Below are 72089 nucleotides of genomic sequence, written 5' to 3' on the forward strand. Positions count from 1 at the left end.
AACTGTTGTGGCTAACTTGTGCCACTACACCACATCTAAGTGCCCTGAAGTCGGGCCTGAATGAAAGCCTAGCACCTATAAGTGGATAGGATTGCAGTCTGATGGCGCACAGGACTACAACATGGCTGCAGCAGGATGAGCCCATGTTTGACCTGAAACATGCATTCTTTCCCAAGCACAGGAGAGAGGCTGTGCATTGTCACTGACTGGCCGGACCTAAGACATACAGTTCCCGGACACACATTGTGGTGAGAATCCAGAGACTATTTTGAACTGTGAGAAATTGAGTGCATTGAGCATACTAAGAAAGGATTAATCTGCACCTGAGCCTTTAATCAAGTGACCATAGAATTTCCTGCTAATATGGGGAACCATCTAAATCAGAGAAAGGGGGACACAAGAGATGAGGAATAGTATAGTGCACTGAGGTGCAGTTTGCCCCATGTCCAGTTCACAAAAATGTGCCTGCTCATTATTGCTTGTGTAGTATATTTTATTTGGTATGTAATAAAGTACTTTTCTTTTTAAAAGTAACTTGATGGTTAAACAATCAGTTATTGCACTGCTGTGTGATTGTTGAGTTCTGAGTTTGAGCACCTACAAATTACCTCCCTGAGAAGCCTGTGACTGCTTGCAGTTACTAACACCGAATATCAAGTGCTAAAGGGGGTTTATTTGGCCTGGTTTGCAGAGTCATAGTATGAGCCCCGGTACATCAGAGGCAAATGACCCTAACCACCAAAGCTGAAGCCCAGTGGCCCCTTCTTGCCCTGTAGCACCCAAAATGGTGCCTGACACAATTACATAACTTTTTAAATTATTTTGTTATCCACAGGGAGCACATTTTCCCTGTGCTAAAACCACTTCACCAACACCCCAACAAAGTATGGTGGTGTTCAGCTTTCAGTCCTACTCTGAAAAAGGATTTACTGTCCTAGGGTGCAAAGGGTCATACAGGCGAGTGTGAAAGACCAAACGTTTATGGGCATTCACAGACTTTCAATGCTGAACATGCCTTGAACTGCCCACTCCCCACTCTGTTATTACACTGTCTTAAGATAATAATATACTGGTGTAAATGGATTACAACTACTAGGTCATTATTTGTGAACACCTAGCAGGCATAGATTCTGCCAATAACACTTGTAAAACTATCCAACAGGCACAAATAACATTGTGAGGTGGTTCCAGGACTTTTAAAGGGGGGCTTCTAATACCACTTAATAGTAATGCTGGGGGTCCAAATTTCTGAGGGGTGATGGTACTGTCATAGTTTGACTCTAGCTCTAGGCAATACTACTGGTTTACAATGTACTTAACAGTACTTATGTTTGTAGGTGACTATCCAGTCCTACAACAAGTCGCAACTGTCGTCCCAACCCTCCCAGCTCACAAGCAGCACCTCACAAAAAATCCAAGCAGTAAAAGGTGATTTGTGGCAGCCTTTATGCATGGACTCAAGAGTGCGACATCTCAGGGAGTGTTGTGGTTAAGTGGAGATTACCCCTTTCTCACATGAACATGTCTCAATCAAACACAGACAATGAAGGAGATGCAGTAAAGTTCTCAATAGGTTTTCTTAAAAAAATGCAATCTACAATAAGTTGCATGGGCTGCAACATTAAGGATAATGAATAATGCAAGGAACACAATTGTGAACATGAGAGTCATTAATACAAAGACTCCCACCATCTTGTAATAACATGAAATGTCATGAGATATGAAATATGTCCTACTACCCTAGCATGATGAACCTAATCTATAACCTAAAAGAGAGCTAGGTGTGGTAAACCTAATCTGCCAATGCCCTGTCCATGCGAAGAGCCCCCCAACCCTCATTACCTTGGAAGTAGGGACACAAAGACTGGGTCAGCGTCAAGGCGACGTGCAGCATCGATAGCAGCAATGGCATCTGGTCAGAATCCCTCTTGCTGTCTATGTGAGGTGCATTTATATAGATCTGCATGGATCCCTGACGTAGGTCTGTCCCAAACAATAGATAACAAGACATGCTTGGGGTGGCAATTACATAAACAATTCCTCGAAAGGCCATAGTGCGAAAGTACCTAATGTGAATACCTACATCTTTTCTATCTACTGGCGATGATAGTGACGCCTTAGCAGAGTGGCACTGATAGCAGGAAACTAAAACATTGTCCTAACTAAAAACAGTGCAGCCATCTTGGAAACATATAATTAAATAATTGCGCTAAAACAGAGCAAGCTAAGTAGGGTAAAAGTCACTGGGTGACACGACCACAGGTCTGCAAGCCAGAAGGCTAAGCTAACTCCTACTTCCCATTAAAACAAGATAGGATTCACTACACCCTCCCCATTGCCAGAACAAGTATGACACCATAGGATGACGCCACCGAAAGCGAATGAACCCAAGCTAAAATGCTCTGGATTAAAAATCTAAAATCATAAAAACTAGCTAAAAATCGTATTTTAAAATATCTTGAAAAACAGCTTAAAACATACAAAGATATATAGGCCCTCAATAAGACAATGGAGGTAAATCTCACTTACCACCACACTGACTGCTGCCAACATACCGCCGCTGCGGCGGATAGCCGTTCACCATATTATGACACACACACACCAATCCGTCACTATTCAGCCACACACACAAGTCCGCCACTCCAAAGGTCGGTGATAAACTGGCGGTATCAAAACCCACACCGTTACACCAACAGAACTATGCCCACCACAATATGACCCACGAATCACCACAGCGGACATTCAATGGCGGTAAACCACTGGCAGTACATGCCACCACGCTCAAAATACACACACTCAAACAAAACAACACCACATTGGATAATTCAAACAATGCACTTCTGACACCCATACACACACCACACCCACACCACTATAAGACACACACCCACATTACCCACAACCCTTTACCATTACAATTAATTGGCACGAGACTGGCACCACGACCACAGACAAGACCAGAGCCATACATCACCATCACCTATACACCACCCACGCACCTTACAACACACACCCCAACACATCCCCCTACACACCCTCACCCACACTACTCACTCAACACCCATGGTACCACAGCAACACCTCCGATTCTCAGAGGAGGAGCTAAGGGTCATGGTGGAGGAAATCATCCGGGTAGAGCCTCAGCTATTTGTTGCACAGGTGTAGCAGATATCCATTGCTAGGAAGATGGAGCTATGGCGGAGGATCGTGGACAGGGTCAATGCCATGGGACAGCACCCCAGAACAAGGGATGACATCAGGAAGAGGTGGAACGACCTACAGGGGAAGGTACATTCCATTGATGCAAGACACAAACTCGCTGTACAGAGGACTGACAGTGGACCCCCACCTCCTCCCCCACAACTAACAACATGGGAGGAGCAAGTCTTGGCAATCATGCATCTTGAGGGCCTGGCCGGAGGAGGAGGATGACTGGACTCTGGTAAGTCAACTCTATACTACTATCACCACCCTACCTGCATGCCATCACATACCCTCACCCTCACTCCCATCACTCCACTACTTCCTACACACCCCACCATCACATATCACTCATCCCACTGCCAAGCCCTGCATGCACCACCAATGCATGGACACCACTCACAGACCTGCATGGACACCTATCACCAAAGCATGTACACTAGAGAGAATCAGCTAGCCCTCCGCATACCAACTCTCACAAGTTAGAGAAGCCAGGGCAAATACAACCAAAGGAGGCCACCCATGCACAATATGTCACACACAGAAAAAATAACACTGCATTTACAACCCCACAGGTATCCCAGCCAATGTCAGCGGAGAAGAGGTGCCAGCAATTTCCAGTCCCTCCACAGAAGAGGCCCACAGTGATGGCAGCAGCTCTGGTCGTCTGGATCTGGATGACCAACCTGGCCCATCAGGGACCTCTAGACAGTCGGTTACCCAGCCACCGTTACACACCACCACAGAGCCTCCCCCCTCAGGAAACACCACCACAGCACCCACCCAGGGTACCCACGCCTCTGTCCCCAAAGACACGTAAACCAGCAGTGTGTCCACCACTACAGGGACCCCAGGGCACACCTCATACCCAAGACAATCAGGGACCTGGGGTCAGTGGCATTGGGCACACAGTTCAGGGGACTGAGGCACAGGACAACAGGGAAACTGGGAGGAGTGCTGTGTGCCGGGGGAGGACAGGTCCAGGGAACCGACTCTCCAGGAGGCATTCACTGAGATCCTAGGAGCATTCCAACATTCCCAGGATACGCTGTGCCAGGTCTTGGACAACGTGCAGGAGAACAGGTGGCGGCAGGAGGGACATACGAGGGGATCAGGGACTTGAAGGCCATTAACACCACCCTGGTCTCCATTGCAGGGGTGCTGGCAGACACGGCCAACATTATGAGGGAGGCAGTCTTACAACAGTGGGCCCCTGCCACTGGCCAGGCTACTGAACTGCCCTCCTCCTCAGCTGCCGCTAGTGGACTGGAGGCCCGCATCAGGACCAACAGGCCACCAGCACCCCTCCCCCTGCAGAAGGAGAACCACCCCGCAAATGGTCCCTGCGATCCAGAGACTATTGCCAAGACCCTGCCAGGAAATAAGACTCTCCTAATTGTCACCCTTGTGTCCCACTCAGTCACCCTGTCCACCTTGAACTGCCATTGCTCCCCTTCCTATGCCCCCTTGGACGATGCAACTGTGTTACAAATAGACTGGAACAATACCCTGGACTTTCCTCCATCATCAACCCAGCCCATTGCACTTCCCCCTTTTCTTCTTAGCACTGCAATACACACTTTGAAAAAATACAAGTATGGAGTATGTGAAATGATTTAAGTATGTATTTGTTTAACAAGGTTCAAACATTGCAAATCAACTGTACAGTAATGTGCACATAGGATAGACCTGTAGTTGGCTGCAGTGAACATACCAGGAGCGATAGTGGGGCACCAACATCTGCAAAAAGAGTTGCCAAAGGGTACAGTGAGTGGCCATAGAGGTGGGAAATGTCAGTGACAATGTTAAACCAAAAAAAATGACAATGAAATGTGAAGTTACACTGTCTTACCTGTGTATCATTGGAAGTATTGTCTAATCACTGCAGTTCTGTTGTTCGCATTCTCATCCTCTGGCTCCTCACCTTCCCCGTCCAAAGGGTCCACTGCTGCCACACGGCCATCTCCAGCCTCCTCCTCCTGCAGAAAAGTCACATGGCGTCTCAAGGCAAGGTTATGCACTATGCAGCATGCAACGATTATCTGGCAGACCTTCTTGGGTGAGTAGCACAGGGATCCACCTATTAGATGGAGGCACCGAAACCTGGACTTCAGGAGGCAAAAGGTACGTTCAATGATCCTTCTTATTTGCCCATGTGCCTCATTGTAACGTTCCTCTGCCCTTGTCCTGGGATTCTTCACAGGGGTCAGTAGCCATGATAGGTTGGGGTAACCAGAGTCACCTGCAAATATTGAGGGACAACATTTAGCCACAACTATCCCTTATGGCCCACACCCTACCCATACACCAACATTCACTAGGTGGGAACCAGGGCTCAACTATTAGCCACACCTGATGCCTCTGTAGTTGGCTATCACATTTGGGATGCTGCTATTCCTCAGGATAAAGCCATCATGGACAGACCCAGGATAGTTCGCATTGACGTGGGAGATGTACTGGTCCACCAGGCACACCATCTGGACATTCATTGAGTGAAAACTCTTCATTTCTGAAGACCTGTTCATTTTGCCGCGGGGTGACAAATGCAATATGTGTTCAATCAATCGCCACAATGATGTTGGGGATATGTCCCATAGCATAGAAGTCAGCCTTCACTGTGGCCGAACAATGAGTCTGTACATGTATTTAATCAGGGCAGACAACACTCTTGTTAGCACTATTGAGAATATTGGCTGTGCCATTCCTGCTGCCAAGCCCACTGTCACTTGGAAAGAACCAGTTGCCAAGAAATAGAGCACAGATAGCACTTGCACAAGAGGGGGGATCCCAGTGGGGTGACGGATAGCAGATATCAGGTCAGGCTCCAGTTGGGCACACAGCTCCGTGATTGTGACCCTGTCAAGTCCGTAGGTGAGGATAATGTGCCTGTCCTCCATTGTTGCCAAGTCTGCCAGGGGTCTGTACACAGGGGTATGTCTCCATCTCCTATTCATCCGCAGTGTTGCAATCTATGGGGCAAAAGAGTGAGGAGCCGGTCATAGACTGTACATTGTAGCCACAACAGTACAATGCATGATGTTAATTTGAAATGTATAAGTGGCATTTGTCCTGTGTGTACAATTGTGAACTGTGACACAGTTATAATCCAGAGTCTGCCTCCCCCCCCCCTGAAATGGGGTCCGCCTGTCCTGTGTGGAGGGGCAGGTGGAAGTGAGGTAATTCCGCTGACATTGTGCGCCGTTGCTGGAGGCGGTCGGGAACCGCCGTGCAACGCCTCATTGGATAATATTGGGCTGATTGGGTAGGTTGGCCAATGGTGATGTACACCGGTGGTGACGGTATGCACCGCCGCAGACATCACCACCATTTTCTATTTGTTCACTCACTTGCTACCTGACCTTCAACAGGAGAGGACCTACACTGCATGTGCTGCTGTGACCTGTGTCTTGAATTAACCAATGCCCATGTGACTAGGGAAAGGGCCCCTGCCTTCACCTCGGCGGAGTTGGAGCGACTAGTGGATGGGGTCCTACTCCAGTACAGACTGGTGTATGGGCCTCCAGACCAACAGGTGGGTACACTGTGAGCACCATGCATGGGGCATGAATGCATGGAGTGGTGTGTGTGAAGGCCTCGTGTTGGGGGGTTGGTGGATGTCTCCTGGACGGCGTGCATCTTTTTTGCTGGGACATGTCTGTGCAAATGGGGATGGGAAAGGGCATGGGGGCCATGAGTGTAACAGGCAGGACGGTCTGATTAATACTATTTTCCTGTGTGAATTGCCTCTGCAGGTCAGCGCCCATCAAAAAGAAGGGTATATGGCGTGCCATCGCCAAGGACGTGCGGACCCTGGGGGTGTACGGCAGGCGGAGCACCCACTGTCAGAAACGGTGGGAGGACCTGAGACGCTGGGCACAGAAGACTGAGGAGGCCCAGCTAGCGATGGACTCCCAACAAGGAAAGGTGCCCGTCGAACCCTGACCCCCCTGGTGGCCCGTCTACTGGCGGTGGTCTATCCAGAGCTGAATGGATGCTAGCAGCCACAAGGGGGTGAGTACAGTGCCCATCATTACTACTTACGCATAGTGGGATGGGATCCGGGTGGGGGATGTGTGTATGTGGGTGCCCCTAGGCCAGGCCTGACATTTCAGAGTAGGTCCCATGTTGGGCAGGGTTCTGATGTGATATTCCTCCTACCTAGCTTGTAGGCATTCACTATTGGGCAGGGCTGTGTGGGTCCCAGGTATGCTGGAGTTGGCGGTATGTGTCCCTCCTCATGCCCTGGTGACAAGCATTGTTACTGATAGTGCATTGCATAGTGCGTAGGCCTGTTCCCTGTGTGTGAGGGTGCTGTGTACGCCAATGGTGGTGTTGGTGCAGCCATTAACCAAGTGTATCCTTTGTCTCTTCCACCCCCCTTTTTGTTTTGTCATACTGTCCTTATGTGCATTAGCATCATCTGGCGGAGAAGCAGAGGCACCGGCGACAAAGGGAGCTGCATCCCACAGGACTCAGGAGGCAGAGTCCACTAATGGTAAGGGCACCAGTGGGACGGAGGGCCAGGGGAGCACCACAGCAGAGACTCGAGGGGACAGTTCGGACACAGATACCTCCTCCGATGGAAGCTCCCTGGTGGTGGCGGACACCTCTGTGCCCACCCGAGCTACAGCCGCCACCCCCGTACCAGCACCGCCCTCCCAGCAGCCCCTCAGCGAGTTGCCTGTGCCCGCTCACCCAGGAGGGTGGGCATCTCTTTCGCCCCAGGCACCTCAGGCCCTGCCCCAGTTAGCCCTGCTGCCCTGAGAGAGGAGGCTATTGAGCTCCTGAGATCCATCTCTGTTGGGCAGTCAACCATTGTGAATGCCATCCAGTGGCTGGCAGCCCAAATGCCACAGACCAATGCATTTCTGGAGGGATTCACACTGTCTTGGCCGCCCAACAGAGACCAATCCAGGCTCTGGCCTCCTCTCTGATGGCAGCCATTGTCCCTGTTACCACCCTACCCCTCCCAACTTCCTCTACCCAATCCCATTTCCTTCAACCCCAACCTATCCCAAGCACACAGGCAGACCAGCATGCACACAAGACAACACACAAGAGTGGCACAGGCAAACACAAGCATCACACTTCATCCCACAGGCACTCACACAAACACCATCCAGATGCAGACATACCAACATCCACTGCCTCCACTGTGTCCCCCTCCTCCTCCTCCTCCTCCACCAACCTCCCAGTAGCGTCTACACTCACACCTGCATGCACTACATCCTCATCCACTACCGCAATCACCAGCACACCCATCAGAACACACACCTCACTGGCGGACACCACCCCAACAGCCATGCACATGTGCACGGTGTCCTCTCCCACTGTGTCTGTGCCCCCCCAAGATACACAAACGCAAGCACTCAGACACCCAACAGCCATCCACCTCACAACAGCATCCAGCCCATGCACCTGCACCCAAACACAGCAGACAGACACCTCCTACAACCACTCCCAAACCTTCTCCCTCTTCCGCCCCAATGTCCCTAAGAAGTTTTTACTCTCCACCATTGACCTCTTCCCTCCCCCTCCCCCTGTCCTTCATGTCTGGCCAGGGTGGGTAAAACCCAGGCAAGCACCTCAGCCACCCAGTCCATGGGCCCAGTAGTGTCCACAGCAACTCGTGGTGGGAAAGGATCCACGGCACCAGGCAGCCTCACGGAAAGGGTGCCTGCCCCAGGTGCTGCCCAGAAGGGCAAAGAGCCATTCCCAGCTGCTGTCAGGAAGGGCAAGGGGCCTGCACCAGCAGGCAGGAAGGACAAGGGGCCTGGTGCTGAGACTCAGTCGGAGCTCCCACCACCAACCATGGTGGTTCAGCCGTCCGAGGCTGCAGGGGATGGGCAGGAGCTTCCCCCCACAACAACTACCACCACCAGCAGAACCATCACCACCACCTCCAGTGGGCAGCCGTCCACCACCACCAGCAGCAGCAGCAGCACCACCAGCCGTCTGAGGCTGCAGGGGATGGGCAGGCGCTTCCCCCCACAACAACCACCAGCAGCAGCGCCAGTTGGCAGCCGTCCGAGGCTGCAGGGGATGGGCTGGAGCCTCCCCCCACCACCAGTAGCAGCATCAGCAGCACTACCACTGAGTAGCCGTCAACGCCAGTGGACAGTCTGTAGTCCTGCGTCCATGGGCTGCTTTGCGGCCTGCCCCCTGCAAATCCTGTGGGTATGACACCCACCTGAGAGACTGTGACCTTGCACTCCCCAAGATCTGCATCACAGGGCTCGATGCCCCCTCCAGAACCAGTGGGGAAAACACCCACTCACCCCATCCTCCCCACGATGAAGCTCACAGGGCACGATGCCCCCTCCAGAACCAGTGGGGAAGTCACCCACTTGAGAGACTGTGGCCTTGCACTCCCCAGGACCAAGCACAGGGCATGTTGCCCCCTCCAGAGCATGTGGGCAAGTCACCCACTTGAGAGACTGTGGCCTTGCACTCCCCAGGACCAAGCACAGGGCATGTTGCCCCCTCCAGGACCAGTGGTGTTGTTCCATCTGCTGGCTGAGGTGCTCCCCCCGTTCTCCATCCCCCTGAGGTGCCTGCCTATTTTCGAACTGATGCCCCTGCAGTGTTCTCTCTGTGTTGTTGCAGGTGACAAGTGGGGCCTTGAACTTTGTTATGTGGCCCTGTGGCCCACGCACATTGAGGACTGGGCAGTGTGCCTTGAATTGTACATATGTATATAGTTTTATATTGGATGTATGTATTTTTACTGTATTTATGTTATTACACTCATTTTCATCTATTCCTGTAGTCCTTGCATTTTTCCTGAGGGGTACGGGGTATATATGTTTTATTACTGCATCTGATTGTGTGTATGGTGCTGGGGGGGGGGTTGCATTTGTGTGTGTGTCACTCTCTTTTTCCTCCCTCCCTCCCCTGTGTGCTAGGTGGCTGTACTCACTGAGGTCATCTTTGCCGTAGTTGGTGTTCGTGGTGGAGCAGAACGTAGAAGATCATTTGAAAAATCTGCAGCTCGGGCTCCATGGTGGCATGGTTCTTCCCTGAGTCTCCAAAGGTGAGTCCTTTCCTTTCTGAGCTCAGTTTCCACCAGGCTTTTGATGTCATTGGCACCACCCTGGAAAAGGTGGCGGATTGCATTATCTTAATAAGGTGGGCGGAACAATGACTTCCGCCTGGCTGTAGGCAGCTACTGCCGTGATGGCTGTTGTTTCCGCCCTGACGGTTGGTGTGGTAAAGTGGCTGTCTGAGTTCTCACCGCCATGGTCATAATTTGGCGGTAGTTACCGCTGGCCTGTTGGCGGGATTACCACCAATTTAACACCGACCTCTAGGGTTGTGATGAAGGCCATAATATTGATCATGACAAGCACAGCAGGCCACAGTAAGGGCAATAAAGGTAAACTTTGGAATTTGGTAAGATAAGCTAATCATCAAATCTTTCTAACAGTAGTCATAATCTTGAAGAGCATCTTTGAAGCCATTGAATGGAAAGGACCTTAGGAAAGAGGCCACATCGTCAGATGTTAGATCGATGACAGGATAGGCAGAGAAATCCACGGAGCAGTATTGCACGGCAGTCTCTTGTGCAGGTCCACCTGCAGGAGTGGCACTCTCCACAACGCCAACAAGAGCTATATCGTTTACCAAGGGTGGCTCATAAGTGGCTTCTCAAATCAGCCTTAGTTTCAAGGGGCACGACCGTGAATGAACCCTCATCGGGGACATCAACAGTTCTTGGTCAACAGGAGACACTGGCAGAACAGCAAGGCATACTGTAGGCAAATGTTCGAAGAGGCACCACACCCAGCGAATGACTAGCTGCACGCACCAAAGGACTGGTCAGAATGACAATGACCAATCACGCTCCAACTCTTCCAGCAATGGAGCATAAAAGACCTGAACCATGCGTTCACGGCACAGCTGGGCTGATGGTAGCGGATCCATTATTCCGCTTGGCTGGAAAGGCACAACCACTGCGAATCAAAAGCACTAGCAGCAGTATTCTGCCTATTAATGCCAAAATTATAGGAAAGCTGCCAAACACACTTGAAAAGAGTGAATGGATGGCTGAAGGAATGACTCCAAAGACAATCTGGAAGATGGACATGTATCCAGACCCAACAGCCTTAAAGAAATGGACAATCCCCCTAGTGCTTGAAGCATTGAAAATCCTGAATACCAGCTCTCCAAAGTGCATGGGGAAGTTGGTATTTAATAGGGACTGTATCTCGGCTGATGATCTTGCTATTTGGAGAGCATACGTCTCTCTAGCTGATTTCAACGCAACTTGTTTTTGGAACAATAGCGCCTTTAGTCTGCTCAGCTTGTCATAATTTACACTAGCAATAGTGAGGCCACATTTCTGATACTTTTATCTCTCGTGAGTGGGGGGAAATAAAACTTGTCCACAACACGTAACGACCTTAGAGACTGAAATTGCATAGGCAATTCCAGGTCGCATACCGCAACAGCTTTGGTCACTCAGCACCACATAACTTCCATTTGAAAGTATATGAAATGCTGGGGGAAACAAAGGAACGGGATTACCCTTCAGAAAACAGGCCAAGTTTGCACCCCCCACATTGCAAAGGCTGTGAAGGGACACCTGCTTGCAGATCATTGAGTGACTAACAGTAGTCTGACATTCGCTTCCGCCTCCGTTTTGCCATTCAAACATTTGTATTCAAAGGGCAACTCCCACTCTTCTCTAATATAGATATTGCCTAGCCGCTCATATCTGCCCACTGCAAGATGTTTCAGGCATTTCGAGAAATGAAATGTGGAAATGGGCAAGTTAATGATAGTATGTAAAAGCCATACTGTTGATGGACTTTCAGCAACCGTGAAAGGCAACTTTTCTATATGAAGCATGGTGAAACTCACTTCCCTTTTAGCCATTCTCTGTTGTTCCTTGGATAAATTAAAAGTAGTAAACAAGTCACTACCGTTAATATATTTCCATGGAACTCGCCCATTTTTCAAAGTCTGTAATGTCCAACCTAACTGCATGATGGAACGCAGCTGACGTTGCCCATGATATAAAAGGGACATGTCTGTCTGAATGATATCTATTTCAGACGATACTATGTTTGTCAAGGAATAAATTCTGTTGGACAGAGTGTTCATGCCGTTGTCAACAACTGCTAAAGCCTTTCTGAGTTTTCCTTGTCTATCTGCCTTAAACGTGCAGCAGCTTCTATCTGAGAAAACTTCCAGATCTCATTATATATGGCATAGATGAATCTCTTAGAGCGTGGCTTTCTAGGATCTAACAAAAAGTCATGCAAGTCTATATCTTCAGAAAGGGTGTTAAGATGTTCCTTTACTGCGGCTAACGTGTTAGTCTGTACCCACTGTTGGCACAATTTACCCACACTGTATGTTGTAACTATACCCGTGTGCTGACCCAAGACAAAGCGAGGGTCTGGCTGGCTGATCTTGAAACGCCCTGAGGAATTCACAAAATGTGCCTAACACCCATGCGTGTCCTTTGGCATAGTAATCACCCGCCAGGAGGGGAAAGTAAAGATTTATAGGTACCAGCCTGAACCTTTGCATCTAGTTCTTCCTCCATGACATTCAGGAAGGATTGCCAATTATTAAATTTTGTCGGCGTGGGGATACTGGGCGTATTCATTTCTTTCATTTTCGCTAACCCCAGACAGGAGGTCTGCTGATTGGTATCATTTAAAAAGATAATTTGCACAGGAATAAGGCATGCTCTAAATAAAGCTTCCCTATCCTGTATCTTGTGTTCCCCATACACTCTTTATATCAATAGTGTTCTTCCGTATTCGTAACCTTCAACTGCAAGACAGGAAACAAAGGAATCTGAATAAATCAGTTTTGTGTCAGTTAACAAAATGTTCCTAATTTTTGAAGGTGGTAACTTGAAATAATATGACTCTTGATGTTTTGTGTGTAGCCCAGAAAAATAAGTGAATATATCCACAAAATGTTTAGGGCTTCCCACAGGTAGAGTTGAGCAGTGTTCCCACTGTGTAGAGTTATATACTGATCTATGTCTAGTTGCACAGTGCAGATAGTAACATCCCCAGTTGTTATAGCAGAACATTTCCCCATAATTCTTTGTATTGGTGTATACATCATCACTTTGAAATACTGAATAGTCCTTCATTTCAGCTAACATAGAATCATGTGTCTGGACATCCCAATCATCAGATACAACACCAGGTGTAATTACATTGGCCATAGATATTTTGAAAACATATGGAATGTGAATGACCTCAGTAGGCCTGTATATATCAAATGGAACTTTATCCCACACAATCCCATCAGGAATTGGTACGGCTGAAGTGTTGACAAGGGACAAGTCTCTTCGGACCTTATGTGAGGAATAATATTGAGTTAAGACTTCAGCCACATGCTCAACGGAGGAGCGTTCAGGAAGGTAATGACCATTTATAAGCAAAAAGAAAACAGTCACAAAACCAAGTCATAGAAACAATGCAAAAAATGTCAAGCAGAACCACAAGTATTTCCATGGGTGAATTAAATAGTTATTGTTAAGCCATAGATACAGCTTACGTGTCTTTGAAACATTTTCAATCACAGGAGTGGCGGAATCTGAAGAAAAGTCTTCAAAGTTGATGAAGTAACCAGAAGCAGTCTCTGCAAACACAGAGGCTGGTGCAAGGCTGGTGAATGCTTCCACTTTGCGTGGAGGCTCATGGTAGACAATGTAGTCAGTTTGTGTTGTGTTGGTGTAGAAAACAGCCAAATCTTAGACAGGTGTTGTCGTTAAAGTGGTAACTGGAATCAGCAGAGCTTGTTTTCCGCCCTCCCCGCGGTCGAGAAAATATTTGTAGCATCGTTGGACATGCTTGTGTAGTCAGAAGTAGTGTTGTTATTTCTGCTTTGAAGAGGTATGTCCTGTTGGGTAGTGAGAGGGGACCGGTAACTACCCAAGGGACCTCTAGGTCTACTGTACAGGATCAGCCACATGGTGAAGTTTGATGTCATCAATGGAAATTAATCTGTTAGCTTTGGATCCTGGCAGTAGTGGTAAGATGACAGTGCTGGTACATTGTATTTCCAGGACTGGGACCGGTGCTCTGTAGGATGGGCCGAATTCCTTCTTCACAACGATCTTCTCACAAACCAGATCCCCAAATTTAGGAATCCAGCCAGTAGAAGTTGTTGGTAAATCCCTTATTCCTAAGGTGGCAGCACTGGCAGATGATTTATCATCACAAAATTGCTGAAGCTCCTGTAAAACAGTGTGATGTTCATTTATGTCGAAAGGTGTATCTGCTGCCACCAAACCAGGGCCATCGAGATCTCGGACATACATAGGTATCCCAAAGAGAGCCTCATAGGGAGTGCGTCCCCCGAAGGACAGTCTTGGCAGATTATTCAGTGCTCTCTGGACCCCATATAGGTGATGAAGCCAGCTAAGGCCAGAACCTAATACTCTAGCTGTTAAGGACTGCTTTAGATCATGATTTCTCCTCTCCACAACCGAATTTCCCTTGGGATGGTATGGTGAGGAGTAATGGAGTTCAAAACCCATCATCCCCATGGTGTCCCTGAATGCCTTGGAGGCAAAGGCAAGGCCCTGCTCCGAACAGAATGCTGCGACTGCATATGTACCAATAAAGATCAGCAAGTCTTTGATAACAGTTTGAGCGTCAGCCGACCGCTGAGGCCAAACCCACAGGAATCTAAAACAAGAATCTGCAGCAACTAAGATATATTTGTATGCACCATCAAGTTGAAGGGGACCGCAATGGTCCAGGTACACACATTGTATTGGCCTGTTGGACACTAAGAGGGATGTCTGTGGTGGGTGTTTTATGTTGGAGCCCTTATTCTGCTGGAAAATGTCACAACAAAGGACATATTGCTTTGTCTGTTTGTATAGACCTGGCCACCAGAGGTGTTTCTGTAAGTGTTACTGTGGCCGAAATACCAGTGTGAGCAGATGCAACACCCTCATGTGCTGCTTTGATGAGATCTAATCTCTGATCTTGATTGGGGATCACTCGATCTCCAACCCCAGGAAGTGTTGCATAGGCAACATTCTGTGCACTGATCTGGTAAGAGTATTTTGTAGGGTACGCTTTTGGAAGAAACTTGCCTTCAGCCGAAGTTTTCACTGCAGTCAAAATGTCATTATCCAATCTCGTATGAGAACGAGTCACTGCAGCCACAGAAGCCGTGGCTACTGCAGATTTGGCCACTTCTTCAGCCAAAATATTGCCGATAACGTGTACTCCTACACGTTGGTGGCCCAATGTATGTACTACATGGACACAAGGTAGCTTATCCTTGAGATCAGCCACCCTCCCCCACAGAGTTCTGTGTTTTATGGTGTTCCCTTTGGAGCATCTAAACCTGTTCAATCGCCAATGATTAAGATAATCATTGTAGGTCTGGATGCAGTAGTATGAGTCACAGACAATCAAATTCAGTAATCCTGGCTCTGTGTGTTCTAGTGCTAAGATAAGGGCTTTGAGTTCAGCCAGCTGAGCTGTACAGTCCCCTAGGGTCTGTGTTTAGGTATTGTGAGGGTGGAAGACTCCATCCTTTAGCACTCCACACAAGGCTGCACAAGCGGCTGAGTATTGATGTTTGGTACCTGCAGCTGGTTTTGCTGAACCATAAGTGTAAATGACAGCATGGTATCTGTCAAGTGTCAAAATGCCTAGAGGTGCGGGGTACTCATGTTCGTACTGGAGAAATTCTTGTGCCTGAAGTTTTGGATCAAAGATGTAATCAACATCGGTGGCAGTCAGGGAGGTTGCCCACTGAATGTAGCGTGGATGCAATGCTTTAGCGTTAGGAAAGCTTGCTTTGGTGACGGTCTCTAAGACTGGCACTGGGGTAATGACAATAATTTGTTTTCCTTGGGCAAGTGGCCTCTCCTTAATGACAGCCATCTGAACTGCAGTTAGAATTTTTTCTGTGGGTGCAAAACGTTGTTCTGCATTGGAGTATAAATGCGATTTATATGCTATGGGCACTGTGTCCCCTTGTTAAAGGTGACATACGTGAACCCAATGGCACCAGCAATTATTCTGATGACCAAATTTGTTTAGTTGCCACGGGTGTGTAATTGTTTTGCTTCTAGCATGTCCTGCTGCAATTCCCCAAGGATGTGTATGTGTGTTCAGCGGTCCAGTGTCTGCTACAAAAATCAAGGTATATTAAGTCATAAAGGCCCTCATTACAACCCTGGCGGTCGGTGATAAAGCGGCGGTAATACCGCCAACCGTCCGGCGGAAAAAAAAATGGAATTACGTCCATGGCAGAAACCGCCAACACAGACAGCCACTTTAAGGCTCCGACCGCCAGGGCGGTAGAAAAAAACACTGCGGCGGTAACCACCAACAGACAGGCAGAAGACAATGTACTGCCCACACTATTACAAGGCACCAATCCGCCAGCTTTTCGGGGGCGGTACCAACGCCATCAAAAGCACGGCGGAAACAGTACACAGAAGGGAAACCACTCACCTCTCAACACTCAACCAACAACCAGGATGCCATGGAGCTCGAGTTACAGGTCCTGCCGATGCTGGTCTACCTTCTCATCTACCAGGAACATCAAGGACGGCGGCGACGACGACGGTGAGTACTGCACCTAGCACACCGGGGAGGGGAGGAGGGAAAAGAGAGTGACACGCGCACGCAACACCCACACCCCTCACCCCCCACCCACAACAACACACACATATGCAATCACATCACAGATACACCCCGTCACTCCCTGGAAGAACGCAAGGACCAAATTAAATTAGTTTAACGAGTGTAATATTCGAACAATCAGATAGACCAAGATAACTTTAAATCATCAGTATATACAAATATAAACAGCAAGTACACAAGCCGTACACTGTCCCATTAAATGTCTGTGGACCATTGGTCTCAAAAAGCATGGGCGAAGCCCACACATGACACCTGCCTCAAAACGGAGAGAACACTGCAGGGGCATCAGGTTGAAAAAAAACAGGCACCTCAGAGGGAAGGGGAGAGGGGCACCTCAGCCGGATGATGGGACGACGCCACTGCTCCTCGAGGGGGCTCCATGCCCACTGATTGCTCCTGGGGAGTGCAAAGCCACAGTCTCTCAAGTGGGTGGTTTGCCCACTGCTTGGTCCTGGGGAGTGCAAAGCCACAGTCTCTCAAGTCTCTCAAGTGGGTGCACTGCCCACTGCTTGGTACTGGGGAGTGCAAGGCCACAGTCTCTCAAGTGGGTGGTATGCCCACTGCTTGTTCCTGGGGAGTGCAAAGCCACAGTCTCTCAAGTCTCTCAAGTGGGTGCACTGCCCACTGCTTGGTCCTGGGGAGTGCAAGGCCACAGCCTCTCAAGTGGGTCGTTTGCCTACTGCTTGGTCCTGGGGAGTGCAAAGCCACAGTCTCTCAAGTCTCTCAAGTGGGTGCACTGCCCACTGCTTGGTCCTGGGGAGTGCAAAGCCACAGTCTCTCAAGTCTCTCAAGTGGGTGCACTGCACACTGCTTGGTCCTGGGGAGTGCAAAGCCATAGTCTCTCTAGTGGGTGGCGTTCTCGACTGGTTCTGGAGGGGGCTTTGTGCCCAGAGTGCTTCATCCTGCCAAGGACTGGGGTAGTGGATTCTTTTCTCCACTGGTTCTGGAGGGGGCTTTGTGCCCAGAGTGCTTCATCCTGCCAAGGACTGGGGTAGTGGATGCTTTTCTCCACTGGTTCTGGAGGGGGCTTTATACCCAGTGTTGCAGCACCAGGGGTGTGGCAGTTCCCATTCCTTCACCTGGGTGTCTGAGCCACGAGATTTTCCGGTAACAGGTAGCATGATACTCCATGGAGGCAGAGCCACACTCCACCTTGCGACGACTTAGGCTGGAAACTGCTGGTAGTGCCAGTGCTGGTGGTGGTGCCTCATGTAGTGTGTGCAGGTTCCAGGACGTCTCCTGCAGCCTCAGATGGCTGCCCACTAGGGATGATGGTGATTTCCCCGGTAGTGGCACTGGCTGGGCACATCGCAGGGTGGGTGGCGGTGGCTGCGGCGGTGTCTGCGGCGGGGATGCTGCCGGTGGTGCCCGTGGTGCAGGTGTCTGCAGTAGTGGAGGGAGACCCCAGGCCGTCTCCTGCAGCCTCGGAAGGCTGCCCACTGGGGATGATGCTGGTGACTGTAGTTGTGGCAGCTGCCGTGCAGGTGGCCGTGCAGGTGGCGGTCGTTGCAATGGTGCGCACCACGGTATTGGTTGTTGGCCTGTCTTGAGAAATGGGGGTCACCAGTCCCTCACCTGGAGGCTCCGTGCCCTGAGGTGACTTTCCTTTGCTCTTGTGTCCCTTCCCCACCTTGGAAGTCGCTGCTGGGACCTTGTCGCTGTCCACTTTGGTTCTGGATGAGGCCTTGCTGGGTGGGTGGTGCGGCTTTTCTCTTCTGCATGCTGGCCCCTTCTTTACCTTGGCAGGTGGCGGAATAGGGTGGTCCTTGGCCTCAGTAGGTGGCACACTGGCAGCCCTGATGGGTGCCCCCTTCGATCCTCCCGGACTTTCAGTGACCACAGTGGACGACGATTTGGTGGCTGAGGTGCTGGTCTGAGCTCTAGACAACCTGGCCCTAGGGGAGGGACAGGGGGAGGTCTAGGGAAGAGGTCAATGTTAGCCAGGAAAAGTTTTTTAGACACTCTGGGATGGGAAGATGGAGGGGGTTTGGGATTGGAGCATGAGGTAGTGGTTGTAGGAGGTGTACGTCTGCTGAGTTTGGGTGAAGGTGCATGGGTTGGAGGCTGTTGTGAGGTGGATGGCTGTTGAGTGGGTGTGTGCTAGTGTTTGTGTACTTTGGGAGGAGGGCTCACAGACACACTGGGAGGGGACACAGGGGACGTGTGAATGGTAGTGGGGGAGTGAGTGCACGTGAGCAGTGTGTAATGATGGGCGTGCTGGTGATGGAGGTAGTGGCTGAGGATGTATTGCATGCAGGTGTGAGTGGAGACGAGACTGGGAGGGAGGTGGAGGACGTGGAGGAGGGGGAAACAGTGGAGGCAGTGGATGTTGGTGTGTCTGCATGGGTATGGTGCTTGTGTGAGTGCCTGTGGGATGTGTGGTGCTTATGTTTGCCTGAGCCACTTTTGTGTGTTGATGTGTGTGCATGCTGGTCTGATGGTGTGCTTGGGATAGGCTGAGGAAGAGGGGATTGGGTCTGGGTAGTGGATGTTGGAGGAGGGAGGCTGGACACAGGGACAATGGCTGCCATCAGTGCTGAGGCCAGAGCCTGAAATGCTCTCTGTTGGGCTGCCACGCCTGAATGAATGCCCTCCAGGTATGTATTTGTTTGCTGCAAATGCCTCTCGACACCCTGGATGGCATTCAAAATGGTTGACTTCCCAACAGTGAGGGATCTCAGGAGGTCAATAGCCTCCTCACTGAGGGCAGCAAGGCTGACTGGGGCAGGGCCTGAGGTGCCTGGGGCGAAGGAGATGCCCACCCTCCTGGGTGAGCGGGCACGGGAAACACGCAGAAGGGCTGCTGGGAGGGCGGTGCTGGTAGGGGGGGTGGCAGCTGTACCTGTTGTTGCGGTGGGCACAGAGGTGCCCGCCACCGCAAGGGAGCTCCCATCAGAGGAGGAGTCCCTGTCGCTGGTGTCCCCTCCTGTCCCCGTCGTGGAGCTCCCCTCACCCTCCGTCCCACTGGTGCCTTCAGACTCCGTACATTCACCCTCCTGGGCCATGTGGGTTGCAGCTCCCTCCTGCTCCGGTGCCACTGCTTCTCCGCCAGATGACGCTAATGCACACAAGGACAGGGTAACAAAACAAAAAGGGGGGGAAAGACAGAGGAGACACATGGTCGATGCCAGCAACACCACTACCATTGGCGGATACAACACACAGGGAGCAGCCCTATGCACTAGGCCATGCACTAACAGTCCGTAGGAAAATCACCTGCCCATGGGGAACTATTCCGAACCCCATTTTCTGCACACCTGGAACCCACAGGAGCCTGACTAGTTGTAGATGGCCACTGCCACTATTGGGGTTGGAGTGCCACAGAGCCTGCCTAACAAGGGACCTACCCTAGCAAGTTCGCCCTGGCCTAGGAGAACCCACAGCCCACATCCCCCACCCAGACACCTCGTAAAGTGCACAGAGTCAGCTTAATGAGACTGTACTCACCCCCTTGTGGCTGCTGTGATGCCCTCAAGCGCCCATCCAACTCCAGATATGCCACCGCCAGGATCCGGAACATCAGGAGGGTCATGGTGCGACGGGCACCCCTTCCACGTTGGGAGGCCATCCCCAGCTGGGCCTCCGCCGTCTTCTTGCTCCAGCGGCACAGGTCCTTCCACCTCTTGCGGCAGTGGGTGCTCCGTCTATGATAGACCCCCGGGGTCCGCACTTCCTTGGCGATGGCATGCCAAATACCCTTCTTCTGGGGGGCGCTGACCTAGAGGAAAGGTACAGGAGGAAAGGAAATTACTCCCCCATCCGGTTCGTCATACTCATTGCCCACCACTTCCCACCCATGCCCTGACACACATACACTCACCATCCTCACATGCAGGCCTCAGCCCCCCCAACATGTCTCTTCCATCCACACCACTCCATACATTCATGTCCCACACATCATGCTCACAGTGTACTCACCTGTTTGTCTGGAGGACTGTAGAGTAGCGTGTACTGGGGGAGAACCCCATCCACTAGTCTCTCCAACTCCTCCACAGTGAAGGCAGGGGCCCTTTCCCCAGACACTCGAGCCATTGTCGCTTCCAGACTGAGGTCACAGCCACACTTGCAGTGTAGGTCCTCTCCTCCTGAAGGTCAGGTATCAAGTGAGTGAACAGATAGAAAATGGCGGTCACGTCCGCGGCGGTGCGTACCGTCACTGCCGGCGTACATCGTCATTGGCTCCCATAGGGTCCAGTGATAACCAATGCTGAGTTACGCGGCGGTCTTCCTCATTTGCCCTTGTCCCTCCTTACAGGTCAGGCAGCCGCCCTTTCAGGGTGGCACATGGCAGGGCACCTAACTGTGTCACAGCACATTTGGGCACAAATACGGACAGACAACGCCACACACCGATTTAATCACATCAGTGCAAAAACCCTTATGCAACCTATGTGGTACATGACCCTCTGCTCACCATTCTCCTCCATAAGGCCCATCCGCTGGGGCAGATGATGAGCTGGCGGCATCCTCCGGTGTACAGAACTCTGGTGGACCTGTCGACAATGGAAGACAGACACATCATTATCACCTACAGACTTGATCGTGCCACAATCCAAGAACTGTGTGCCCAATTGGAGACAGACCTGATGTTAGCTATCCGCCATCTCACAGGTACCCCCCCTCTAGTGCAGGTCCTGTCAGTGCTCCATTTCCTGGCCAGTGGTTCCTTTCAAACACCAGTGGCCATGGCATCAGGGATGTCTCAGCCAATGTTCTCTAACGTGTTGGCCAGAGTGTTATCTGCCCTGCTGAAACATATGCAAAGCTACATTGTTTTCCCCCAGGTGGAGGATTTGCCCACAGTGAAAGCTGACTTCTATGCCCTGGGACATATCCCCAACATCATTGGTGCCATTGATGGTACACATGTGGCATTTGTGCCCCCCGCAGTAATGAACAGGTGTACAGAAATCGTAAAAACTACCATTCAATGAATGTGCAGATGGTGTGTTTGGCAGACCAGTACATCTCTCATGTGAATGCCAAGTATTCTGGTCTGTGCATGACACTTACATTTTGAGGAATAGCAGCATCCCTTATGTGATGGGCCAACTCCAGAGGCACCGTGTGCGACTAATAGGTGAGCCCAAGGTCCCCACACAGTATGAATATGTGTCTGTGGTAGTCCCAAAGGGTTGGTGTATCTCTAACAGATATCCCTCGACATTTACAGGTGACTCTGGTAACCCCAACCTCTCATGGCTACTGACCCCAGTGAGGAATGCCAGGACAAGGGCAGAGGAACGCTACAATGAAGCACATGGCCGAACTAGAAGGAGTAATGAGAGGACTTTCGGCCTCCTGAAGGCCAGATTCCGGTGCCTCCATCTAACAGGTGGCTCCCTATACTACTCACCCAAGAATGTGTGCCAGATAATCGTGGCATGCTGTATGTTGCACAACCTGCCATTGCGACGCCATGTGCCTTTTTTGCAGCACGATGGCCCTGATGATGGTATTGTGGCAGCTGTTGAGCCTGTGGACAGTGAGGATGAGGAGGCAGAGGAAGAATATATGGCAGCCAAAACAACATCATCATGCAGTACTTCCAGAGAAACACAGGTAGGAGACTGGCACTGCTTATCTCATATCTGACTATTGTAGGACATTGTATAAGTCTGCTTTTTTACCTCTGTGTATGGACCCTGACAGTTAACTTTGGCTTTCCTTTTTCTCAGATCTGGGTACCACATTCTGCCTTCAGCTATGTTTACTGCTGCCCAACAACTGTCATACTTTGGTATGTGCAAATGAATATTTACATTGATATTTGTCTAAGAGGTTGTAATAATACATTGGTGAAAGTACAGACTGACTCCAGATAGTTTTGTGATTCAAGGGTGTTTATTTAAGTGCTAATAAGTAGAGGGGGATGTGCAATGGGCTGGGGTGATGGTGGAGGAATATCCATGGTAGAGTCCAGTCTCTTTGTATCCCAGGTGCATTGTCTAATGGGGCATAGGAAGGGGAGTAATGGCATACAACTGTCATACTTTGGTATGTGCAAATGAATATTTACATTAATATTTGTCTAAGAGGTTGTAATAATACATTGGTGAAAGTACAGACTGACTCCAGATAGTTTTGTGATTCAAGGGTGTTTATTTAAGTGCTAATAAGTAGAGGGGGATGTGCAATGGGCTGGGGTGATGGTGGAGGAATATCCATGGTAGAGTCCAGTCTCTTTGTATCCCAGGTGCATTGTCTAATGGGGCATAGGAAGGGGAGTAATGGCAGTTCAAGGTGGTCAGGGTGACATAGTGGGACAGAAGGGTGACAATTAGGAGAGTCTCATTTCCTGGCAGGGGTCTTGGCAATGTTCTCTGTCTTGTGCCTGGATCGCAGGGACCGTTTGCAGGGTGGTTCTCCTTCTGCAGGGGGTTGGGTGCATGGTGGCCTGTTATTCCTGTGGTGGGACCTCCTGTCTACTAGCGCCGGTGGACGTGGAAGGCCGTTCATCGTTCGGGCTGGTGTTAGGGGCCCGGTGGTATGTCAGTGCCTCCCTCATGGTGTTGGCCATGTCTGTCAGCACCCATGCAATGGTGACAAGGGTGGTGTTAATAGACTTCAAGTCCTCCCTGATACCCAGGTACTGTTCCTCCTGCAGCCGCTGGGTCTCCTGAAACTTGGCCAGTACCGTGCCCATGGTCTCCTGGGAATGGTGGTATGCTCTCATGATGTTGGAGAGTGCCTCATGGAGAGTGGGTTCCCTGGGCCTGTCCTCCCCCTGTCTCACAGCAGTCCTCCCAGTTTCCCTGTTATCCTGTCCCTCTGTCCCCTGAACCGTGTGCCCACTGCCACTGACCCTAGGTCCCTGATCGTCCTGTGTTTGTGGGTTTGCCTGGGGTCCCTGTAATGGTGGACACACTGCTGATTGACATGTCCTGGGGACAGTGGCATGGGCCTGCTGGGTGGGTGCTGTGGTGGTGTTTCCTGAGGTGGGAGGTTTTGTGGTGATCTGGGACTGTGGCAGGGTAACGGACTGTACAGAGGTCCCTGATAGGCCGGGCTGGTCATTTTGATCCAGGCGTGCAGAGCTGCTGTTGTCACTGTGGGCCTCTTTTGTAGGGGGACTGAATATGGCTGGCACTTCTTGTCCGGTGATGTTGTGTAGGGGTCCTGTTGGGGAGTAAATGCATTGTTATTGTATCTGTGTGTGCCATCTTGTGCAATGGGTGTGTTTCCCTCTACTACTGTGCTTGTATTATAGCCTTGGCTCTTATGTGAGTGGTGATTGTGTGACCTGGGTGAGTCTCTCCCTTGGACATGCTGTGGTGATGGGTGTCCATGCAGGTCTGTGATGGGTGTCCATGCATTGTTGTCACATGCAGGGCTTGGTATTGGGATGTGTGGGAGGTGATAGTGGGGTATCTGTGAGGTGTTGGGGTGATGGGTGTGAGGGTAGAGATAGAAGTTTGTCATGGCATCCTGGTAGGGTGGGGGATACAATAGTAAAGCTTTGACTTACCAGAGTCCAGTCCTCCTGCTACTCCTGCGAGGCCCTCAGGATGCAAGATCACCAAGACTTGCTCTCCTCCCATGTTGTTAGTTGTGGGGGATGAGGTGGGGGTCCACTGCCAGTCCTCTGTACGGCTACCTGGTGTCTGGATACCATGGAACGTACCTTCCCCCGTAGGTCGTTCCACCTCTTCCTGATGTCATCCCGTGTTCTCGGATGCTGTCCCACTGCATTAACCCTGTCGACAATTCTCTGCCATAGCTCCATCTTCCTTGCAATGGATGTCTGCTACACCTGTGATCCAAATAGCTGTGGCTCTACCCGGATGATTTCCTCCACCATGACCAATGACCCTGAGCTCCTCCTCTGAAAACCTGGGGTGTCTTTGAGGTGCCATGATGTGGTGTGGGTGATGTGTGAGGTGATGGTTGATGTGATGTGTGGGGTGATGTGTTGGGGTGTGTTCTTTGAGGTGCGTGGATGGTGTATGAGTGATGGTGTTGTGTGCCTTTGAATGCTGATGTTGTCGTAACTTTTCTGTCTCTGCTTCTTCCAAAAATTTTGTTGTAAGGGGTTGTGGGTAATGTGGGTGTGTGTTTTATAGTGGTGTGAGTGTGTGGGTGTGGTGTGTGTATGTGTATCAGGCGTGTGTATTTTGAATTGTCCAATGTGGTTGTGTTTTGTAAATGTGTGTGTATTTTGAGCGCAGTGGTGTGTACCACCAATGGATTACCCCGTTGATTCGTGGGTCGTGATAGTGTGGGCGTATTCCTGTTGGCGTAATGGTGTGGGTTTTGGCACCACCAGTTTATCACTGACATTTGGTGTGGCGAACTTGTGTGGGTGTCTGTATAGTGGAGGATTTCTAAGTGTGGGTCATAATACCCGTAGCGGATTTCTGCCGCGGACACGGTATATTGGCGGCGGTCAGCGTGATTTACCGCCAGGGTTGTAATGAGGGCCAAGGTGTCTTGATACATTGTGCATAGTCAGGAATGTAAGTTCTGCCAAACTCAAAGAAACCAAGTTAAGACTGTAGCTTCTTGATTGTATTTGGTGGCTGAAGTTGAGCAAATTTTTCTAGAAAGTGCGGGGTCAGGATTTTGACCTCATTTGATAGCTCATATCCCAGGAACAATACGCTAAGAAAGGCTATTTTAGTTTTCCTAAAATTACATTCGTAGCTACGGGCTGCGAATCCTAAAATGATCTGATCAACCCTGGCAAGATGAATGTTGAGGTCATCATCTGTGAGATAGATGTCATCCACATAGGACAACGCCTCAGGGTCAATATCATGTATTATTGATTTACACGGGTTGAGAACAGTCCTGGGCTGTTCTTGTAGCCTTGGGGAAAATGGCCGAAGTGTTTTTTTTAGCCAAATGAGAATGCACTCAGATCCCGATTTTCGTGTGCTAGGTTCTGGCAGAAAAAAACGTTGGAACTATCCAAGGTTGTTTTGTATTTTTTGCGCACCATTTTATTAATTAGTGCTGTGCTATGTGAATTTTGTATAGCGTATGTAGGTGTACGACTGTTTAAGTGTCTGTAATCTAAAACTATTCTGTAGGAATGGTCTGGTTTTGCAACGGGGAATAATGGGTAATTCATTGCAGAGGCACAGGGCTCAATTACTCCCTGGTACTCGAGCTAAGTGAGGATCTCCCTCACCGGAGCTTTAGCTTCATGTTTAATAGGATATTGTGGCTGAGGCTGGGGTGTAGACCTGATAGGTATTACATGACAAGGAGAATCCTTGTCCCAACCTTCATGATTGCGGTACAACACAGGTGCCTGCGCTAAAGCCCAATTGACAGCATAGGCTTGTTTTACCGCTTCTGGAACAAGATCAGAGAAAGAAGGCAAAATGACATCTTCCCTCTTTTGGGGGCATACGGACGTGTTCAGGCGGACAGTCCCTCGCAACCAGCAGGATATCACAACTATGTTCATCCCAGAATATCACACCAATGGTGCTCTCTACGTCCCCCTCAATTTGGATATTTGAATCATGAACCCTGTCGGGTGGGAGAACGCACCCGTCCGCAGTCTCAACTGCAATGTAATAGCTAGTTGCTGTGACATCCAGATAATCTTTTAGATTCTGGCGACATATCATGAACTCTGCTATGCTGTCTAACAGTGTCACTGCCCACGTCTTGTTCTTCAGCAATGTTCTCAAGTGCACTGCCATTTTTAATTGACAGTGCTGCCACATTTTTCTTTTTAAACTGTGGCTTTTGTTGCGGGGGCTTCTCTTCCTTTTTGTCTGAAGACTGTGGTGTACTTTCCCACTTTGGTCTCTCGAGGAATTGTTTATGTAATTGCCACCCAAGCATGTTTTGTTATCTATTGTTTGGGAACAGACCTATGTCAGGGGTCCGAGCAGATCTGTGTAAATGCACCTCACATAGACAGATAGTCAGAGGGATTCCGACCAGATGCCATCGCTGCTATCGATGCTGCATGTGGCCTTGACTCTGACCCAGTCTTTGTGTCCCTACGGAGTCTGAGCTAGAGACCTCATTCCAAGGTAACAAGGGTTGGGGGGCTCTTCTCATGACATGGCATTGGCAGATTAGGTTTAACACACCTAGCTCTCTTTTAGGTTAGAGATTAGGTTCATCATGCTAGGGTAGTAGGACATATGTCATATCTCATGAAATTTCATGTTATTATAAGATGGTGGGGGTCTTTGTATTAATGACTCTCTCATAGGCTCAACCCTCATACTGCACAGCTATCACTCTAAGTTAACCATATTTTGAAGTGTGAGTCATTAGATGGGAGGACTATCCCTCAGGTTAATTTGCTCCTATTGCATGACTAATTAAATGTAAAATTGGTCAGCCAGCTGAGTTAAACATACCAGGTGTCAACGGGGAGCTAGAGACTCACTCCTGGGATTGATAGTCTATCTTCTGAATTCTATTTTAAATATGTAGATTTAATGGTGCCGAAAATTGCAATTATGAACCTGACTTCAAACATGAAGAGTATCCTTCCTTCTATAACTTCACAGGCCTTGATTGTTTCTCTTACAAAACCAGGACGTGACCCATAGAATAGAACCTTGTTCAGGACCTTGTTGATGTGAAACATTGACTACAAAATTCTAAACAGAGTACTTTATGGCTTGTTGCTTAGACACTATCCTATTTGATCCACCTATGCCAGAATGGTTGCGGTCCTTTCCCTAATATTAGAAGGATTTACCATGCACTGAAGATGACCATCTCAGTCCTCTAATCAGTAGTGACAACTGTAGACATTAGTGGCCTTTCAACATGGTTTGTAGGCAATACTTTTTTACAGTATTGAGGTTTGGGCTGGGTGTTGCCTGGCTTAAATGAATCTCCTAACCCACCTGATCGCTGGAGTTCACATTGGCCAATAATGTTCATATCAGCAGAATACAGGGCGAGGGACCACACATGATTGTCCTTTGTCCCTTTTGAGCATTGCACTGGCTATGTAGCCCCTTGAGGATACAATGTGGCTTGGGTGTAGTGATTGTGGTATAACTATATCGGCACAACACATGGTGTATCCTGGTATGCTGAAGAATTGTTGCTTTATCTGAAGAAATGTCATTACGGTGTTGGATCTATCAACAGAAGTATTTGAGCAGTTCTGATATTTCTCTGGTCTAGAAATAATCTGGTCTAAATCCTTTACTTTCCGCTTAGGCGTGACTTGGATGGACGTGCAGTAATACCTTGCCAGAATGTCTGGTGGGAGATCCACACGTTCAGGCATCAAGCAGCTCAGATTTCAAGTGTCAACTTGTATAATTTTGCTGGCAATGTTACAAGAGCAGTGTTGGCTTTCAGAGGCAGCATTGTTTTTTATAGGACCGCACCATTCTCTGATGAGATAGCTAGCACTGGCAATGATGATGGACCTGCCAAGACTATTGTGTACTTCACTACTTTACAGAAATTGCCTAAATAACTGGATCCTATTCTTCCTGGATTTATATGGAGCTTGGACTGATATAGAGTGGCTCTGTGTAAACACTGGCTTCCCTCCTCAGAGTGAGATTTTTGAGTTTCGAAGTATGAACTTTATTACATAGCAGCACAATTACAATTGGTAGCCAGATAATTATTGATGGCCACATACCCAAAGGAGGTTACATCCTAGCGAACTGCTAAAAAAATGTGCTGCTTGGTTTCTTCTTCAGATCAGGGACAAGGCACAAACCTACAGTGGTGAATCGGAACTGCTACATACAGTTGGTACAAATAGGAGGTCTACAAACCGATTTCGATTTGTGCTCCCAACGTGTGTAAAATGTACGATTTAAGAATTGCATTTTTTGGCATAGAAAGGTTGGACAACAAATGCCCAGCATCGACTTCTTTCTATCCCAGGTTCAAAAACGCTGAAACATGTTTTGCAATATTGCCTTGGCTTGTCCGATAGTAGCCAGATATTGTAAACAGATAACCCCTCTCAAAATAACAAAAGTGCTGGTACTTAGTACCAGAGAGTACCGGCCCATTTAAAGCACCCACACTCTGCACCTCTCACTGTTAGCCACTCAGTGGCTTTCTTCAGGTGGCCAGCGTGGTAACTAGTTGGATGCATATATGGGAAACTGGGATTGGCGGAATGGACACAGCAGCATATGTGTTTGGGAAATGGAAGAGCAACGCGGCATTGCCACAAAATTAACCAAATGTTATTCTCAGTGGTGGATAGTCCAGGAGACCAGTTGGGGTTAGTTTTTCCTCCATGCAGTTGTGTTATATCGGCTTTTGGATTTTGTGCTATAAGGTCACTTTTCTCAGAAATTTGCTGCATGTAGTTGTGGCTTATTTTTGTAGTTTTACTGTCTAAATCCTGCATTTAGAAGCATTGCAGGCGCTCTCCAAAAGCACGTCACAGAAACAACTTTTGTGTTGTAATAGACATAAATATCTTAGTTGCTGCTGTATTCGATATACCCTAATGAAAGAAGACCGCTAACAGTCTGTTGTCCAGAGCATATTGATGCCACTAGCACAGGCAACTTAGTATGGAGGATTTTTTTGACTTGACACATCATCATAGCCTGTGGTGCCTTCACTTTAAATATTAACAGAGTAGTTTCCTTTTAAACACCTGCACCAATTTCTGGAAAAGGTATGGGGGGTCTTTTTAGGATCCAGCCTACAAGTGCATGCGCTAGCGCATGCGTCCCGCTTGTGAGACTCTGTTCTGTACAGTAAGGGGTTGAGCCTGCCTGTCACTCACCATTTGTTGGCTTGCGTGGCACTCTTCTTTACAGCCTTGTAATTCGTCAAGGCAGGCCTGACATAATTTCCATTCCTCTGTGTGGAGCAGGGACCACGCACTGATTGATTCAACTTAATTAGTGCCCGTCCCCTGGCGCTGTAAATGGAAGGCTTGTGACTAGCAAAAAAGTGCCTAGCCGGACAAACAAAATTGCAAAGTTTTATTTTCTAAAGCTAACTTTCTTTTATTTTGCCACGTCGTCTTTTATTACATTCCACTCATGTTTTGTTTTTGCTCATGGTGCTCTTCTCAAAAGATGACAATTAGATTGTTTAAAATATTGCAAAGTGACATTGTTTCTTTAGTATGTGTAATTCCTGAATGATGCTTTAACATATAATCGTGCAGTACACCCCAATCCACCCCACTCCAATCCCCCACTACAGTCCACCCCAATCAACCTCACTTTACTTCACACCAATCCACCCCACTACAATTCAAGCCACTCAACCCAATCCACTCCAACTAACCCCACTCCAATCTTCCCAACCCACCCTAATCTAATCTGTCCCACTCCAATTCGCCACACTCCAATAAAAAGAATCTGTACCACGCCAAAACAATCTGCAACACTCTAATCCAAAACAATCTGCCCCACTCCAGTTCAAAACAGGATGCCCCAATCCCAACTACCCCACCCCAATCCAACATAATCTGCCCCACTCCAATTCAAAAACAATCTGCCCCATTCCAATCTGCTCCACTTCAAAGCAATCTGTTTTACTGCAAACTGCTGCACTCCAATGCACAATAATCTGCCCTGCTGCAATCCAAAACAATCTGCCCCACTCCAGTCCACCTTACTCCATTCTGACCCACTTCAACCCACCCCACTCCCATCCAATCCACCCCACACCAACCCAAGCCACCCCACTTTAATCCACCCCACTCCAACCTGCCCCACTCAAATCCAAACCATTCCTCCCTACTCCAGTCTGCCCCACTTCAGTCCAAAACAACCTGCTCTCTACAATCCATTTCAATCTGCCACACTCCAATTTGCCCCGCTTTAATCCAAAACAACCTACCCCACTCCAACTTGCCCCCTCCAATCCCAAACAACCCACTCCAATCCAGAACAATCCGCCCCACTTCAATCCAATCCACGTCACCGCATCTCATTCCAATCCACTCCAATTTGCCATGCTTTGATCCAAAACAACCTGCCCCATTCCAATCCACCCCACTCCAATCTGCCCCATTCTATTCTAGAACAATCTGCCCCACTCCAGTCCAAAACAGTCTGCCCCACTCCAATCCAAAACAATCTGCCCCACTCCAATTCAAAACAATCTGCCTCACTCCAATCTGCCCCACTTCAGTCCAAAAAAACCTGCCCACTACAATCCATTTCAATCCGCCCCACTCCAATTTGCCCCACTTTAATGCAAAACAACCTACCCCACTCCAACCTGCCCCCTCCTATCCCAAAGAGCCCACTCCAATCCAGAACAATCCCCCCCACTCCAATCCAATCCACGTCAACCCATCTCATTCCAATCCACCAGACTCCATCCCAGTTCACCCCACTGCAATCTAGTCCACTCCATTCCAATCCAATTCACCCCACATAATCCAATCCACCCCAATCCAGCCCAGTCCAATCTACCCCACTCCAATCCAATAAACCTCACCCCAGTCAAATCCACCCCAATTCAATTCACCCATTCCAGTCCATTCCATCCCACGCAAGTCCGAGCCACCTCATTTTGAACCAACCCAAACCAGTCCAACCTACCCACTGTAATCCACCCCACCCCACTCCAATCCAACCCACCCTACTCCAGTCCAATCCAACCCACCCCACTCCAGTCCAGTCCACCCCACTGCCATCAAGTCCAACGTGACCCACTCCACCTCACTCCAACTCAGTTCATCCACTCCAATACAATCCACTTTAATACACTCCTCTCCAGTCTAATCCAGTTGACATTAATCCACCCAACTCCAGTCCAATCCACCCACTCCAAACCACCTTAATCTACTCCACTTCAATCCAGTACACCCCTCTCCAATCAGTCCACCCTACACAATCCAATCCACCCTACACCAATCCAATATACCCCACTCCAATCAAATCCACCCCACTCCAATCCAATCCAACCCACTCCAATCCATTCCACACCACTCCAGTCCAATCCACCAATGATTTTCAAAAACCTAAATGCAAGGAAGGAAGTCATTCACTACTCAAGATTTCACAAACAAACAGGTAACTCATTACACAACCAAAGCAGACACATTGGACTCCTATTTAAAACAGAAGAAAACCATCGGCACCAACCACTTTCCTAAAATCTCCTCCAAGAATAAACCAACCCAGCCTCTGCACTCCTTCAAACAAATATCACAAGGTGAATCTATGGGTTTGGTCAAAGCAAGCATGCCTTCTGGTTGCCATTCTTACCCTTATCCACCACACATCTTCACGAACATTCTTTTATCTACTTCTGCTGCCACACATGTAAGAAGAATCATCAATAACTCTTTCACTACAGGAACTTTTCCTGAAGAGCTGAAAAAAGCATACATACGACCGTTATTAAAGAAAACAAACCTAGACCCACAGCACCCCAACAAGTACAGGGCAATCACAAATGGACCTTTCCTGGTCAAACTGACAGAAAGAGGAGCATTCGCCCAGATGTCACAATTCATTGAAAACAATTTCATACTATCATACTACCAAACTGGACTCCTCCCAGGAAGAGGCACTGAATCGGCAACACAGTCGACTGCAATGGAGTTGCTGTACTACTTCTCTTGGACCTCTTGGCTGCCTTTGATATTGTTGACCATGACACCCCAAATAATAAAAACAATATTATAGTAAACAATATCTTAAACATGGTGCTATTGTAGAAAAACAACATACATAGGGGCATATTTAAGAAGAGTGGCGCTGCACACAGTGGAGCGCCACTTATCATGTGTCCCATAGCGCCCCCCTAACGCAACCATGTGTACGCCGTATTTAAAATACGGCACACCATGGTGGTAGTTAGGGGACAAGCATCAAAAGTTTTGACGCTAGTCCGACGCTTTGCAGGATTAGTGTAAAAAATTCTGACGCTAACCCTGCAAAGCACCCAGAGGCCCCTTGTAACCAATGGAAGCGTCCTTTTAACACCTGCTCTGAGCAGGCATTAAAGGTGATGAAAAAAATGGTGCAAGGAAATCTTTTAGATTTCCTTGCACCATTTTTGGGGGCCCCTTTATGGGGGACCACCCCTTGGCATACATTATGCCTGGCACAGGCATAATGTAGCGCAAAGGGTTACAAAGTGGCGCAGTGTATGCCTTGTGCCACTTTGAAAATATGGTGGAGCATTTTTGGCCTTCTAATGCCACATTAGCGTATAGAAATTATACTAATGTGGTGTTCGAAGGGCACTAGGGATTCAAAAATATGCCCTCAGTTCAATATTTTTTCTAATGATTGTTTTACAGATACTGTGGTCAAAAGATATTTTTGAGTTGAAATTAAGGTGGAATACCTGCATGAGATGCTATACACTTCAAGATAAGGGAATGACACAGTAAAGTTGTGCAGGAGAGTGCTGGACACACACAGAATGAAAATATAAATAAAAAAACAAATATTGAAATAAAAAGAAACATTGTCCCTTTCCCACAAGCCCTGGATCTGCAGTGTACTATTTTTATTTTCTGTGCAGAAGAGCATATTGTTGCTGTCACTTCCACAGAGGAGAGCCAATGACTAAAGTGGGCTGGTCCCTTACCCCATGCTGGATGCTATTGTGGGACAAGAAAATGAAAATGACAATATAAACAGACCAATGGATGAACGTCATTGGCCAAAGAGCTATATATTGTATATTGTAAATGGGGGCCGAGAAAAAAGGGGGGGGGGGTCCCTAAACGTGTTTTTTCCATGTTAATTTCCATAGGAATTTTGAACAGGAATAGTGGCCGAACCACTGAACGGATTTACACCAAATTTGGCAGAATGCTAGTTCTAGGTCCAGAAAACACCCTTTTTGTTATTTGATGTAACTCCATTCAGTAGTTTTTGAAATATTAAAGATAAAAATAATCTCTTTATATAGAAACACAAAGGCTCTGCAAAGCCTCCCAATCTTGTGCTGGAATTTGATTGGCTGCCAACACTTCAACAAGGAAGTTTTGGCAGCCATCTTGGGACTCAGAAAAAGGTAAAAATAAATAAAAAGGGGCCAGGGGACACCCAGACCCCTTAGCTGTGGTGCTGGGGTCCCAGAGGGACCCCCCAATGGCAAGAAAGCAATTTTACATTTTTGTTGTAACTTTGTGATGGGGTTGCGAATTAACAGCAAACTTTTTTTTTTTTAAATGTGGACTCCCATGCCTGTTTTAATGAAGCTCCTAGGTGGGCCAGGTCCTGGGGTGTGTTAAAATAAAGGAGGGGCTTCATTTGCTTTGTATGAAGGGGGTCGGAAGACAACCCGCAGCCCCGGGGACCGCTACCCCTCTGGGGCTTAAGTAATAATGAAGATGGGGCCGCATGGCCTCCCTGCAGCCCCAGAGACCGCCACCTCCCCGGGGCTTTAGTACAATAGAATGCGGGGTGTGCGCCCCCCCTGCAGCCCTGGGGATCACCAGCTCCCCGAGGCTGAATTTAAATAGGGAAGGGGGTCTGTCAAGAACCTCAGGGACCACCACCTCCCCTGGGCTACTTAATGTTGGAGGGGGGGCCACGTGGCCCCCCTCAAGGAGCCACAGATGGCCCTGGGGACCACCAACCTCCAGGGCCAGCTCCTGCTTTGCCCCGGGGTGCCCATCCCCGGGGTAGAGCTGTTTGCTCTGACTTGGCAGGACTATTGACAGCTCCCACCAAGCCAGAGCAAACACTCTGCTCACAGAGAGTAAGAGCTGTCAAAGAGCTCTCACTTGCTGCGAGCAGAGGTTTCCTCTGTGTCCCTGCCCACAGAAAGGTGGCAGAGAAACAGAGGAAACTATTGTTCTCACAGAGAGTGAGCTGCATGTTTAGCAGCCTTCTTTCTATGACAGCAATGCTGGCTCCCAGAGGATGTGGGGAGTTGACTGGGATTGTGTTCACATTTTACACAGTGGGTGCCATGTAGGGCCCCCAGCACAGATGGCCAGGCTCCGGCGGATGGGGCCCCCCGGACGGAGTTCGGCCTGGGGAGGTGGGCCGCATGGCCTCATTCTAAAAAAAATATTAGGGCTAGGCCGTGGGGGTTGGGGTCCCTGGGGCCTAGATTAACTGGGGGAGGAGGGCCCATGGCTCCCCTTCTCCCCCCCAAAAATTGAAAGGCTGAGCCCTAGGGGAATGGGTTCCTGGGGGTAAGATCAGCACAGGGAGGGGGGGCCACACGGCCTCCCTCCCCCCAAAAAATGTATATGTTAATGCCTGGCCCCGGGATATGAAGTCCCTGGGGCCGTAGTCAGCCAGGGAGGGGGGCCACATGGCACCCCTCCCCAAAAATAAAAAATATTTTAGAAAGCTGGGCCCCAAGGGATGGCGTTCCCGGGTGCCCGATCAGCCTGGGGAGGGCCAAGCGGCCCCCACTCCCTCCCCCCAAAAATATACATTTTAACTCTGGGCCTTGGGGGATGGGGTCGCTGGGACAAAATCAGCCAGGGTAGGTGGGGGTCGCGCGGCACCCTCCTCAAAAAAATATTTTAGAAGGCTGGGCCATGTGGATGGGGTCCCTGAGGCCCAAACTGGCTGGGGGCCGAACGCCCCCCCCCATGGAATTGTAGTGGGCCCCGAGGATTGGTGCCCCCAGGGCCGAAATCCGCCAGCAGAGGAGGGGATGCGTGGCCCTGTGGCCAACTCCTGCTGTGCATGGCCAAAGATCTTGCACAGAGTAGGGTTGGTTGGTTAAGTGGATTAGGGGGGTTTGCAAAAGGGCCTGGCCACAGTCCAGACCCTATGGCCAACCTCCCCGCACATGGCCATGCGTGGTGCTGATTTGGGTGGTTATAGGGGGTTGGATTCATGTATAGTAATGAAAATTACTTTATGTTAAAAAAAACATAGATATTCACTAAAAAATGAAGGTTCCAGGGACTTTATAATTAGGAAATAGAATTAAAAAAATAGAAATTAACTTAAAAAACAAAAGATTACAGGGATGTTCTAGTTAGGCTCAATTTTAAATGTACAAAACCCTAGAAATTCACCTGTTATAGTTAGAGTTATCTCAAGTAACTGTAACTCGTGCCCTAGGGTAACTATAACTTGTGCCCTCGCCATGCACTGCTATTTACCCCACACTTTAAGGCACTAATGAGATTTTTGATAACATCATTGATAATATCAATGTAATACTTGCAGGAAACTTTTTGATGAAAAAACTGTGCATGGAGGGGGTGCTAGTTATAGTTGCCTTAGGGCATGAGTTATAGTATATGGTAAATAGTAACAGTTTATAGGTTTATAGTGAATATATAATTGTGTATATATATATATATATATATATCCATACATATATACATACACATACATATATACATTTAGCCGTAAGTAATATAAAACATTTTTTAAACAGGCCTAAAAGAGTGTGTATATTTTGAGATTAATTAGTTAATCTACATATTTGTACAAAGAAATACACATATCTAGATATATACATATAATCAAATTATAAACATTTACATGCACAGGGATATGCAGTCCATTGCTGTTTGAGTATGGTGGTTTTGTAGGAAGGAGCCAACTCTTGAGTTGTCTTCTGAACATAAGATAGTTATCTGTGGAGCTTATTTTTGGGGGTAGCGAATTCCATAGTTTGGCTGCTTGAACAGAGAAAGATATACCACCTTTTGTATTTTTTATTGTATGGTGGGGTTTTGAGGCAGCGTGCTAATCCTGAGCGGAGGTTTCTTTGTTGGATGTATTTGGTGATTTTATTCTTGATGAAAAGCAGTCCTGTTCTATGTGTTGCTTTGTGGGTGATACAAAGTAGCTTGAAGGTGGATTTTCTGGCAGTCGGTAATCAATGTAGGGCCCTCAAGGCAAGGGAGCTATGGGCTTGTGGCTTTAGATGTAGGAGTAATATGGCAGCTGAGTTCTGAATGTACTGTAGTTTTTTCATAGTAATTAGAGACGAGCCATGGTAGAGGCCATTGGAGTAATCCAGTTTAGACAGTTCAAGAGAGATAGTAGCCTGGAACTTGTGGGGAAATCCGAGGTGGGGAAGATGCGTTGCAGAGGTTTCATGGTGATGAAACTTGATCTTACTAATTTGTCCACTTGGGCATTCATTGTTAACTTGGAGCCCATAGTAATTCCAAGGTTTCTAACTTCCTTCGATACTTTAGAGGGTGGTCCCAGATCGTGAGGCCAGGCACAGAGTGGGTCATAATTTTTCCAATCACCACATGTGAGTATTTCTGTTTTGGAAGCATTCAGTTTTGACATGACTCCATGTCATCCACTGATCAACGGCTCAGAGGCAACTGAAGATTTGTGAGTTTCTACTGTCTTTGGGGCATTCTATTTTAAAGAGTATTTGTTTGTCACCTGCATAGTTGTAGCATGTCAATTGAAATTCATTGGTAATGATTTCATGTAGATGTTCTAATGCTTGGGTGAGATGATTGAGCCTTGAGGGACCCCTGCTTTTGTGAAGTAGGGTTTGGATGAGAAAGGGGGAGTATGGATGACATTTGCTCTGTTTTGAAGGCAGGGTGAGATCCAGTTCAGCAGTCCCCTCTATGCTGGCTTCCAGAGTCTTTGTATTAGGTTGTCAGGGTCAACTGTGTCAAAGCCAGCTGAGAGGTCCAAGAGAAGTAGTGCAGCAACTCCTTTGCGGTCTGCTGTGTTTTTAAGGTCCTCCCAGATGGAGATGAGTGCAGAGTCAGTGTCTCTCCCTGGGCAGAACCCAGTTTGGTAGTCTGAAATTGTGGAGTTATCTTCAATGAATTGTGACATCTGGGCGAAAACTGCTCTTTTCATCAGTTTGCCCAGGAAAGGTCCATTTGGTCTGTAGCTGTTGGGGTCATTCAGGTCCAGACCTGTTTTCTTTAATAATGGGTGTATTTATGCCTTCTTAAGCTCTTCATGAAAGATTCATGCAGTTAAAAAAAATATTGATTATTCTTCTTACTGGTGTGGCAGCAGAGGCAGATAAAATAATATTCTTGAAGATGTGTGGTGGACCAGGGTCAGAAGGGCAGCTGGAAGGCCTGCTTGCTTTGACCAGATCCATAAATTCACTTAGTGATATTTGTTTGAATGAGTGAAGAGGCTGGGTTGGCATACTCTTGAAGGTTTGTTTGGAAATGGGTTGGTGCTGGTGGTTTTGCTTTGTTTTAATTAGGAGTCCAATGTGCCTGCCTTGGTTGTATAATGATGTGCCAGTTTGTCCGTGAATTTTTGAGTAATGGGATGAGTTCCCTTCATACATTTAGGTTTTCGAAATTCATTGGGAATTTCATGAAATTCTTTATTTGCAGATATAGCAGTTTGAATTTTGTCTGAGTAGTAGCTTTTTTAGCTTTTTTGATTGATGATTTGTACATTTTATTAAGTTTGTGTGGGTTAAGTTTGTTTTGAATGCTGTTTGTTTTGAGTCAGGTTTGTTGCAGCCTTCTGATTTTTTTTTATTTATTTTTTAGTTCTGCATTTCTCCAAGGTGCTTGTTTTCTCTTTTCCTTTTTGTTTTTCTGAGTGGTATTAGGATATCCAAAGCTTCCTGTAGCCACTCATGAAGTTTTTGAACAGATTCTATTGTGTCTGGGTCTGTGTTGGCTGTTAGTTGTGTTTCTAAGTATTCAAGATTAAGTTTGTTCCATGTTAGATAAGTGGATGTTAGTAAGGTGGCCCTGGGTGTATTGATTTGTGGTGTTTTATGTTGGAAAGCTACCAAATGGTAGTCTGACCATGTGACTGGTGTGATGCTTTGAACGGTAACTAGGGCCATATGTACAAACACTTTTTCCCATAGACACAGAATGGGTAAAAACCTTTGCTGCATCTGGCCCCTAGTTCTGAGTTTGCGAAAATGACATCTAGGATGTGTCCAGTGATGTGTGGGACTGCGTGTGACCTGTTGTAGGTTCACGGTGACTAGGGCAGTGATGATAGCTTTTGAATGGGGCATATTTGGTTTGTCAAACCAAATGCTTAGGTCCCCAAGAATGGATAGGCTGGAGTATAGTGTTAAAAGGTTTGAAACTGTGTCTAGAAATGTGTATAGGAATGTTGAATTTCTAGGTGGTGTAAAGGAGATGGAAGTTACAGGAGGTAGTTGTTATAGGGTTGTATCCTGTGATGAGGGCCTCACAACTCTTTTGCCTATATGGTTTTGTGTGATCGTTTGATAGCCTGGAGGAACAGCTTCATGCAACACTGGGGCCATGACATCTCCTAACCATGATTCAGTTATGAAGAGTAAGTCAGGTTGTGTGTCATTGAGTAGGTTGTAAACCTAGTGCTTGTCATCAACCATTTTTTAGTAGGAAGTTTAGAGATTGTGTTTTGGTGGTGGTGTGTTTTGTTTTGTAGAAGGGTGATCAGTATGTTTTGAATTTGTAGCAGGTGTGTCATTAGTGCTGATATTAATCGTATGAGGATCACAATAATGTTGTTTTCTATATTGTGTTCCATATTGAGAACATGCTGAAAGCTTACCTAGGAAGGAATGCCACCCATTGCTTACCATTGACTTGAGCTTTTGTCATTCACATTTGCTTACTCTCAACTCACAGCCTTCATTTGTTTTAGCCCATGCAGCTTGTGTTTGTCCCTTCCATGGAGCAAAGTCTGCTAACCATCTGTCTCATTGGCATGGTAAAGGTGTGCAGGGAGGTGCTGGGCACAGACAAAATGGAAAAATATATAAATAGAATCTCATGCTTCCACACATGCTGGCTCTTCAGGAACTATATTTTATTTTTATTAAAACACACCATGAGAATGCAAGTAATTTCCAGTTGTCTCCCTTGTGTGCATTTCTCCCTCCACCGTCAGCTTGTGTTCCATGTCACTCTCTACCATGTGGTATTCTGTCCTCTTTCCCTATTCCTCCATGGTCACAACAAGCAGGTTTTCACACATTTTTAGGTTGAGCGGTCAAGTGCTCTGACGTGTTGTAATCTATCTGTGGGATTTTAACCACGCTCACCGCACGCCTATCACTCTCACTCGTTCATAGACTTGCCTTTCAAAAAACCTTTATCGTCATTGGTAAGTGCTTTACGTTTGTCCCTCTTTGGGGCGGTTTTGTTACCGCCTTGGCCATCTACCCTGTTACATGGATAATTGCACGACTGCCGATACATTTGACTGTGAGTGAACTTCTTTTTCCTTTTGTGTCTCTCCTTCATGCTCAGGTTCATGGCGGTTGTGGCTGTGGCGCTTCGAATTAGCTTGCTTATGTCAGCGGTTTTACTTTTCATTTTCATTTGAATTGGCAAGAAAAGTCCAGTTAGGAATTCACAACGCTAATAGCTCTAACTCGAGCAAACGCGAGACCCATTTCATTGCAAATGGTTGTTCCGATTATTTGCAGATCCAACTCGGATCGTCAAATAAAAATAAATAAAAAACGTTTCCTTCATGGCTTTGTTTTGTTCACATTTAGGGATTTATGTATCTCGCAGAATTGTTTTTTTATTTTTTTGCGGTTTTATGTAGCATGAACTCGACCTGATTGGAGTGCTTTACATGAGCATCAGTTACGTTACACAAGGCCACATTCATTTTTGGTAGGCACAGGGAGATTAAGCGATTTGCCCAGAATCACAGGATGTTGAGCAGATGTGGAGACTCAAACCTGGTTCTCTAGTTAAGAAATTGGCAGCTCTGGCTTTACGTTACATCCTTTCCCTTTTCTTAATTTAACGCATGGATTCTCAGTTTAGAGCATCTTTTGGAGGCTTTTTCTCAATCTGGTTTGCACTTCCCCTTGTCAACATCCACTCAGTACTGAGATACGTTATGTATATCTCTGTAAATAAAACTGTCTCTCTCGCTCTGAGCAGTCACCAGTCTGGCCACTTCCCGGATTCCTCTTCCTCAGTTGTGTCAGAGGCAGCACACTGTGTTCGCATTGGGCAATGGAGTTTCTTTTGTATGTTCCCAGCTTGTGCTATATCACCTTGAGGAGCAGTATCTTGGTTGCAGTACACATATGTTTCTCTTTTCGGCTGCTTTGAACTGCACTACACCGCTAGCAACAACTGGTTTTCACTACACAAAAAAATCAATGTATGGTACACACGACTGAACTCTACATACAGTCCTCACACCTTATCTAACCTACTGAACAACGCAGATGCTGACCTAGCCATTGTCTCTTGCCTGGAGAGTTACACAGGGCACGCAACATCAAAGCACAAATCCATTCAGACCCAAATGAATAGAAGAAAAAAAGGTCTGCATTGATTGCTTCATTTTGAATCGTTATTATGGTGGGTATTCACCTGCAAATGGAACGTTGCTTTCTTCAATGAATAGCAAAAAGGAATGATCATTATCTCTTTTTGATATGTAGGTGCTTGCTGTCTGAGGTATCACATATATCAAATAAAAATGGTCGCAGTAGGCTCTCTAATAGTAATTCCTGTGCTATGCTCATTACCATACTAGGGAAGCAACAATTGAAACATCGGTGGTAGTACATCATACCACTAATATGATTACAAATATATTTATAATTCTATTTAGCATTATAATTCTAACTGGTATCGTTAGTTTTTGGAGTAGCTGTTCATAGTTAATTTTTGTGATACTTTTTCTTTTTCTGTACTGATCGAACTCTGATGGATAAATACAAATAAAAAAGAACTGGTGTCAATTTGAAGGTATGCACATGCATTGTGCACATGTCAACTGTTTCATAGGCTTTTTTTTCTTCTTTTGCCAAGCTGTGTAGCAGCTTCAGGGATGCAGGGATGCTGTGCAGGATGTCTAAAAACAGAAATGTTTGTTTCTGTTTCAAGCTGCCAGGCTTTCCCTGAAGATGCTGAACAAGTGAAAAAGTACATCAGATCATCCTCTCAAAATATGATGGACGGTCTAATGTACCCACATCAACAACCCTGACTCTGTCAGGCCATTAGTATGGGGTTTCTAATGGCAGAGACAGAGAGGACACCGCCATCAGAAACATGATGGATTGACTGACTCCAAATAGGTCAGTGGATGGTCAGTTTTGTGGGCAGGGTACTCAGCCACACCTGCACCACACTTGTGGCAGAGTACCTGGTCTGCCAACCTCGAAAACAGGCCCTAGACCTTTTCAAAACTATCTGTTGTGCTTATGTATTCTTTTCTTTAGGTCTGACTTAGATTAGATACAGCTTTTGCAACATTATGTATTCTAAAAAAAATGACTTAATTAAAACATATATCTTATATCTGTATATATCAACATCTCTTGCTATATCTATTCATATATGCATATATACAGTGCTTAATTTGAGCCTGTGATTTCCGGTGCTCGGCACTGGCACTTAATTGTCAACACTGGCACTTATGATAGTCTGCCACATGGTGGCACTGTTTGTCCAATTTAGAGGCAAGCACAGTAACAGTTGTTTGATCATTCAATGTGCCCTAAAAATAACTAATACCTGCCTTCCAAGCCATTGTTATAGCTTTGGGGCCCTGTAATAGTCTGAATTGTCACATTTATATGAGTGTGATGGTTAGTAGTTGTGTTAGTAGTGTTATCGGCAGCACTGACAGAGGTAGTGAGTGCTGCAAGCTCCAGTGGCTACCTTACAAGGGTCCCAGCACATATTTTTCATAAATGAAACATTGTGTATATGGGCATGCACATATAAGGCGTTTCAGTCTTGGTATGTTCAAGTCTCATTCGCAGGTTGCCTCTGCCCTCCTCAGCATACACCAAGGTGCAATGGGACTGCCCATTTCAGCCATTGGCTCTCTTCAGAATGAATAACATTATCCAACTTGTGCACATATGCAAATCCATTTAAAAAGCAGTCCACTTCACTGGAAGGCCAATCCCTCTTTTTATTTCTGCTCCAATTCAAATTCATGCATTTAATTTTCCCATTTTTTTCTTATTTTTTGCAGACATGCAGAGTGGGATCTATACTTATACAATATACACGTTTACACCCTAATGTGTATGTTTGCTAAACAAATGCAGACTTGCCAATGCCCTACCTATTGGATTTTCCAGTGCTTATTTCAACATGATTTTGTTATGCTGGTAAAGGTCAGGACAATTCTCAGGAAATCAGTGAAACACCCATTCTTGTTCATCAGTGCTACGGGACTTTGGCTCATTTTAGTATCGACTGGTTGACTGCAGACCATTTTATCAGGAAAATTCAAGGGCAAAAGATTTGCCACCTCAGCCGCGATTTCTCGGTGCTGCTAAAACACTTACAGGTCTTTTCCGCGTGAACAGCACAAGTATTAATTTCCCGGGCGTCACGTAATGAATGCCAAAGCGAAATGCCCTCAGGTAACGAACAAAGTGCAAAGAGAACTCTAGACTTACAGAATGCGCTTACGCCTGGCTCGTCACGTCCGTGAAAAATGACGAAAAGACAAAAAAAATCCGTTATATTGTAAAGTCCAAATATTTCAAAAACAGCTATAAATCAAAATCTCTTTATTATTGTACGGATGATGGTAATCCGTACAGAAACAGTCAAATTAGCTGCAAAAATGTAAGATTTTATGACATATATTGGTGGACATTCACGATAATGTCGCTTATCTGTTTGAAAAGAGCCGAGCTTGTGAAAAGCGCGTTTGAACGTCTCCCTTTGGCCCGGAATAGCTAATATGAAACAAGACCCAGGTTTCTTGAGTCCAACACTTCATGCAGTTCCCGATGCAATTGCCGTTTTCACAAACATTTTCCTACTGCTTTTCACAGGACAAAAACGAGAGCTGAAACATATTTGGTTTACCCGTGCCGTCACGAAACTTGCAGAGTACATGGAGGGGCATCCCTCCGGACTCAACGCAGGAGCTCCGAGGACAGAGTACTGTGCTGAGGGGTGGCTCTTACACCCCCCGCACCGAAGGACCTGCGGGGGCCTTTGTTACGCCACTGTTAGTTTTACCAGGAGTGTTCTGCTGCGATAATGCTCAGTCTAACAAGTAAGGAGGCCTGTAATATCATTCATTAAAGGTAGATGCCTAAAAGGGATTTCAGAATGATGTTTAAACATTTCCTATGTAAACAAGTAGGACATTCCAATACGCCACTAAAACAAACATAGACAAAGCCAATAAGTTTCACCTATGCGAGATCTGTTGGCTTTGTCAATGTTTTTTTTAAGCCATGTACAGATCGGCTCTGTGCAGCATGACGGAAAGTAAAAAAAAAAAAAACTTTGACGCAGTGAACTCTGACCACTTCAGATCGCTTTCGTTTAAACATTCAGGCCCGTATTTATACTTTTTGACGCTAAACTGCGTTTGCGCCGGCTAACGCCATTCTGAAGCGCCATGCGGGCGCCGTATTTATTGAATGGCGTTAGCCGGCGCAAGCAGACCGGCGCTGCCTGGTGTGCGTGGAAAAAAAACACGTACACCAGGCAGCGCCGGCGTTGGGAAAAATGGCGTTAGGGCGTCTTAAAATGGCGCAAGTCAGGTTGACGCAAAAAAATCGTCTTAACCCGATTTGCGCCATTTTAAACGACGCCCAGACGCCATTTTCATGACTCCTGTCTTAGTAAAGACAGGAGTCATGCCCCCTTGCCCAATGGCCATGCCCAGGGGACTTATGTCCCCTGGGCATGGTCATTGGGCATTGTGGCATGTAGGGGGGCACAAATCAGGCCCCCCTATGCCAAAAAAAAAAAAATATATATATATATTTATACTTACCTGAACTTACCTGAATGTCCCTGGGGTGGATCCCTCCATCCTTGGGTGTCCTCCTGGGGTGGGCAAGGGTGGCAGGGGGGGTGCCTGGGGGCATTGGAGGGCACCTGTGGGCTCATTTTGAGCCCACAGGCCCCTTAACGCCTACCCTGACCCAGGCGTTAAAAAGTGGCGCAAATGCGGGGTTTTTTGACCCGCCCACTCCCGGGTGTGATTTTTGCCCGGGAGTATAAATACGACGCATTTGCGTCGCCGTCATTTTTTTAGACGGGAACGCCTTCCTTGCATCTCATTAACGCAAGGAAGGCGTTCACGCAAAAAAATGATGCTATTTGCCCATACTTTGGCGCTAGACGCGTCTAACGCCAAAGTATAAATATGGCGTTAGTTTTGCGCCGAATTTGCGTCGAAAAAAACGACGCTAATTCGGCGCAAACGGAGTATAAATATGCCCCTCAGTCATGCTGCACAGCAGCCGCAATGCTGTACAAAATTACAAATAGATCGCGCATAGGTGAGACAACTTCGCTTTGTCAATGCTTGTTATATGCGCTGCACCTTGGCATGTGTGTTTCATGTTATGTCACAACCTCTATACCCTGCATGGCAAAGAACATAAACGTCTCTAGTTCGCACTGCATTACATTTTAACCAATACTCCTCACAAACAAGATAATTCTTTTTCCTTAGGATGAAAACTCAGCATCGCTTTCTTTAAAATTGCGGATGTTTCACATCCTATACTTTATGTTTCATAAAACAGCTGTCACATAGTGCAAACGGCAAATAATAAAGTAAGCCTAAATTCTGCTGCAAAAATCAGCTGCTTGTGAGGTCCTGGGATAGGTAAACATTGTTGCTGGGACTATTTGGTATGTCTAGAGACCAAACTTCAGGTTTTGTTTGTTGGGGGATGGTGACACTCCCAAATAAATGCATTCTGGGGTTGGTAGTTGGGTCTGGGGCCTCTAAGTTGGGTTTGCTATGGCTTTGTTGGCTTTTCTCTATCTAAAATTAACCAAAGGCTTTAACTTGTCTTTTTTTTTTGGATCAGGAACTTAGTTCTAAGGGGAGAGCAGCTCCTTTAAAGGGAATACAGTACAACACCACCAACACTCTAAAACTGCTCACCTCAAATGTCTGTTTTTCTAGGAAAGTTTTTAAGCATAGGATTAGCATAGTGCCTTCAACGCAATGTAAAAAAGTAACAAAGATCAAGAACCAGAGAAGAGTATCCTACCTAAATAGGGACGGCCAGCAAGAAGGGATGCAGGAGAGAAAGGAGAAAGAGGTGAATGTGTTGTCAGCAAGACGGCAAAACTGTTAGCAGTTATTGGGCCTGTCTGTTTCATGGCCAGGTGGGCCGGTTTTTACTGTTCATTTCTAGCATATTGCCACAAGCACTGCCTGCAGCAAACACAAATGCATGTCTCCCATACTTACCTATCCTCCGTCTTTATAAGCTTAAGAGTTGCTGGATTTGTAAATGTGTGCTACTTTGTTAGGTATCAGGTTTACTAATAGGGGCCACTTTTATTTTGGTATCCACACCTATTTTTGTCCCAGTCCAACCTTGATGGTAACTGAAGTTTGAAAGCCACCAGATTAACATAACAATTTGAGTTATCTTAAAGGCTCCTTAGAGCCAGGAGAAACTTCAAAGACAACCAGCCCTTACCTCCAGTCTTATAGAAAGGAGAAAGATTGAGTTGGTCATTGGCATACTTCTGCATCTTCTCTTTGGAATATTGGAGGTAAGAGTGAATTTTACACCCTACAATTTGCAACTGTTTGACAAAGCTGGCGGCTGTAGTCACCACCTTTACACGTTGATACTCAAAGGAAAAGTTCAAAGGTGAAGACCTTGTAGACAAAAGAATGGAGAGGTCTGGGTAGCACTGCAAACCGAGATGCTGTAGGAAGCTTCAGCCATAATAAAGAAGGAAGACCAGTCATTTGGCAAGAATTACAAAGCCGTCAAAGATATTGCTCCAACCCTTGGTTCATTTGTTCGGTCTGACACAAGGGTCTAAAACAAGCTTCATCTCAAGTGCCTCTAACCATTTTTTTGTTGAGATGGATGAGCTATCCATGGAGTCCTCTTGAAGTTCGAAGGTGACAATAGTTTGGAGAATCCCATTTTTGATTTATCCCATACTGAATGACACTATTCAATTCTCAAAAGAGACCTTTGGGCTATAAAATTGGCCTGTTCTGAGAGGAGACTTTTTTTATAGGAGCTCAAGAGCCTTTTGCAGTTTGACCAGATCACTGAAATTTCCAATGCCACAGGAGTATGCAGTACAGAAACAGTCAACAGGCTTGTTGGGCATACTTTTTACTCAATACAATTTTGTATTTACTATTATTCCTGCCTCAAGAAACATTCTTGCTGAAGGTCGTTCCTGTAGATATACATAGTCTCCATCTGCTCATGTGCAGAACATGCTTCCTCTTCAAAGAATTGTAGGGAGGGGTGGTGCAATCCTTTCTTGAGGTTTAGAAAGAGTGGGAAGGCCTTACAAGGGAAGATTTGTACACAAAGACGTCTAGCCTGTAAAGGGAAGACCCTATTAATTTCTTCTAAAGGAACTAAGGATTTGTGTGTTGAAGATGGGTCACAAATCAGCTGTAGCTTGTAACAGAGTTATTAAATAAGTCTTAAAACTTATACTTTATTTTTTCTGGTGGCAGTCTATGTGAGCAGATACTGAACTTTATGTTAATTCTTGCCAATCTGTGTCCAGCGAAAAACTTCACATTCTTGTCCATCTGGATTCCTTCAGCCATTACCAATACCACCGAAGCCTTGATATATTATCTTCACTGATTTCATCATGATCTCCCTCCATCTGAGTGGAACAGGGTTATTATGGTAATCATTGATTCTTATTTCAAAGTGTCTCTTATTGCTTTCTTGAAAAGATTAAATTCAGCTAAGAGTTTGGGAAAACTTTCTTTGCAAGATATTTTTTATTACATGGGTTGCCTCAAACTTATTGCAGACTTAGATACACAAAACCAGTACCCATTTCTCTCTTGCCCACTCCATCCAAAATTTTGGAGAAACATCTCACTTTACAACTGGTGGCTTATTTGAGGAGTAAGAACTATTAGATCCCTCTCAATGTGGGTTCAGAACTAATCATGGGGCAGAAATTGCTTTTGTTTCAGTGATGGATAATTTCCGTTCTCTGTATTGATGCAAGTCAGGCCATGGCATTGTTCCTTTTGGATCTATCCGCAGTCTTTGATGCCATCTCTCCTTCCTTGCTGGCGGATCGGCTGTGAAAGCTGGGGCTTTCCGGGTCAGCCTTAGATCTGTTAACCTCGTTTTTGAAAGAAAGATCCCAGACAATTGTTCTGAACCAATATAGTTCTGCTCCCATCTCTTTGACATGTGGAGCGCCGCAGGGCCCTTCCTTGAGCCCAACCATTTTTAATCTTTATGTCTCCCCATTGGCTAATTTGATATGGTTGTTTGGACTGCAGGCATTACCCTATGCGGATGATACACAAATTATCGTGCCCATCACCAAGGATGTGGAGACCACTGTGGCTGACTTTAAGAAATGTATGCAGGCAGTAGCATCTTGGATGGGTAGTAACTATTTTAGTCTAAATGGGGATAAGGCTGAGGATCTGATTTTTTGTAGTCATCTCTCTATCTGGAATAATCTTGGTGGCCAATAATGCTAATAACTTAGGCACCATTTTACGAATCTTCACAAAACTTTCCAAAACATGTTTCATCAACCTCAGCTCCTTCCTGGAAAGTTTCAGGGTAATTTATTGAGGTCTGAGAAAAGGGGGCATCCCAAAACCAAATTCCCATTCAATTTTCTATGAGAAAATTAGAGCCAGCTACTGCCAAAACAGCTGAATGTAATCACACCAAATTTGGCCAAAAAATAGAAATTGTCTAGAATGCGTACTTTCTGTGATTTGGTGTTCATCTGTTTTTGAGAAATTAAGGTTCAGAAAGTATATATCTAAATCTCTATTCTCTCTCTCTCTCTCTATCTCTCTCGCTCTATATATATATATATATAATCAGTCTGTGGAGGATTCGCTTGCCAGACAAATCTTAGAATAAGATCTAATTGGCTTCCATCACATTAACAAAGATGTAGCAGCAGTTATTTTGGGTTTCAAGGACTCAGTCCCCTCTCCTGGAAAAACAGTAAAAAATATATATGGGGGCAGGGTAGGGATACCCTTCCCCCCTAGGCCTGGTTAGTGGGTGCCAGACGGAAACCTCCTAAGGCCAAAACCAGATATTTCAAAAACTTTCCAGCAAATCTGGGGTAAAAAGTTTTAAAAAGGCAGATTCCCTCCTTTTTTTAAACAAACAAACATGGGGTGGGCCAAGGCTCTGGGGGCAGTACAGTAATTTCTAATGGGAAGAGAGGCGTGTGCCCCCCTCCCTGGGTCGTTTCCAGGCCCTGGGACCCCCATACCTGGAGCTACGTTAAGTGTTATGAGAAGCTGGGCGTGTGCACCCTGCTCCCTGAGCCTTATCACGGCACCAGGGACACTATCCCCTGGGGCTGTATATATTTTAATGGGGAGGGAGTGTGTTGCACCCTTGCCCATCCTCATCAAGTCATCGTGGACTTCATTCCCCATGGTCGTTCATACTTTTATAGGGAGTGGGTCATACGCCCCCCCTCCCCAAACCATGGTATGGCCCTGGAGACCGAAATTCCCTGTGGCCGGGTCCAGGGTTATGGAGAGGTGGACATGCAGCCTTTCTCCCAGAGTCTTATCATGGCCCTAGAGACCCCATCTTCTGGGGTCATTCATACTTTTATGAGGAGGAGAGCGTGTGTCCCCATATCTCAAGTAACTATAACTTTTGCCCTAAAGTAACTATAACTATAACTTGAGATAACATCCCGAAACATCTGAAATGACATAATTGATAGCAACACTACGTGGCAGAGACACTAGTTATCATTACTTTAGGGCACCAGTTGTAGTTATGTGCGCTCACTATAACTGGTGAATTTCAGTGATTTTGTTTGTTTAAAATGGTATGTTTTAACTGAAACTTTCACCTATTACGTCTGTTTAAACTTTGTTTTTTTCAGTGAATATATATATATATTACCTTATGGTGGTCGCCAGTAAATAGTTATAGTTAGGACCTAGCTTCCATAGGAAAAGTGTTTTTTGTTTTGCCAATAACAATATGACAGTCTGTTCAGATGCTATCTTGAACATTTTGGGGTGATCCTTCAAGCGGGGGCCGAGAAAAAGGAGTGTGGGTGAGGGTGCGTGAGGAAACACGTTTTCTCTCTGCACTTTCCCATAGGGATTCTGAACATGACTACAGCCCGAACTTTCTACATTTTGACATGATGAACATTTTTTGTGGTGAATCCTTAAGGGATAAAATTGGGTCTCAAAATGCGTTTTTCCACCAATGTATTTATTATAGACTATTGTATATGATACAGCACAAAAACGGCTGAATGGATTCACATGAAATTTTGCAGGATGATACATTATGGTGCAGAGATGATGCTTTTTGGGGACTGAAGTTAAGTAGGGTATGTGTTTTTAAGTTATAAGGCATTTAAACTTAGTGATATCTGTCACTGCAGTAATTTTGCAGAATTTCACAAAATTATGTGAAACTACTGCTGTACATGTGCGTAAACTTATTTTAAAATATATTTTAAAAATAAATACATTTCCCTACCTATTACCACCTAAATAATGTGGTAATAGGTAGGGGCTTATTGCTTACCTATATCTAAGGGTATAACACTTAACACAGGCAAATGTAATACAAATTATATGGCTGCTTTTCCTTCTCTAAAAACAGCCATTACGCCATTGTATACTGGCTTGTCATCGCCATGTACCAAGGTATACTGCAAATTTATCACAGTATTCCATGGCCCAAAATATAACTAAGGCCTAGCTGTATTACTTGATTGTGGCACCCTTGCGTCACCCATGGTGTTGCATGGTGTAGGAAGTTGGCTCTGTATGTGCTATTTCAAAGTAAGGAATAGCATGCACAGAGTCCAAGGGTTCCCCTTAGAGGTAAAATAGTGGTAAAAAGAGATAATACTAATGCTCTATTTTGTGGTAGTGTGGTCGAGCAGTAGGCTTATCCAAGGAGTAGTGTTAAGCATTTGTTGTACATACACATAGACAATAAATGAGGTACACACACTCAGAGACAAATCCAGCCAATAGGTTTTGTTATAGAAAAATATATTTTCTTAGTTTATTTTAAGAACCACAGGTTCAAATTTTACATGTAATAGCTCATTTGAAAGGTATTGCAGGTAAGTACTCTAGGAACTTTGAATCATTAGCATGTATACTTTTCACATAAAACACAATAAGCTGTTTTAAAAGTGGACACAGTGCAATTTTCACAGTTCCTGGGGAAGGTAAGTTATTATTAGTTTTCACAGGTAAGTAAGTCACTTACAGGTTTGAGTTTTTGGTCCAAGGTAGCCCACCGTTGGGGGTTCAGAGCAACCCCAAAGTTATCACACCAGCAGCTCAGGGCCGGTCAGGTGCAAAGGTCAAAGAGGTGCCCAAAACACATAGGCTATAATGGAGAGAAGGGGGTGCCCCGGGTCCAGTCTGCCAGCAGGTAAGTACCCGCGTCTTCGGAGGGCAGACCAGGGGGGTTTTGTAGGGCACCGGGGGGGACACAAAGTAGCACAGAAAGTACACCCTCAGCAGCGCGGGGGCGGCCGGGTGCAGTGTGCAAACACGCGTCGGGTTTCCTTCAGTTTTCAATGGGAGACCAAGGGGTCTCTTCAGCGATGCAGGCAGGCAAGGGGGGGGCTCCTCGGGGTAGCCACCACCTGGGCAAGGGAGAGGGCCTCCTGGGGGTCACTCCTGCACAGAAGTTCCGTTTCTTTAGGGGCTGGGGGCTGCGGGTGCAGGGTCTTTTCCAGCCGTCGGGAAATGGAGTTCAGACAGTCGCGGTCAGGGGGAGCCTGGGGATTCCCTCTGCAGGCGTCGCTGTGGGGGCTCAGGGGGGACAACTTTGGTTACTCACAGTCGTAGAGTCGCCGGAGGGTCCTCCCTGAGTTGGTTGTTCTCCACCAGTCGAGTCGGGGTCGCCGGGTGCAGTGTCGCAAGTCTCACGCTTCTTGCGGGGAGTTGCAGGGGTCTTTAAATCTGCTCCTTGTAACAAAGTTGCAGTTCTTTTGGAGCAGTGCCGCTGTCCTCGGGAGTTTCTTGTCTTTTTCGAAGCAGGGCAGTCCTCAGAGGATTCAGAGGTCGCTGGTCCCTTGGAAAGCGTCGCTGGAGCAGGTTTCTTTGGAAGGCAGGAGACAGGCCGGTAAGTCTGGGGCCAAGGCAGTTGGTGTCTTCTGTTCTTCCTCTGCAGGGGTTTGTCAGCTCGGCAGTCCTTCTTCTTGTAGTTGCAGGAATCTGTTTTTCTAGGTTCAGGGAAGCCCTTAAATACTAAATTTAAGGGCGTGTTTAGGTCTGGGGGGTTAGTAGCCAATGGCTACTAGCCCTGAGGGTGGGTACACCCTCTTTGTGCCTCCTCCCAAGGGGAGGGGGTCACATCCCTAATCCTATTGGGGGAATCCTCCATCTGCAAGATGGAGGATTTCTAAAAGTTAGAGTCACCTCAGCTCAGGACACCTTAGGGGCTGTCCTGACTGGCCAGTGACTCCTCCTTGTTATTCTCATTATTTTCTCCGGCCTTGCCGCCAAAAGTGGGGGCCGGGGCCGGAGGGGGCGGGCAACTCCACTAGCTGGAGTGTCCTGCGGTGCTGTGACAAAGGGGTGAGCCTTTGAGGCTCACCGCCAGGTGTTACAGCTCCTGCCTGGGGGAGGTGTTAGCATCTCCACCCAGTGCAGGCTTTGTTACTGGCCTCAGAGTGACAAAGGCACTCTCCCCATGGGGCCAGCAACATGTCTCTAGTGTGGCAGGCTGCTGGAACCAGTCAGCCTACACAGATAGTCGGTTAAGTTTCAGGGGGCACCTCTAAGGTGCCCTCTGTGGTGTATTTTACAATAAAAGGTACACTGGCATTAGTGTGCATTTATTGTGCTGAGAAGTTTGATACCAAACTTCCCAGTTTTCAGTGTAGCCATTATGGTGCTGTGGAGTTCGTGTAGAACAGACTCCCAGACCATATACTCTTATGGCTACCCTGCACTTACAATGTCTAAGGTTTTGCTTAGACACTGTAGGGGCACAGTGCTCATGCACTGGTACCCTCACCTATGGTATAGTGCACCCTGCCTTAGGGCTGTAAGGCCTGCTAGAGGGGTGTCTTACCTATACTGCATAGGCAGTGAGAGGCTGGCATGGCACCCTGAGGGGAGTGCCATGTCGACTTACTCATTTTGTTCTCACTAGCACACACAAGCTGGTAAGCAGTGTGTCTGTGCTGAGTGAGGGATCTCTAGGGTGGCATAATACATGCTGCAGCCCTTAGAGACCTTCCCTGGCATCAGGGCCCTTGGTACCAGAGGTACCAGTTACAAGGGACTTATCTGGATGCCAGGGTGTGCCAATTGGGGAATCAAAAGTACAGGTTAGGGAAAGAACACTGGTGCTGGGGCCTGGTTAGCAGACCTCAGCACACTTTCAATTCAAAACATAGCATCAGCAAAGGCAAAAAGTCAGGGGGTAACCATGCCAAGGAGGCATTTCCTTACACAACCCCCCCCCCCAAACAAAAGAGGATGAGACTAACCTTTCCCAAGAGAGTCTTCATTTTCTAAGTGGAAGAACCTGGAAAGGCCATCTGCATTGGCATGGGCAGTCCCAGGTCTGTGTTCCACTATAAAGTCCATTCCCTGTAGGGAGATGGACCACCTCAACAGTTTTGGATTTTCACCTTTCATTTGCATCAGCCATCTGAGAGGTCTGTGGTCAGTCTGAACTAGGAAGTGAGTACCAAAGAGTTATGGTCTCAACTTCTTCAGGGACCAAACCACAGCAAAGGCCTCCCTCTCAATGGCACTCCAACGCTGCTCCCTGGGGAGTAACCTCCTGCTAATGAAAGCAACAGGCTGGTCAAGGCCATCATCATTTGTTTGGGACAAAACTGCCCCTATCCCATGTTCAGAGGCATCTGTTTGCACAATGAATTGCTTGGAGTAATCTGGAGCTTTTAGAACTGGTGCTGTGCACATAGCTTGCTTCAGGGTGTCAAAGGCCTGTTGGCATTCTACAGTCCAGTTTACTTTCTTGGGCATTTTCTTGGAGGTGAGTTCTGTGAGGGCTGTCACAATGGATCCATATCCCTTGACAAACCTCCTATAGTACCCAGTCAAGCCAAGGAATGCCCTGACTTGAGTCTGGGTTTTTGGAGCTACCCAGTCCAGAATAGTCTGGATCTTGGGTTGGAGTGGCTGAACTTGGCCTCCACCTACAAGGTGTCCCAAGTAAACCACAGTTCCCTGCCCTATCTGGCATTTGGATGCCTTGATAGAGAGGCCTGCAGATTGCAGAGCCTTCAAAACCTTCTTCAGGTGGACCAGGTGATCCTGCCAGGTGGAGCTGAAGACAGCAATATCATCAAGATAAGCTGCACTAAAGGATTCCAACCCAGCAAGGACTTGATTCACCAACCTTTGGAAGGTGGCAGGGGCATTCTTTAAACCAAAGGGCATAACAGTGAACTGATAATGCCCATCAGGTGTGGAGAATGCTGTCTTTTCTTTTGCTCCAGGGGCCATTTTGATTTGCCAGTACCCTGCTGTTAAGTCAAAGGTACTTAAGAATTTGGCAGCCCCTAATTTGTCTATTAGCTCATCAGCTCTAGGAATGGGATGAGCATCTGTCTTGGTGACAGAGTTGAGACCTCTGTAGTCCACACAAAACCTCATCTCTCTCTTTCCTTCTTTGGTGTGAGGTTTGGGGACTAAGACCACTGGGCTAGCCCAGGGGCTGTCAGAGTACTCAATTACTCCCAATTCCAGCATCTTGTGGACTTCCACCTTGATGCTTTCCTTAACTTGGTCAGACTGTCTAAATATTTTGTTTTTGACAGGCATGCTGTCTCCTGTGTCCACATCATGGGTACACAGGTGTGTCTGACCAGGGGTTAGGGAAAAGAGTTAAGCAAACTGCTGCAGGACCTTCCTACAGTCAGACTGCTGTTGGCTAGAGAGGGTGTCTGAGTAGATCACTCCATCTACAGAGCCATCTTTAGGGTCTGATGAGAGGAGATCAGGGAGAGGCTCACTCTCAGCTTCCTGGTCCTCATCTGTTACCATCAACAGATTTACATCAGCCCTGTCATGGAAGAGCTTAAGGCGGTTTACATGGATCACCCTCTTGGGGCTCCTGCTTGTGCCCAGGTCTACCAGGTAGGTGACCTGACTCTTCCTTTCTAGTACTGGGTAAGGGCCACTCCATTTGTCCTGGAGTGCCCTGGGAGCCACAGGCTCCAGAACCCAGACTTTCTGCCCTGGTTGAAATTCAACCAGTGCAGCCTTTTGGTCATACCACAACTTCTGGAGTTGTTGGCTGGCCTCAAGGTTTTTACTTGCCTTTTCCATGTACTCTGCCATTCTTGAGCGAAGGCCAAGTACATAGTCCACTATGTCTTGTTTAGGCTCATGAAGAGGTCTCTCCCAGCCTTCTTTAACAAGAGCAAGTGGTCCCCTTACAGGGTGGCCAAACAGAAGTTCAAAGGGTGAGAATCCTACTCCCTTCTGAGGCACCTCTCTGTAAGCAAAAAGCAGACATGGCAGGAGGACATCCCATCTCCTTTTGAGTTTTTCTGGGAGCCCCATGATCATGCCCTTTAATGTCTTGTTGAATCTCTCAACAAGGCCATTAGTTTGTGGATGATATGGTGTAGTGAATTTATAAGTCACTCCACACTCATTCCACATGTGTTTTAGGTAAGCTGACATGAAGTTGGTACCTCTGTCAGAAACCACCTCCTTAGGGAAACCCACTCTGGTAAAGATACCAATGAGGGCCTTGGCTACTGCAGGGGCAGTAGTCGACCTAAGGGGAATAGCTTCAGGATACCTAGTAGCATGATCCACTACTACTAGGATGTACATATTTCCTGAGGCTGTGGGAGGTTCTAGTGGACCAACTATGTCCACACCCACTCTTTCAAAGGGGACCCCCACCACTGGAAGTGGAATGAGGGGGGCCTTTGGATGCCCACCTGTCTTACCACTGGCTTGACAGGTGGGGCAGGAGGGGCAAAACTCCTTAACCTTCTGGGACATATTGGGCCAGTAGAAGTGGTTGACCAACCTCTCCCACGTCTTGGTTTGTCCCAAATGCCCAGCAAGGGGAATATCATGGGCTAAGGTCAGAATAAACTCTCTCAAACCCTGAGGCACTACCACTCTCCTAGTGGCACCAGGTTTAGGATCTCTTGCCTCAGTGTACAGGAGTCCATCTTCCCAATAGACCCTATGTGTTCCATTTTTCTTGCCTTTGGACTCTTCAGCAGCTTGCTGCCTAAGACCTTCAAGAGAGGGACAGGTTTCTTGTCCCTTACACAACTCTTCCCTTGAGGGTCCCCCTGGGCCCAAGAGCTCAACCTGATAAGGTTCCAGCTCCATAGGCTCAGTTCCCTCAGAGGGCAGAACTTCTTCCTGAGAAGAGAGGTTCTCTTTTTGGTGTTGTGTTGCAGCTGGTTTCCCAGCTGACTTTCCTTTTCTCTTGGTAGGCTGGGCCATTTTTCCAGACTCCAGCTCTACTTTTTCACCCTGTGCCTTGCACTGTGCCCTAGTCTTGACACACACCAGTTCAGGGATACCCAGCATGGCTGCATGGGTTTTCAGTTCTACCTCAGCCCATGCTGAGGACTCCAGGTCGTTTCCAAGCAAACAGTCTACTGGGATATTTGAGGAGACCACCGCCTGTTTCAGGCCATTGACCCCTCCCCACTCTAAAGTTACCATTTCCATGGGATGTACTTTAGTCTGATTGTCAGCATTGGTGACTGGATAGGTTTGTCCAGTCAGGTATTGGCCAGGGGAAACCAGTTTCTCTGTCACCATGGTGACACTGGCACCTGTATCCCTCAGGCCCTCTACACTTGTCCCATTAATTAAGAGCTGCTGCCTGTATTTTTGCATGTTAGGGGGCCAGGCAGCCAGTGTGGCTAAATCCACCCCACCCTCAGAGACTAATGTAGCTTCAGTGTGACACCTGATTTGCTCTGGGCACACTGTTGATCCCACTTGGAGACTGGCCATTCCAGTTTTAGCTGGATGGGAGTTAGAAGTGGTATCTTGCTTGGACAGGCCTTGTCTCCAGTTTGGTGTCCAGACTGACTACAGTTACGACACCAGGCCTTTTTGGGATCAAAGTTTTTACCCTTGTACCCAGAATTGTTTTGTGAAGAGGCTCTGGGCCCACCCTCCTGTGCAGGTTTTTGGGGGCCTGTAGAAGACTCTTTACTATCTTTGTTTTTGGCTGTCTCACCACCTTTCCCCTGGGGAGGTTTTGTGACCCCTTTCTTTTGGTCACCCCCTGTGGAAGTTTTGGACACCCTAGTCTTGACCCAATGGTCCGCCTTCTTTCCCAATTCTTGGGGAGAAATTGGTCCTAGGTTCACCAGATGCTGATGCAGTTTATCATTGAAACAATTACTTAATAGGTGTTCTTTCACAAATAAATTGTACAGCCCATCATAATCATTTACACCATTGCCTTGAATCCAACCATCTAGTGTTTTTACTGAGTAGTCTACAAAGTCAACCCAGGTCTGGCTCGAGGATTTTTGAGCCCCCCTGAATCTAATCCTATACTCCTCAGTGGAGAATCCAAAGACCTCAATCAGGGTACCCTTCATGAGGTCATAAGATTCTGCATCTTTTTTAGAGAGTGTGAGGAGTCTATCCCTACACTTTCCTGTGAACATTTCCCAAAGGAGAGCACCCCAGTGAGATTTGTTCACTTTCCTGGTTTCACAAGCCCTCTCAAAAGCTGTGAACCATTTGGTGATGTCATCACCATCTTCATATTTTGTTACAATCCCTTTGGGGATTTTCAACATGTCAGGAGAATCTCTGACCCTATTTATGTTGCTGCCACCATTGATGGGTCCTAGGCTCATCTCTTGTCTTTCCCTTTCTATGGCTAGGATCTGTTTTTCCAAAGCCAATCTTTTGGCCATCCTGGCTAACTGGATGTCCTCTTCACTGGAGTTATCCTCAGTGATTTCAGAGAGGCTGGACCCTCCTGTGAGGGAGCCAGCATCTCTGACTATTATTTTTGGAGTCAGGGCTTGAGAAGCCCTGTTCTCCCTAGATAGGACTGGTGGAGGGGATTCTTCCTCCAGTTCACTATCATCCTCCTCTGTGTTATCCACAGAGGGGTTGGCTCTATCATACTCTGCCAACAGCTCCTGGAGCTGTACTTTGGTAGGTCTGGAGCCCATTGTTATTTTTCTTATGTTACAGAGTGACCTTAGCTCTTTCATCTGGAGATGGAGGTAAGGTGTGGTGTCGAGTTCCACCACATTCATCTCTGTACTAGACATTATTCTTCTAAAAGTTGGAATGCTTTTAAGAATCTAAAACTAGTTCTAGAATCTAATTCAAACTTTTACAAACTTTTAAACTCTAAAAGAAATGCTAACAGGGACTAACACAAGGCCCTAGCAGGACTTTAAAGAATTTAGAAAACTTTTCAAATTGCAAAAATCAATTTCTAATGACAATTTTGGAATTTGTCGTGTGATCAGGTATTGGCTGAGTAGTCCAGCAAATGCAAAGTCTTGTACCCCACCGCTGATCCACCAATGTAGGAAGTTGGCTCTGTATGTGCTATTTCAAAGTAAGGAATAGCATGCACAGAGTCCAAGGGTTCCCCTTAGAGGTAAAATAGTGGTAAAAAGAGATAATACTAATGCTCTATTTTGTGGTAGTGTGGTCGAGCAGTAGGCTTATCCAAGGAGTAGTGTTAAGCATTTGTTGTACATACACATAGACAATAAATGAGGTACACACACTCAGAGACAAATCCAGCCAATAGGTTTTGTTATAGAAAAATATCTTTTCTTAGTTTATTTTAAGAACCACAGGTTCAAATTTTACATGTAATAGCTCATTTGAAAGGTATTGCAGGTAAGTACTCTAGGAACTTTGAATCATTACTTTAGCATGTATACTTTTCACATAAAACACAATAAGCTGTTTTAAAAGTGGACACAGTGCAATTTTCACAGTTCCTGGGGAAGGTAAGTTATTATTAGTTTTCACAGGTAAGTAAGTCACTTACAGGTTTGAGTTTTTGGTCCAAGGTAGCCCACCGTTGGGGGTTCAGAGCAACCCCAAAGTTATCACACCAGCAGCTCAGGGCCGGTCAGGTGCAAAGGTCAAAGAGGTGCCCAAAACACATAGGCTATAATGGAGAGAAGGGGGTGCCCCGGGTCCAGTCTGCCAGCAGGTAAGTACCCGCGTCTTCGGAGGGAAGACCAGGGGGGTTTTGTAGGGCACCGGGGGGGACACAAAGTAGCACAGAAAGTACACCCTCAGCAGCGCGGGGGCGGCCGGGTGCAGTGTGCAAACATGCGTCGGGTTTCCTTCAGTTTTCAATGGGAGACCAAGGAGTCTCTTCAGCGATGCAGGCAGGCAAGGGGGGGGCTCCTCGGGGTAGCCACCACCTGGGCAAGGGAGAGGGCCTCCTGGGGGTCACTCCTGCACAGAGGTTCCGTTTCTTTAGGGGCTGGGGGCTGCGGGTGCAGGGTCTTTTCCAGCCGTCGGGAAATGGAGTTCAGACAGTCGCGGTCAGGGGGAGCCTGGGGATTCCCTCTGCAGGCGTCGCTGTGGGGGCTCAGGGGGGACAACTTTGGTTACTCACAGTCGTAGAGTCGCCGGAGGGTCCTCCCTGAGTTGGTTGTTCTCCACCAGTCGAGTCGGGGTCGCCGGGTGCAGTGTCGCAAGTCTCACGCTTCTTGCGGGGAGTTGCAGGGGTCTTTAAATCTGCTCCTTGTAACAAAGTTGCAGTTCTTTTGGAGCAGTGCTGCTGTCCTCTGGAGTTTCTTGTCTTTTTCGAAGCAGGGCAGTCCTCAGAGGATTCAGAGGTCGCTGGTCCCTTGGAAAGCGTCGCTGGAGCAGGTTTCTTTGGAAGGCAGGAGACAGGCCGGTAAGTCTGGGGCCAAGGCAGTTGGTGTCTTCTGTTCTTCCTCTGCAGGGGTTTGTCAGCTCGGCAGTCCTTCTTCTTGTAGTTGCAGGAATCTGTTTTTCTAGGTTCAGGGAAGCCCTTAAATACTAAATTTAAGGGCGTGTTTAGGTCTGGGGGGTTAGTAGTCAATGGCTACTAGCCCTGAGGGTGGGTACACCCTCTTTGTGCCTCCTCCCAAGGGGAGGGGGTCACATCCCTAATCCTATTGGGGGAATCCTCCATCTGCAAGATGGAGGATTTCTAAAAGTTAGAGTCACCTCAGCTCAGGACACCTTAGGGGCTGTCCTGACTGGCCAGTGACTCCTCCTTGTTATTCTCATTATTTTCTCCGGCCTTGCCGCCAAAAGTGGGGGCCGGGGCCGGAGGGGGCGGGCAACTCCACTAGCTGGAGTGTCCTGCAGTGCTGTGACAAAGGGGTGAGCCTTTGAGGCTCACCGCCAGGTATTACAGCTCCTGCCTGGGGGAGGTGTTAGCATCTCCACCCAGTGCAGGCTTTGTTACTGGCCTCAGAGTGACAAAGGCACTCTCCCCATGGGGCCAGCAACATGTCTCTAGTGTGACAGGCTGCTGGAACCAGTCAGCCTACACAGATAGTCGGTTAAGTTTCAGGGGGCACCTCTAAGGTGCCCTCTGTGGTGTATTTTACAATAAAAGGTACTTTACAATAAAAGGTACACTGGCATCATTGTTTTCAGTGTAGCCATTATGGTGCTGTGGAGTTCGTGTAGAACAGACTCCCAGACCATATACTCTTATGGCTACCCTGCACTTACAATGTCTAAGGTTTTGCTTAGACACTGTAGGGGCACAGTGCTCATGCACTTTTACCCTCACCTATGGTATAGTGCACCCTGCCTTAGGGCTGTAAGGCCTGCTAGAGGGGTGTCTTACCTATACTGCATAGGCAGTGAGAGGCTGGCATGGCACCCTGAGGGGAGTGCCATGTCGACTTACTCATTTTGTTCTCACTAGCACACACAAGCTGGTAAGCAGTGTGTCTGTGCTGAGTGAGGGGTCTCTAGGGTGGCATAATACATGCTGCAGCCCTTAGAGACCTTCCCTGGCATCAGGGCCCTTGGTACCAGAGGTACCAGTTACAAGGGACTTATCTGGATGCCAGGGTGTGCCAATTGGGGAATCAAAAGTACAGGTTAGGGAAAGAACACTGGTGCTGGGGCCTGGTTAGCAGACCTCAGCACACTTTCAATTCAAAACATAGCATCAGCAAAGGCAAAAAGTCAGGGGGTAACCATGCCAAGGAGGCATTTCCTTACACATGGGCAATGCAATAATTAATTCAGATTTACAAAGGAACCCACCAAATTCTAAATTGGTGCTAAATTTCACATGCATCCTTATGCCACACCACTGTAGCCACTCCACTATATACTATTCTATTCTACACCACTTCACTCTATGCCTCTCCACTGTATAAGACTTCACTCTAATACACTTCACTCTACACTATTACACTCCATTCAACACCACTGTACACCACTCCAGTCTACGTCATTCCACTGTACACTACGCCACTGGATGCTACTACACTATACGATTTTCCACTCTAGGCATTCTACTGTACACCACTCCACTTTACTCTATTCCAGTGTATGCCACTGCACTCTATAACACTCCCCTGTGTGCTACACCACTGTATGCCACTACACTGTAAGATTCTCCATTCTACATCACTCCAGTGTATGGCATTCCACTCTACACCACTTGATTCTATGCAATTTGATTAGACCCCACTCCACTGTATGCCATTACACTCTTCCCCATGCCACTGTATGCCACTCCAGTCTGCATCACTCTATTGTATGCCACTCCACTGTATGGTACTCCAGTATACACCATTACACTCTACACCACTCTACTGTACAATACTTCACTCTACACCACTCCACCCAACACTATTACATTGTACAAAACACTCTGTGCTATTACAGTCTATCCCACCTCACAATACATCACTTGAGTCTAAACCACTTCACTGTACTCCACTCCTTTGTACACCACTACTCTGCACACTATTAAACTTTATGCCTCTCCACTGTACATTGCTATACTCTATGCTTTTACATCCTATGCCACTGCCACTCCATTCTATGCTACTCCACTCTACACTATTCCACTTTGCGCCACTCCACTGTATGCTACTCTACACCACTCATTTGTACTCTCTTCCACTCTATATAATTCCACTCTATTACACTCTACGCCACTCTACTAGACTCTCCTCCACTCTGTCCCTCCCCGTGCACTCCACTGCCCAAATATGCACTCAACTCCATGCCTGTACACTCTATTGTACAACACTCTAATCCACTCTACAACAGTATCCTACACTGTACAACACAGTATTCCACTCTATTGTATGAGACACCACTCCAATTTGTAACAGTTTTCTTGACTCTACATTATGCCTCTTAAATGTATGCCACCCCACTCTATGCTAATCCACTGTACCTTCCTCCACTCTACTCTATTCCACTGTATGCCACTCCATTCTTCTACAATACAGTGCACAGTAGTCCACAGAACGCTATTCCACTGTATGCTACTCTACTTTGACGTAATCCATTCTAAGCCACTACAGTGTACACAACTCCACTCTATACTGCTCCATTGGAAGACACTCTCCTCCACTCTATGTACCTCCACTCTGTAAAGGTCTAGCACACTTCATGGCACTCTATGACATTCTACTCCATTCCATCCCTGTTCACTTCACTGTCCAGCTCTATAATCCACTCTATGCCTGTACACTCCAATGTACAACGCTCTATTCCACTATATGACACTTTTCTATATGACACAGCACTGCACTCTAATGTAGGAGACCCCACTCTAATTATAACAGTTTACTGCCTATGCTGCGCCAGTACACTTCACACCATGCCAGTCTACTTTACGACACACCAATACACACTATTGTAATTTTCTCCACACTACGTTACACAACTTCATTCGATGCTACTCCACTGTACAAGACTTTACCTCACTGCACAACACTTTAGCTACACTGTTTCACACACTACTGTACCTCTACTCTTCAACATTCTACTACACTGTAAGCTCGGACACTTTATTTCAGTCTATACCCCTTCACTCCACTGTACAAAACTCTACTGTATTATATGGCACTGTACAACACTCTACTCCACTCTACTGTATGATACTCTAGTATACAACACTGTATGCCACTTTTTTATGCCACTGCATCCCACTTTACTCTACTCTGGCACAGTTCTCCACTCTACTCCACTGTACGCCACTCCACTCTATGTTACCTAATACCATTGTAATCTATAACACTATGCAAATCCACTGCATCACACTCTACAACACTATACTGTACTATATATCACTCCACTCTACAAAAATCAACTAGACTTTATGCCACTCTACTCTATTGTACTCTACATCACTTTCCAATACTGTGTGACACCCCACTCCACTCTACTGTACAAAACGGTATTCCAATTTATGACACTTTACTTGACTGTATGCTATGCCACTCAACTCTACTGCACTCCGCGCTTATATAGTCTACAACACAGCACTCCACTCAGATACATTACTCCACTCTACACCACCCCATTACAGGGTACTCCACTCCACTATACTCAACTCTACTACACTTTATCCCACTCTGTCACTGTACTACACTCCACTCTGTGCCGCTCCATTGTCTGACACTCTACTGTATGCAACTCCACTCTACCACACTGTACTACACTCTATGCCACTCTTTGCCATCCAATCTACTCCACTCAATTTCCATCCACTCTATGCCACTGTACTACACTGTATCACACTCAATGGCACACCACTACACTTCTCTCAATGTTATGACACTATACTCCACTATATGACACACCACTCCACTCTACGACACTCTCCTGTACTGTACTGTACAACACTCCACTTGCTGATAATCCATTCTATAACACTCTACTTCACACTAATCCACTCTAACACCCTTCTCTATACTCTATTTCTACAACATCCTGCTCCCCTGTTCAACATGCCATTCCACTGTACAACTCGCTGCTCCAGTCTTCGAAACGTTACTCCACTATATGAGACACTATGCCCCTACACTATATATCACATTGCTACACTGTACAATATGCTACTACATTCTACTCTACTTCACTTGATTCCAATCTACTATACTCCAGTCTATGACAATAGACTTTACAACACTCCACTGTATTGTATCACACTACACATAACAAATCTGCAGTTGCGACACTGGACTCTATGATTTGGGACAAATGTTTAGTAAAAACTTTAAAAAAAACACTGCAAACCAGAGAACACTAACTATAGCTCACCATCCTGGCATGCACTGTGTTCTCACAAATAATGATACTCCACTGTGCAACACTACACTGTATGAGACTCTGCCGTGCTACTGCACAGCACTACAGTTGACAGCACTTAACTATACAACACGTCACTCCACTAAACTCCACTAAATGACACTCCACTCTACAACACTCTGCTACACTTTTGCATGACACTCCAGTTGACGACACTCCACTATACAGCACTCAGCTCTACTGTTCAACATGCCACTACATGGACAATATGCTGCTTCCCTCTACAGTACTCCACTCCACGATTCAACACGCCATGCCACTCTGCTGCATAACAATTTACTCTAATGTATGCTATATCACAACACTCTAATCTGTTCCAATCTAGAATACTCTACTCTATGACACCAGACTCTAAGACAATCTCCTTCACTTCACTGTACTACACTTCACTTTACAACAGTCCAATCAATGACACGTCACCTTGTGATTTGAAACACATTTTTATTAAAAAATAAATACCATTAACATACAATGAAAAAACAAAGGTTAAAGATAATTTATAGGGGAAATGCCTTATGTATTCTCTCTATACAAACCCAACTTAAAATACATAAGTATTAAAAATTGTAAATATATAATTATACCTTTAATTTATGATTTCCGCCACAGCTTCAAATTACTATGTCACACACTTCAGAACACAGTCTTTTCACCTCACTTAACACAATACATTAACTATAACTCATGCCTTTTCCATGCACTGCGGAGGGAGGAAAAACCTGGAGAGCACAAAAACCTTCCAACTGTCCAGACCAAGCACCACAGCAAGGAGCAAAGCGAAGTCAAAGAAAAAACTGAAGAAAGTGGAAGTACCACGAATCCAGTGAACAAGCAATCACACAAGCACAATTGTGACGCAACTGGACTCAAATACACTTCCCTTATATAGTGTAGAGCAGGATGTGATGTAAAATTAGAAAGCAGTTTGTCCATCTTGGATTGGGAAACCTAAAATAATGATGACCACATACAAATAATGACCATGTAGTGCTACTTCTTCAGGGATTTAAGGCTGTTTATAACTGATCAAATATGTAATTATATGAGTACTGTGTTTATAGAAGTGGTAGAATCTAGTAACATTTATGCATGCAGCATTTTAGAGACCCCAGAGTTCAGGTAAGGAATCACCCCATAATCCCTAGCGCAAAAGGCAGCCAAAACAAATGGCCTTCAAGATGCCAATGCATCCTGATACACCAGCAAGCTGAGTTATGAGTGGGTGTCACAAGGGGCTGGAACCGCCACTGAGCAGAGCCCACGCCCAAGTGTGGCACATGAATGGTAAGGGTTAAATCCTTACTCTCTGCCTCCTGTTAGGAGGTCCTGATTTATGGGGGATTTCAAATAGAATTACTTAACCAAAATGGGAGAATGAACCTGTTCTGCTGGTTACCAGGAATAATCACAAAGATTATACCCCTACCAGTAATTAAGATATTGGAACTTTTCTCTCACATACTGGGAGTCTCAAACCTACTGGACTTCACAGCCAGGTTGCCCATCAACAAGTAAGAAAGTTGGTTTAATTTTAACCTGTGGTCCTTTCCAGTGAAAATAGTGTTTTAAATGGGAGACATAAAAGAAAGGAATCATTAAGTCATACAGCGACAGGATTAATGATCCTAGAAATTTCAAAGGGAATAACAAATCTAGGAGAACATTTATATTTACAGATTGAACGAGGCAAATTGGTAGAGGATAGCGAAACCCGGCCCCTCATTTTCTACGAAGGAGCTGGTCAACTGGACTAATTAGCCTGTAATCTTTAGTTCAACTTAGTGGTCTTATGTGGATTTTGAATTAGGTTCTCTTTTATCTTTTTTAACATTTCACTACAAGAGGGCTCCACACCAGTTCACAAAAATAGCCAATATAAATCTGAATAAATCAAGACCAAAACGACAAAATTCCAACATACACAAGTAAAGATATCACTTTTTAAAAGTTGAAATGAGTCTTAGTTCATGGAAATCAATGATTGTATATTTTTAGCACAAAGTACCTGGGATGCATCAAAAACAACAAAGATACGGGCCACAGGGGAGGTGAGGCTTTGAAAAGCAAAGCAACGTGTAAGTTCCTTGCTGCGCAGGGAAGGTGATGAGTTGATTCTTTTCTTGCAGGAGAGGTGATAGGTCAGTTCCTTTCTGGCAGGGAAGGTGATGTGTTGATTATTTCCTTGCAGTAAAGGTGATGCGTTGATTTCAAGACACACAGCTTTGATTCCTTAGTGTGGTGTGGGGTCGATGAGACATTGATGTCTCAGGGACGATGGGTGGAAAACCCAGACACGCTGTTTGGATGAAGCCATGGTGAAACAGGTTCTGCATTGACTCTGCAGATGCTAGGCAGGCACTGCGTAAACTGTCCAGCCGTGGGACTGGCACTGCATTGACTTTTCTGCTGTGGCATATTGGTGTGTGGATTTTCTCCTTCAGGTCACCAGCTTACACTTTCAAGGGCCCAGGAACTGGAGTTGGCACCACTTGGCAAGTCAGGACTCTCAGCAGAAGACTCCAGGCACTGGTAGATGAAGTCTATGATGTCCCTGAGAATTCTTAACAGGAAGCAAGCTCAATTCAAGCCCTTGGAGAACCTTGGAAAGCAGGATGTAGAAAGTAAAGTCCAGTCCTTTCACTCCCAGGACAGAAGCCGCAAGTAGCAAGCCAGCACAACAAAGCAACAGGCAGAGTGACAGTCCCTCCAACAGCACCCAGCTCTTCTTTCTGGCAGAATGTCCTCAGTTCAGAAGTATTCTAACTTTGTGGGGTTAGAGGTCCAGTACCTATACCCATTTCTGTCTTTGAAGTAGGAAAACTTCAAAGAGAAGTCTTTGTAGTGCACAATACCCTGTTTTTCCCTGCCCTGGCCCTAGACTCACTCCGAGGGTTTGGGGACTGCTTTGTGTAAGGACAGGCACATCCCTATTCAAGTGCAAGTGTCAGCTCCTCCCATCACTCTAGCTCAGTAAGACCTTATGGCTCCTCAGAAGGGTCCATACCCTATTGACTTATTAAGAAATATATTAAGTTCAATATGCCTTTTCAGGACCGAATTAAAACACATGCATTTTATGAACCTTGGCTGTCAGAACCTGTGCAAAATCTTGTGGACTGTGCAAGTTAGCCCTTGAAGCTTGTACTGAATCATGAGATCTGTGCAAGTTAAGGCATTATATGCTGACAGAAAGTCCCCTTTTTATATACATTTATCTGCTGTTGTAGAAGATGCATTGTGGGCAATACTAAAACTCCCAGTGGGCTTGGGGACAGCCCATTCCTTACCAATGGTTTGTTTTCTTGTCAATCTCATTCTATTGCTTTTATTCAATGTCTTTTCTTACTGCTTATGTGTTTGTACATTCCTCTGAACATAGCTTCTTTACCTCCTCCTCCAATCCTTTTGATAGACTGACTTGTAACCCATCCACAATTCATTATCAGAGAACAACGTTTTTCTTTTTCTTGCAGCACTCCATGTGAGTGCATGTATTGTCTTGCTCTCTCCCCCATGTGCTGCTTCTTGATTGAAATATTTACTCCATCTTACTCTCCGTTTTTCTCCCTTCTAGCTTGTTCATTGCTTACCCTGTCCTGTGGCAAAGCACAATAGCATCTGATTAGTGCCTCCATTTTAAAAAGCGCATTTTCAATTTAGCATTTCTTTCCTGATGGCGACTTTTTACATGGCTTTTTACTCATACTATAATGTGCTGAGGAATCACTGTACATGCAGCTTGTTTTTTGTAAGCATTGCTGCTACCTGGTCTGTACACTCTGTCCAAGGCTCAGCACAGAAAAAGCGATGCACTTAGTATTATGATTGTCAGTGGAGACAGCTCTTGACTTGTAGACATATCATCACATTGGCCCGACATCTCTGACACAGTGCAACATGAACAGTGCGTGTATCATAAAAACTGGCACTGTGCTAAATTTAGCAGAGGTGCACTTCTACTAGGATTATCCTGGAATGTGGCTCAGCATGCGTGAGATGCAGCATGGTTGATTCTGATGCTCATTCTGACCTCTACCCTGCACAGGACAATAGCTTGCAATACACCAGACTGGCTTCCTGGTTTTCTGGGACATCTTATGTCGGTATGAGGGGCCGGGCTATCCCAATTGATCTGGCAGAGAGTACTCCCACTATGTTCTCGATAGTGTAGGTAATAACAGATGGGACTGTACCGACATAATAACATTACTATGGTTGAACTGTTTATATTTTTCAAAAAAATTCTAATGCCCGTTGCCATGCTTTGTCTACTTTGCTTAATGTCCTTTATGCAAGGATAAGATTGTTGCAATAAATGTTCTAAAATAGGTTTCTGCATCTTTCTTGTGTCTCATCGTGGGTACGCAGAGTGACACCAAAAGGGTATGGGGGTCATTCTGACCCCGGCGGGCGGCGGGAGCCGCCCACCTGGAGGGAACCGCCAGAATACCGCTGCGCGGTCAAAAGACCGCCGCGGGTATTCTGGGTTTCCCACTGGGCTGGCGGGTGACCGCCAAAAGGCCGCCCGCCAGCCCAGTGGGAAACACCCCTCCATGAGGATGCCGGCTCCGAATGGAGCCGGCGGAGTGGAGGATGTGCGACGGGTGCAGTAGCACCCGTCGCGAATTTCAGTGTCTGCTGAGCAGACACTGAAATTCAAAGTGGGGCCCTCTTACGGGGGCCCCTGCAGTGCCCATGCCATTGGAGGGGCCCCCAGGGGCCCCACGACACCCCTCACCGCCATCCTGTTCCTGGCGGGCGGAACCGGCAGGAACAGGATGGCGGTGAGGGGGTCGGAATCCCCATGGCGGCGCAGCAAGCTGTGCCGCCATGGCGGATTCCCATGGGCAGCGGAAAGTTGGCGGTACACCGCCGACTTTCCGTTTCTGGCCGCGGCTGTACCACCGCGGTCAGAATGCCCGGCGGAGCACGGCCAGCCTGTTGGCGGTGCTACCGCCGACCCCGGCCCCGGCGGTGACCCCCTATATCTGTTTCCACAATTTCCTTGCGAATCTGAATAATCATGTTCAAAGTTGCAAATACCATCTGGTACCCTGGTGTGTTTAGGGGTTCAGGTGGAGTACTGTGAGCTAGCCAGGGACTGTGTCAACATTTCCTGATCGTATAGATGGACTCAGGGCCTCACTTAGATCTCAGCGGATGGGTTACTAAGTCACAATGGTGACAAATATTCTGTCCACCAAAATCTAAATTTCACAGGATAGGATGGGATTTAGATTTCAGCAGATGGTATATCCATCACTGTTGTAACAGAGTAACCCATCTGCTGAGTTCTAAATCAGGCCCTCAGTCCCTATACCCTGACATTTATGTTGACCAGATGAACAGTCCAACCTGTTTCATAGGAACCATTTAACATGGTGTTCCCAACGTTCTAGGTCAAGTACTTATTTAATGGGCCTCCTGAGTAGGTGTTGCATGTGCCCAAGGTTCCCCTTTTCACCTTTTTACAGAGACGCCCATGGTGTTAGGGATTAGTCCTCCTCAGCCTCAGGGGAAACCCCTATTTTAGTCCAGGTTGTTGAACCTTTAAAGCATCACCCCACTATAGTATTTCATCTCTGAATCCTAGTCCTGAAAATGGTGAATGCAATTAACATTGTGGTTACTTGTAGACACGCTGTCACAACATATTTGGCTCAACAGGGACTCTCTCACACAGGTGGAGATGTTACCTTCATGGTAGATGTAGGGAAGTCCCCTCTTTTTGGCACACTTTTTACCTGATGTCAGTGTGCTTAGACTGTTTTCATTGGGATCCTGCTAATCAGAACCCCGGTGATTGTGCTCTCTGCTCCTAATTTGGTTTGTCTTGGTGCTTCTTACATCCCACAATTGGCATACTGGTGTACCCTGTAGGTCCCTGTTAGATGGTACTTAGGAACTCAGGGCATTGGTACACAAGGGGTCTCTCGTGGGCTGCAGCATGTTTTATGCCACCCACGGGGCCCATGCATACTGTTTCTGCAGGCCTGCTAATGCAGCCTGTATGAAATGGTGCATGCACCCTTTCACTGCTGGTCACTACACCAGGTCACTGTAAGTCACCCCTATAGTAGGCACTTTCAGCACAATGGACAGGGTGCAGGTCCCTGGGTGTGTGGGCACCCCTGCAAAAGCAGAGGTGCCCCTACAAACTCCAGTCCCAATTCCCTGGACTTCGTAAGTGTGGGGAAGCAATTTGGTCTATGTGCCACCTGTGGTCCATCTACACAATGGTAACAATGGTAACTCCGAACCTGGGCATATTTGGTATCAAACATGTCATAGGCACTTTCAGCACAATGGACAAGGTGCAGGTCCCTGGGTGTGTGGGCACCCCTGCAAAAGCAGAGGTGCCCCTACAAACTCCAGTCCCAATTCCCTGGACTTCGTAAGTGTGGGGAAGCAATTTGGTCTATGTGCCACCTGTGGTCCATCTACACAATGGTAACAATGGTAACTCCGAACCTGGGCATATTTGGTATCAAACATGTCAGAATCATACCCCGATACTGATTACAGTATTGGTGGAATGATTCCATGCACTCTGGGGGTTTCTTAGAGGATCCCCTAGTTCTGCTCTTACCAGTCTTCCAGGGTCTGAAGGCAGGAAGCTCTGCTGCAGCCCCATACACAATTCTGCCCTCCTGCTGCTTCACCAACTTAAGCAGGGGACAGCAGAACAAAGGATTTCCTGTAGGAGAAGGGCACAACCTCCTCTCCTTTGGAAATAGGTGTTACTGGGCTGGGGAGGGGTAACCTTCCCACACCACCGGACTGCTTTGAAGGGCACATTTGGTGACCTCCTTGCATAATCCGGTTTGCACCAGTCCAGGGACTACTGGTCCTGCTCTGGTGTGAAACACACAAAGGAAAGGGTAGTGTCCATTCCCCTATCCATCTACACCCCTAGGGTGGTGCCCAGATCTCCTCCAGGTGGCCACTTGGTTCTCCCTTATTGGAACCATGGTGGGCAGAGGCCTCTGGGAGCATCTGACTGAGTAGGCCAGGTAGCTGACGTCAGTGACCCCTTCTGATAGGTGGTCACCCCACTGAGTGACCAAATCCCCTTTTAAGGGACTCCCTTGTGGGTGGGTCACCATATTCATCATGCTAGACTCCACCAGGAACTCTCTGCAAAGACATCTTCTGCTCCTGCCTTCTGGAACTGCTGCAGGGCTGCACAGTACCCAAACAAGACTGCACCGCCTGAGAATACCTCTCCTTGCAATATTGTTTCCGAGGTTCCTGTCAGCATTCTGCAAAATTTCCAAGGTTGTGCATCCTCTGCGGTTAGCAAGACTTCAGCTGCACCAAGAAGTAATCTCCTTTGGAGTGAAGGAGTCACTCCCCTGCATCCGCAGGCACCTTAGGCAACGACATCCGGCTGGTGGGATCTTCTGTCCTCTGGATCTGCGAAGATTCTCCAACACAGGTGGTGAATCTGAGGGATTCCCTGTGTCCCATCTGCCTTCTATCCAAAGTGGGAGCATGTCACGGTTTCGGGCGGGTCTAATCAGGACTATAATTGGGACACCCCTTGAGGTCACCGAATATCCTAAAGAGGTAGTATACTGGGGAAGAAGAGCAGCTAAAGGCATACACGGAAAGGACAGCTATGGATAGGCACAGGAAAGTAAAAGCAGAGCAACCCTTGTGTGAACAAACAGGAAACAGATTACTAATGGACAAACACGCTGGGTTTGTACACAGAGTGAGGCGCAGAACCTCCCACAGTGACAGGGAATGTCAATGCCTCTGTGCAGTTTGCTCTTACAGATAGTCACCCTGCCAGCCCCATAGAAAGGAGGCAGCAGAAGTGATTCTGTCTCTGGACCCTAGAGCACAGACAAGGAAAGTACTTACATACACTAGACACGCTCTTGTGGGTCCAGCTGGAAACACAGTGGCAATTCCTGAGAAAACAGCAATAGCACACTGTCACTGTTAGGCACGAAAGACAACGTATCACACTGGAAAAGGATGGGGGCCGGAATTGCCTCCTGGAAACCAGGAGCCAACCCCAGAACAAAAGAGGACACTTATACACTGATGAAGACTCAAGAAGTAACAGAAACAGAAGGGAACAAACTAAGAGGCAGAGGCAAGAACTAGGAACAGGCTCAGGCTGAAGCAAATGCGGGACTAGGACTTGAAAACAGGGAGCAAACTTCTGGCTGGGACAAACAGAGAC

This window comes from Pleurodeles waltl, chromosome 1_2 (genome assembly GCF_031143425.1).
Source record: "Pleurodeles waltl isolate 20211129_DDA chromosome 1_2, aPleWal1.hap1.20221129, whole genome shotgun sequence".
NCBI lineage: Eukaryota > Metazoa > Chordata > Amphibia > Caudata > Salamandridae > Pleurodeles > Pleurodeles waltl.